Source organism: Brachyhypopomus gauderio, unplaced genomic scaffold (genome assembly GCF_052324685.1).
Source record: "Brachyhypopomus gauderio isolate BG-103 unplaced genomic scaffold, BGAUD_0.2 sc96, whole genome shotgun sequence".
Classification (NCBI taxonomy): Eukaryota; Metazoa; Chordata; class Actinopteri; order Gymnotiformes; family Hypopomidae; genus Brachyhypopomus; species Brachyhypopomus gauderio.
The window spans coordinates 171,099-232,312 of record NW_027506917.1 but is presented as its reverse complement, the minus strand read 5'-3'; the positions used below and the strand labels follow the sequence as shown (position 1 = coordinate 232,312).

General features: G+C 40.1%; 1 protein-coding gene and 4 long non-coding RNA genes across 5 annotated transcripts; 3 read left to right on the top strand and 2 right to left on the bottom strand.

Annotated features, from left to right (window-relative positions):
- Window positions 1–5,604: 5,604 nt before the first annotated feature.
- Window positions 5,605–8,159, top strand: LOC143496558 (uncharacterized). The gene is made up of 3 exons (XR_013125643.1): window positions 5,605–5,666; window positions 6,039–6,120; window positions 7,189–8,159. It is a non-coding gene; the product is annotated as an uncharacterized LOC143496558 (long non-coding RNA).
- Window positions 8,160–15,411: 7,252 nt separating this feature from the next.
- Window positions 15,412–17,409, bottom strand: LOC143496540 (uncharacterized). The gene is made up of 3 exons (XR_013125634.1): window positions 17,126–17,409; window positions 15,712–15,817; window positions 15,412–15,548 (listed from the first exon to the last, which is right to left on the bottom strand). It is a non-coding gene; the product is annotated as an uncharacterized LOC143496540 (long non-coding RNA).
- A 9,479-nt stretch (window positions 17,410–26,888) lies between these two features.
- Window positions 26,889–31,707, top strand: LOC143496525 (serine/threonine-protein kinase pim-2-like). The gene is made up of 7 exons (XM_076992693.1): window positions 26,889–27,081; window positions 27,614–27,751; window positions 29,973–30,146; window positions 30,257–30,351; window positions 30,699–30,749; window positions 31,015–31,390; window positions 31,502–31,707. Exons 1-7 carry the CDS (start codon window positions 26,994–26,996, stop codon window positions 31,705–31,707), a joined length of 1,128 nt encoding a protein of 375 aa, XP_076848808.1. The 5' UTR covers window positions 26,889–26,993.
- A 10,503-nt stretch (window positions 31,708–42,210) lies between these two features.
- LOC143496557 (uncharacterized) lies at window positions 42,211–44,765 on the top strand. Its single transcript, XR_013125642.1, has 3 exons — window positions 42,211–42,272; window positions 42,645–42,726; window positions 43,795–44,765. It is a non-coding gene; the product is annotated as an uncharacterized LOC143496557 (long non-coding RNA).
- A 7,252-nt stretch (window positions 44,766–52,017) lies between these two features.
- LOC143496539 (uncharacterized) lies at window positions 52,018–54,015 on the bottom strand. The gene is made up of 3 exons (XR_013125633.1): window positions 53,732–54,015; window positions 52,318–52,423; window positions 52,018–52,154 (listed from the first exon to the last, which is right to left on the bottom strand). It is a non-coding gene; the product is annotated as an uncharacterized LOC143496539 (long non-coding RNA).
- Between the last annotated feature and the right edge of the window lie 7,199 nt (window positions 54,016–61,214).

The following is a 61,214-nucleotide window of genomic DNA, read 5'->3' as shown; positions in this document are numbered from 1 at the left end:
GTGGGGGGGCAATTCTCTCAAAAATTGTCCAAGGTTCTCTGCTTTTCCACTCACCTCCCTGAACTTGGCTTTGAGTTCAGAATTGCACTGCAGGTCAATTAGCTCCATTTGAAGCTCAGGAGGAGCATCTTTCACATCGAAGGAGAAGGGATCAGAATTCTTCCTGGAGCTTTACAATGGCATCAGCATACTTCTCACCACTGAATGGTGTGCCTGAATCCATGAGTGCCTTGCATGCTGGGAAATGGCAGAGGTTTGTCTGAGAAAGCTGGGCTTTTCACAACCCAAGTTTTGTGGAGAATGCTCTGATGTTGTCATAGGCAGCACTCACAAGCTGCCCCTGGCCTTGTAACTTCTTGTTCAGTACATTCAGCTCCGGTGTGATGTCAACCAGAAAAGCTAAGTCCATGATCAACTTGGGATCACTAAGTACAGGAACAGCCATCCCATCCTTCTCCATGAAGGCTTTCACTTCTGCTCTCAACTCAAAAAACCTCTTCAAGACGTTTCCCCTGCTAAGCCAGCGTATCTCTGTGAATTAGAGCACATCCTCATATGATGAGTCTATTTCCCCCAAAACGGAACTGACGGTGCTTCAAGCCCCTGGTTCTGATATGGTTGATGCATTTCACAACATCAAACATCACACTGTCAAACTTCAGGCATTTGCTGCAAAGGGCCGGCTGATGGATAATGCAATGGAGAGCAATAGCCTCTTCCACACCTTCTTCCTCCAGTTTTCTTTGAACAAGTCCCACGAGTCCATTCTTCCTCCCTGTCGTTGATGGTGCTCTGTCGGTTGTTATTCCAGCAAAACTCTTCCATAGCAAGCCAGCATCCACAATGGCATCTTCCAAAATATCTCCTGAGCAGTGGTCTGGCCATGCATTGGAATCACTGTGAGCAACTCCTCCATTACTTCAAAACAACCGTCAACACCACGGACATAAATTGCGAGCTGCGCAGTGTCAGTGACGTCTGTGCTCTCATCAAGAGCAACAGAGTATGCATGGAAATGTTTAGCTTTCTCACGCAGTTGATCGTAAATGTTACCTGACAGGTCAGAAATGCGCTCTGCCACTGTGTTGGCTGAAAGGCTGATGTTACTAAACTGCCCCCTTCTTTTCTGGACAGACTACTTGCTGCATTTAACATGCACTTTTTGATGAACTCGCCATCTTTGAATGGCTTTCCAGCCTTAGCAATCACCTCACTCATCACGCAGCTAACTTCGACAGCAGCATCACTTTCTTTGCTTGCCTTCTTGAAAAAATCTTGCTACCGCAGTAGACATGTTTTAAGCTTGGCGGCACAGCACTTTCTCTCTTCTCCCTGATATTTTGCATATTCCTCAGCATGTTTAGTTGTGTAATGACGTCTGATATTGTACTCCTTGTGCACAGCAACTTTATCTGAGCATATAAGACATGTCGGGATGCCCCTGAGCTCTACGAAAAAGTAGTCTATCTCCCACTTCTCAAGATATTGTCTGTGCTCATGGCTAACCTTTCTGTTCACAGCAGGTTTTGAGAAAGACATGACATGAGCCGTAGAACAAGGCTCTTACTTAAACCTGGAGCCATAGAGGCAATAAAGTAAATTAAGTTTTACTTCAGTAAATATTATTTTATCTTAACCTAAATATAGTTAGTTCTGTAGGCCTCATCTCCAAAACCATCAGGCAGTAAAGAGTCTAGAAAAATGATCTCTTTCTCTGCTACCAGTAAAACCTGCATTGGGCATATTTAAAAATGACCAGATAGGCAACTTATTATTTTGTTCTATCAGAATCAGAAAAGAATCTCTAAATATCTATCTTAATAGTTGTAACTCAACGCATAGCAAAAAGTGATATGCCTGATCCTTTTGCCTATTCCATGCAGGAAACAAAATAGCATCCTTGGAGCACTGACTGTCCTGGTATTGTAGAGAAATACATATAAAAAGATTACTTCGTTTTTGTACAAAATTATGGGCATTCATGAGTGTGACTTATATAAGTGCCTTATAACAATATTACCGGTAAGCTTGACAGTGGGTCCACATCTGATGTCTTCCACGTGGGAATGACATACATGTCCACAATGTGAACATCTTTGCCCTATTTAAGAATAATTAGGAACTCTATAAAAATACCCATACAAAAAAAGGACATTAAACCCACAAAACAATAATTTGACTCTTGATTACATGTCTTCGAGCAGCAGTGATGAGCTTAAAACATGCATTCTCAATCTATAAAAACAAAACGGAGTAAAATGCAAACAAAATCAATTTAGTTAGATTTTTCTTAGAGTAAACATTCTGCAACATATATAATATATACAGTAGATTCCATGCATCGGTTTAATCCGAGACTCCAGAAGTCCTCACGTGTTAGACAGACATCACCATCTTTAATGATAAGCTCTGTTTCTGGACGGCTAGTGTCCAAAATGTATTTCAGCTGAAATTAATAATAATAATCAGTTACTTAATTTAGAGTGTGAGAGACAGTGCTTGACAGTGTAAGAGTGAGAGTTAAATAATGTGAGGAAGCGAAGTTCACATGACGAGTTTAGATGAAACTGTTTTTCTTCAATAGGACCCAAGTATTTTTCCCATTTCTCCACAGAGAAAGCATATAAATGCTCATAATTTTTAGGTGTCCAGTATTCATGGTCCTGATGCGACATGAAACTGGTTGGTCCATAGTCTGACAAGAGAAATTAGGAATATTATTAAGAGTAGAAATTTCCCAATATACAATAATCTTGAACACCAATGACGACAAAACTTTTCAATTGGTAGAAAGGCCTAAGACGTGAGACATTAATGCAGCAACGAGTCCCTTAGTCTTTCACCACAGTTGTCACACCTTTAGCAGTGATGGTATCTACAGAAAAAGGCCCTTGATGCCGGTCTGCAAGGGAGTCTTTTCTGTGTTTTTTATTAGGGTTTTGGAATATCAACACCTCATCACCTGCACTCGAAACTGCACGTTTAACATTGCGAGCTGCAAATATGTTCTCGTTCAGCTGTGTAAATATCAAAGTAAAAATGTAAATGTAAAATGTGATATGGTAAATATGATAATATAAAAGTTAAGTTATACTGAATATTAACCTCATTAACAAACTCTCTTCCCTGGTCAGTAATAATTTTCTTGACCATGCCGAACAAGTACAGCTTCTTAATGATTGCAGCTGACACTTCACTTGTGATCTTAGATTGCAGAGGCTCAGCAACAACCCATTTTGTATACAAGTCCGTCATAGTCACATATTTGTTGTATGTACATATACATACATTATATATAAAATGTAAATAAAAATGTAATTGTGCCATATTTTGTCAATTGTGATTTTTCACCGCAATCGAAATTTGTCCTCTGCATTTTACCCATCTGTGCAGTTAGAACACACACACACACACTAGTTATTACTAGGGGGCTGTGGATCACATGTGCCCAGAGCAGTGAGCAGCCCTAGTCCGGGGAGCAGTTGGGGTTAGGTGCCTTGCTCAAGGGCACCTCAGTCATGGCCTCAGGTCTGTAAATCGAACCCACGACCCTCCGGTCACAAGACCAGTTCCCTACCACCAGGCCATGACTGCCCTGTATATACATAATAATAAAATATATATATATATATAAATATTATACACGCACACACACACACACACACACACGCACACACACACACACACACACATATATATATATATATATATATATATATATATATATATATATATATATATATATATATATATATATATATATATATATATATATATAATGAGACTGTGGTTTCCTATTTGTCTGAATTTTCCCATGATGCCAAAAAAATTCTACTACCACCCAAGAGTGGGTAGTCTTTGTTTATCCCCCGGTGCAAATGTAGACAGATTCTGCTGTACCATTTTTCAAAAATCCACATTGAAGTCTTAATATGTTCTTAGGGCTTGGAGATAAATTTATCAGAAATTGGTTATCAGTTTCTCAGAAATCTCCCATAATTCCAAAAGACTGCTGCATGAGAGTATGAACCCTTAACTATCATCACAGTAAGTTTGCACAGATTGCACTGTACCATTTCCTCATAAATCTATTTTAGGTTCATAATGCATTTAGGCGAATTAAAGCACTCATGTCAAATAGGCTGAATTAGGACATCAATTTATCAGAAATCATCCACTATAGTTTGTGACCCTCTCTTTAATTTCCCTAATCAACTATGTGCATAAGACAATCAATTTGTAAAAATTAAAAATCAGGTTACTCAAATGATAATTTTTGCTTGCTGTGGAACTTTGATCATGATTACAATGACAAAGAACTCTAGAAGCTTCTCTGGCCTCATATACCCATGATGCCTTGCAGAGATATGCCAGAGAAAGGCTCTAGATAGAACATGCTGATGTAGGTTCACCAGCAAAAGACCAACTGGCCACATATCTGCATATTCCCACTGAGGCCAACTCTGATATGGGCAGAAATGTATTTAAATGGTTAAATACATGAGTACATGCCACACTGTGTACAGTGGAAAAGAAGAGGAAATTGCAGGCAAAACTAGCATCCACTTCTAAAACATGCCGTTTCAGACTTGAGGTAAGAAGTTTCAAGGAATACGTCACCTATAAACACAAAAAACAAAACATCAACTAACTAGTCAGGAGCAGCCAGCATAATTTCAGCCAGCTCTGATTTCATTATTTCTAGGTGGAGGACTCCTACAATGTTCCTTGCCAAATGCTGGATGTGTTCAAAACATTCTTTCAGAGGACATACTGTAAACCCAAAGAATCATGGATAAAATAAGACCACCGTAGCTGCACCTCTCCAGGTGACCAGTAAGCTGTTGAGAACCTGACAAAAGAAGCTTCTGCAGGTCATTTCCTAGACATTGACCTACAATCTCATAAGCACGAAACCTGCTGGCACCCAAATGGGGCGTGTGATGGAGCTACCCTTCACCACAATGTACACAACATAAGTATTGACATTGATTTCATTATGTAAGTTAATAACTAAATGAAGACACATAGGATGCAATTTACTTTTTATTGAGTAATATTAATCAGCTTACCAAGGGAGAACCTGCACAGAAAAAAGGAAAGGTTATATAATGTATGTAATGAAAAATGTTCATTTTATTTGAGCAATACCGGTGACTGGTATGCAGAGAAAGGCAGCCATGTTGTTTTGTTGAGAAAACAGATTGGGTTCTGTAGAGTCAGGGTTGCCAGGTCCTACAAAAATATCCTACACAAATTCAGTGTAAAACCCGCCCTTCAGTCAATAACTTTAGGGTTTGGGCTAGTTTAGGCTTCTGAAGGGCCTAAACTAAAATTGACTATTATATCGGGATCGATTCTTAGTTTTGATTTGTAACTCCTGCCCAAAAAACTGCACCCAGCAACCCCAGAATTTTTACCTGCGGCTGGATTTTCAAACCAGCCCAATTTGGCGTGAAAACTGCGAACCTGGCAACTATGTGTAGAGTGCTTTTATGGGTTGGGTTTTACCACCAAAAATCCAGGAAGTGACATCACACCACTTCCTGTGTAGCACTATAAAAGGCCTGATGAGAATTGTTTGAGCAGGTTTTTGGTGGGAGAGTATGTAATGCTGAAAGTAAGAAATGATCTTGATGCTTGAACTGTGCAGTGTGACAATTGATGTGAGGAACTTGTGAACTATCACATTTTGGGTTTTTTATGTCTTGGTTTTTTTCTGTAAATAGTTTTCTTGCCTCTACATGGGGATTAAATAAACACATGCTACTTCTTGACACCCTGCCTGAACCAGACCCTGTGCCTTGTCTGCCGGTCACTCACAGGGCGAACAGATCAAGGCCATGCAGAAGTGTCAGAATGTTATGTTTCTGTGCGGGATGCAGGATTTGATGTGTTAAACCATGAGTGGTAACAGAGGGTGGTCTTTCCCTGGAGGTCATACATAGGCATAGTGGGGGAAGTGTGACTCAAGGAGTCCCCATTGAAATGGGCTAAAACTGACCGTTTGTGTTTTGGTTTATCTGTGTATTTGCCAGGCTTGCTTGGACTCATTTTGCAGCATGTTGTGTAGTGGGAAAGACTACGTCTTCAGTTCAGAAAGAAGGTAGAGACACAGAGGTGGGGGTCCTGTGTGTAAATGTACTATGTTGGTTATATCATCAAACAAATTCCCACAGATTAACCTGTTGTTGATAACTGCGGTTCCTTTGATATGCGCTGGGTGTTAAAGGAAGAGGAGTTTGGTGTAGGGTCTCTTCTGTTTTCCTCTCTTCCCCTCTGCTTTCTTGCACATTGAGACACCCTGCACTGGTCTGTATAACTGTTTCCATGAGAATAACTACCTTTTCATACATTGATTTAGAATAGTACTGTTTGATAATAAATTAATCTAGTTGTTAATAGATAAATCTAGTTAATTGCTTAACCAACTTTTCTTAGTTATATCCATAGCAGGCCAGATTAACTCCTAATAAGTATCAGATAAAGGTAAATGTATAATAACACCTATTCCCTATAAAATACTTAATCTGTTGCATACGTTTTATATGCCAACCCCTTAGTAACTGTAGCTGTATAGTAAACCTCTGACAAAGCAGGCTACTGTTTATAGCAAGGAACTTTGTGAAGTTGGTTAGTTATATCCCGTAACCTACAGTGAGCTATTGGATAAGTGAGTTCCCTTAACCTTTATTTAAACCTTAACCAAAACTATTACATATTATGCACATTAGTCCTTCATCTGCACCTATTTCCATCTTTAGTTGTAGGTAAGCAGGGTTGAGGAGTTAAGCATCAAAACAAAAACCCATACAGCCAACCAAGATGAGCTCTGTTCAGGCAGAAGACTCAGATGCAGTAGTAGAGATGGTGTACAGGAACCCAACCCTTTCTCCAAGACACAGCACACGCCCCCTACTGGCCTCCATAGGACCAGGACAGAGGAGAGCAGGATGAAAAGTGGAACAGTCACGTACAATCCTGCAGATACAATCCTGTCTTCACCAACGTGTTTACCCACCACTCAAGCTTGGTTGGTTCTTCCTTCAGGGTGCAGATGTCTGGCTAAACAACAATGAGGGAAAATGAAACATGATTAAAAAATGCAAAGAATCCACGTGTGCCGGTCATTCACCACTTTTCTTGAAGGATTTCAGTGTGGATCTGCAAACCCTTGTGTATCAGCAGGGTCTCAGAGGAAGAGGCATGATGGGCAGGAAGACGGCTCCTCCCCCTTGTCGAAGGTCTGCCCGCGGCGTTGCAGAATGGCAGCTTCAGGTTCAGTTCCATCTTTACTAGAGGAACCCCTTCCTGCACGTGTCCCACTTGAACAGCTCCTTGCTGCTGAGTGTGTGTTCCTTTATGTGCTTGTGCAGGCAGGCTGTCTGTTTGGTTGTATCATGAGCATTTGGGGGAATTTCCACTACACTCAAATATAACCGAATCTTGTATGTTTATTATGTATGGTGTATTCTTAATTTAGCTGTGACTGTAGTTAGTAGACTACTGTAAAATCTTTATTATCATTGTGCAATATTGTGTGCTGATGGTGATATTGTGCAATGAACCCAAGTGTTGGTTGGCTTTTCCTGCTCCCTGTAACAGGTGATGCCTGAAACTTTACAATGTTATTCATGTCCCAGCTTGTGCTTTGAACCAGCTACTTCATCAAGGTGGGGCTTTACATCTGATAGTGTCAGAGGTATTTTGTGTGTGTGTGTTTTTAACATGTTGTCTTCTCACTCACTCAGGTGCAGGTTTAAAAATGCTGGAAACACTGTCTCTCTGCCGTGCTACAGGCAATCATGCTCGACTGACTGACTTTCAGCAAAACGAAACCTAACTCAAATCCGACCACAAGGGGGTAGTAAATCAACAAAATATAATCACAGGCCTTTCTTATGAACATTTCTCAGTATCGCAGTACATGTACTCTGCCTCCAACCTGGCTTGAAACCCCTGTTCTCAGTGTCCACCTTACGTTTAGCCATTTTTGAGGAGGGGGATAGCTGAACGTTGATGTCTGCTTTGACTGCTGATTTAGGTTTATACTTTCGCGAGTGACCATAGTGCGCGACTCCGAATTTTAATGTTGCTTTGTGTTGCAGGTTTGAAAAGTGCTGGAATTTAGGCTAAAGTACTTGAAAATGCTTGAAATTGTAACTACTTCGTTTCACAACAAATTGCTGTATTACGTTACGTTAACAAATACGAGCCTCTTGTAATTCCAGGACGAAACATGAGAGATCATGAAGACGTTAAGATTGAGCGTTTTGAAAATAAAAAACAACCATTAAATAATGTGATAAAAAGCAAATTATTTCGAACCATTTCGAGTATATGTATAAATATTTAACTTAATTAAGTTTAACGTGCTGGGAAATATTGAAATGGACCTTTAAAGTGACGTACAAGTGCTTTAATTCCACCTTATAAAGGTGTATGAACCCTGCAAACATGACTTTGTTCATTGCGTTGAGGCGTGGCGCGCGCAAAGTTACAAAATTTGAGATGTGCACGACCTCGAGAATCGACAGCACGCGAGACCCTCGCGCACAGGCAGAGCCACTGCGATTACGTCATTTTCGCCGCGCGGACCCTCGCGGGCCTTGACTTTGACATATGTGTATTAGATGAACTGAATCATTAGAATCAGTTCACTAAATAGATTCCTTCAAAAGATTCGTTCACCGAATCGTTAAGTGCTTGGCAGGACTCCGACACACCTGGGTCACTCCACTATAATGGTTCAAATTGGACTTTGACATTTTCAAATTTTTTGCTTAAATGTATAATTTCTCTGTATACATCACAGCATTAAGGATATTTTTACCAATCAGAAAATCATATTTCCTCATCTCAGGCATTAGCTCTTTATTATTATTGGTCATTTTTTCAAGATCTGGGCAATGTTTTTCTTCAACCCCATTACGTACACAGTGGAAGCTCTCTGAATATGATCATAAAATGCATTTCTGAAGAAATAAATATTTTCATATTCATCAGATATCCTCAACACTAATTCAATAACTGTGAATACAAAAATGATATAGAATCTCACTTTTTTGCAATACTAAAGTCTGAAATGTCCCTTTTCATGAAAGCGCTCTTGTCATTTTTCATTAAAAGTGTGGTTCAACTAAAGAATCTTCACAAAAATCAATAAGCTTATAATAACTCAACATTTTAGACAGAAGTCAACAAACATTAAATTACTTTTCAATGCATTTTTTTAAAATTATGTATTAAAATGTAGGTGTGACAGGGTTGAGACTAGGGTAACGGGGTTGAAGATGGTAATGGGGTTGAAAGGACAAACAGGGCTTAGAGGACAGGATGCTGGAAATTCTGTCAGTCATCATTTCAGTCATCTTCACTTGGACCTGGCATGGAGTTGGGTTTAGGGGGATACTGCCCCTACTATACCTCAGTGAGAAGGTGAGCTCCTATCTTTGCATGTAGAAGAGCAGGTAGGCTGTTCTTGCCCTGCGCTTATGGATTGCTGGCTCATTCATTTTTGAAACCTTTGAATCATTGAATGTTAACCAGCTTTCTCCTTTCTCCTCAGCTACGTCACTGATGTAGTGCCTTGTCAGGGTAGCAAGATGTCATTAGTCACTTTAGTTTCTACTGCATGTTTGTGGATAATGTCAGACTGCTCACCACTGAAAAATTTGCAACAGGGCAGATGTAAGAGAAGGAGGAAACCCTGAGTGTCTCTCCCTCCTTTTTCAGCTGAAGCAAACACATCATCAGGAACTCATGGGCATCCTGTGGAAGACAGTACATCAGAAGAGCATTGCTCCTGGACTTCAGCAGCAACAGAGTGAGAAAATAAAGAAGGTTGTGTGCAGTTCCTGCAGACTACTGCATGTGGTTCTGATGTGTTCTGAATGGCTCAGAGGTTGTTTAACTGAACATGTTCGTAGTCCTCTCCAAACGCAGGGCATCTGACTGAAATACAGGCATTCAGGGCTCTCAGGAGCTTCTTCTGTGAAGAGCTACGACTAGTGAGCCTGCCTTGCTGCAAATCTGCAAAACATCTACGCACGGTAACAGGGAGACCAATGTGGTTTATTTCTCTCTGCATCACAACACCTCCCTAAGCACTCATATTTGAACAGTTCAGTTAGACACGTGAATCCTCTGTTCCTGATCTGGTACCTGAGCATCTGGCAGCTGGATGTCCGCTTAGCAATCGACCCCCCACCCCCCCCTCAACAACTTTCGTTCCATTGATGTGTATCAATCTGGTAGCCCTCCGCTATAATTGGTATTCAAGAAGTAGCTCCCAGTTTCAAAAATGTTGGTGACCCCTGCAGTAGACACTGCAGGATTCAAGATACCATTGAGTCAGACTACTACTAAACTACAGGAGTCCATGTCATTATCTAGTGTTTTTGTAAGTTAGACATTTGCCAAGAAGCACAAATAACCATCGACAGACATACCATTTAAAGAACAACCTCAAGTGGTATCAGCTGAGTTAGTGCTCTGGTAAGAACTCAACAAACAGGTGGGTCTTCAGTCTACGCTTGAAGATAGCAATAGACTCTGCAGTCCTAGCAGCTTATGGAATATTGTTCCACCATCTTGGAGCCAGGACGGAGAATAGTCTGGAGCTTTGTCTTCCATGAGACTTTAAGCATGGAGTTTCAAGTCGAGCCATCTTGAGTTTCTGAGTATTCGCTGTACGGATCGGCTTTTGACCATGGACATCATGTAGGGAGGGGCCAGTCCATTTTTGGCTTTGTAAGCAAGCATCAAGGTTTTATATCTGATGCGTGCCGCTACTGGAAGCCAGTGAAGAGAGCGTAGCAGAGGAGTCACATGTGAGAACTTGGGGAGATTGAAGACCAGTCGTGCTGCAGCATTCTGAATTAGTTGTAGAGGTCTGATGAGGGTGACAGGAGCACTGATAATCAGCTGCTGATAACCAAAAATCCCATAACGGTCGAATCTGAAATCCTGATGGTTGTCCACGGTGATGATGAATAGTCCACGGATGGTGATTCTTTCTGGCTTTCCTCACAGTTCCTTGCACACTGACAATGGTGATTGTTCTAATAATCCCGACGATCAGTTCTTGATGTTGTTAAGTCCTCTGGTCTTGATACTTATAGTCAAGACTCTTCGTTACTTTGATGCAGGCCACGGCACTAGCGCTGGCAAAGTGGTGAAGGGTAAGCTACAACTACAAAGAAAAGATTAGGTTGAAGGGACGTTGACAGTAGCATGTCCATTCTTACTGAAATTGTGAACCTGTTCCCATGACTCACCTCTGCATCTATCCAGTAGAATTGTTGAGCACCCACCAGTGCTCACTCTGCCACCCACTGTAGATGGACTTGTGCTGAAGCTTCACCTCCACCACCTGCATTTTATGGGTTTTGCATCGTCAATGTAGCAAAAAACTCATTTTGGTCTGGGGGCCGAATACAACTTAATCGGACCTCAAGGGGGCCAGACCAGTAAACTCATTACAAAAAATTACATGGAACTAATAATAATCAATCAATCAATCATCAGTTATTCATATACAGTGTTGCAAATAACAATAATTATTTATAATATAATTATTATTACAATAATAAGAATGCATTATTTTTAACAGCGTTAGGTAATGGCGTCATTTTGTCAGTAAAGGGATAATATAATTAATTACTTTTCCTGTCGTTACAACGCCGTTGACGTTACTGGTCATTAAAAGCGGTGCGTTACTATATATTGATATACTAACAGTAATGCGAGCGGACCGCTGCCCAGGCTAGTGAGGAGTAACAGATCTCGATAGGTCACAAGTTCTCGGTGTAACACCTGTTTATCTTAACAAGTCAGTAAGCGATTGGCTAAGGCAGCGTTATGGTAGCCAATCAGAGCCAGTGTTTTTACACGCGTGCCGAAGCACTCCAGTGACACGACACAAACGGAGAAGAGACAGAAATGGCGAGTCAGAAGTAAGCTGAAGAAAAATTTGCATATTCAAGTTGGCGATATAAACATTATTTAAGAAAATACTTGAAGTTCCTGAATGTCTACCAGACTGGGTATTTGATTTATTTAATTAAGAATAGAGGTTTAATTGTTAAGTTTACTTCTGTTGTGAACAAACCAGTTCTCAGGTTGAGAGAATTTAATTTAATTTGATAGATGTAAATGCACTTTATATAGTGTAACTGTTTACTTTTGTTTCTTTTTTTCCAAAGTTTTGGGATTATAAAGGATTTTATCCTGCACTGGTATGTTGATGTGCAATAAATGTCAAAATTTAAACACCTTTATGATCTACTCATTTCAACTGACTGTGATACTGCTTTTTCAAAAAATCCTTATTCATTGGCATATAACTTTTGTACTGTAATGCAAATAGTTACTTTCCCTGGTAACGAGTTACTTTTATTATAGAGTAATTCAGTTACTAACTCAGTTACTTTTTTGAACAAGTAGTGAGTAACTATAATTACTTTTTTAAAGTAATGTTCCCAACACTGCTCATACCTGAATACATTTAGACTTACTTATGGGGTATTTAGAAAATGATTCCTAAAGGCATCTTTACTTATTTTTACTCTTATTTGTGTTTTTCAGCAATCAGAATTTTCTGTGACGTATAAGGGTGTCTCCATCGATTCAGGTGGCCTTTTCAGGTCACATGAGTCTAATCACACCCAGACCCTGGAGACACCGGACCCTGCTGTTTTCTCCACCAGACCAGACCCACCAAGAGGACCCCCTCCACGCCCACCTCCAGGCTTTTAATCACCTACACAGCATTTTAATAGATTCTTATACAAAGTTCTAATCTCACTATGTATCATGCTTTTTACTTTTCCACATAAAAACAAAATGTTTTGAACTATGTTTGGTCTTTGTGCAGATGCCTTTTGGGGGGGGGGGGGGAATGGGGGGGGGGGGGTGGATGCGGCCTCACAACAATGTATACACTGAAAAGGCCAGGGTTTTCCCCGAAAACATGACTTAACTCCAACGATAGACTTCACCCATTGTTTTTTAATTTGTGCAGCACACACATGAACATAGTCCCTTAAACTGGATAAAACATTGGTAAAACTGTGCAGTAAAAGCTTAGCGGCATGTCTGGCCACACTCGCTGCCACCGTGAAGTTCTCCCTTGAAAGATCCTATGCTCGGCATTTAAATGAGTAGCCCCGGCCCCAACTTTGTTAGACTCTACCACCTACGTTGGAGCAGGACTACATACGTCGCCATTGAAACATGTACAACATACACAAACATAACTGTATGCTATTGTTTGCTAAACATCACATTCAGCATTACAACTTTTCCTGTCCTCCTCCTACAGGTTCAGTAGGACCTGCCTCCCCCCCTTCTGCCGATGACCGTGGGCTCTACCGGCCAGCACCAGGGAAGCCCTGGAAGACGGCCCTCCTCCCCTGAGGACGAAGGACCTCTAGTGAGTTATTCCTCTTATATATACACATACACAATCCAGGTGATGGGTCAGGTCTCTGACCCCATCAAAGTCTTTATTTTGCTTTTCTGTCTCTTTCTTCCTCTCCATCATGTAGGTCTCCAGTGCTTCTTCCTGGAGTAGAGACCACAGACAGCTGTGCAACCTGATCTTCACCCAGACTTCCAGGAGAAGAGGAGTAATGCAATTTGTGGACCAGGACACAATGCATATTGCCTTCTGTCATGCAGGTATCACAATGAAGCAGTCTGGTTCTCTTTTTTTTCTTCATTTTAATTGAATAACACATTTTCTACTTCCAGCAATGTCACCCAAGTAGGTGTTTTCCCCTCATTTTCTGCAGATCTTGGAGAAAGCCGTTGCCAATCTGGAACGCATCTGTGACGGGCAGGTGTGAGCAACAAAAAGGAAGCGATCACGCCAAGTCTCAGGGAAAAAGGGTGGTTTAATATAAAGTGTGCAAAACCTAAAACCCGTGCAATAGATCCAAATTAAGGATATAATGACCAGCGGTCAACTGGTACAAAGACAAGACATATATAGGCAAACAAACGACCCTCAGGTGAGACGGATCACGGGCTCCGCCCACCTGAGGGACACACATGACGTCACCAGACAATAACAACAACAGCCGCTGTGGACAGACGGCCGGTAGGGGGCCGCCTCACCGTGACAGCATCGACTTTCTCCTGAGCTTAGGGATGGTGTTGTCAGAGGTGGATGGTGCTTCAGCACTGGTAGACTGGAAACCTGCAAAGTCAAAGCAAATAGACGGCGTGAGAGGGATGCTGTGTGTAGTCTTCCATGCTGTTGTCATTATTGTTGTTCATGCCCTATTAGTTGTGCAGCAGGAAAGACTACTAAACCATGGAAGACTACTAAACCATGGAAGACTCGGTTCTTTATAAATAATACTGTCATGAATTAAACTTCATGAAATACTAAAATGCGTACCATCTGGAATATGTTTGTCCACCACCTGGTCCTCCGTGTGAACATGCACTTAGTTTGTGCGTTTCTTTAAAAAGAGCAGACAATTTGATATTAAAAAATCATTCAAAATATGATTGACGGTAGCATAAATGTATGGTTGAAAATCATTCAGAAGAGCAGAGTCTAAAGCTAATGGTGTGACTGGGAATAAATACATTTTAAAAACAGATACCTTGAATCTCCGCTTCAGAAATCTTGGAAACCTGAACCACCAAGATTTCTTCTCCAGCCCCACGTCCACTGTCTGTGCTGCACTCTGCAGAGCGGAGCCTGTATGGTCCTGTTCTGTCCGAGAGATGGTGATGCCAGCGACATCACCGAACAGAGTGAGGGCAATCAGAGCTGACAGCTCAGAGCAGCATCTCTGTAGTGACAGCTTCACTTCCACGTCAGCCTCCGTCACAGATGCGCTTCTAGAACCGTAGTGATCAGTGTCAGGCTTGGTCCAGGATGTCAACCCAAGGCGTTCTTGGAGAAAAGTTTCTGAAGCAGTCTTCACAAATCTCCTCACGATGCCCGACTGGAGTGCCTCCTCAGAAAGGTCAGACAGCACTGACCGAGTCTCCCTGCAGCTCATTTGTGCCTTTACTCGGTCCAGAGCCGCAATCCTTTCCAGCATCAGGTTCCTCACTATAGGGATGAGGTCCTGAGCAACCACCTCCTTCACTGCCACTTTGACCCATGCTGAGATTTTTTCCAGCACTTCAATCAAATCCTCCATTTTCATCTAGTTAGGTTAAAGGAAAGTGTAAAAAGTTCATCAGTATCCAAAAGCTTAATGATTTTTAATTATTACTTTTTTTAACCTTAAGCTGATTATTTCTTTAAGAAGTAAAATGCTAATGTAAAGAACATCTACTGTTGTGAAGGTCTGACCAGACATGGCCAAAGGCTCATGTTGCTATGGTAACTCAGACACACAGGCAGATAGGAAGACAGATACAGAGATTCGTACTCACATTGCTTGGCAGTGTATTCCTCAGCTCTTCAGTTAGAACAGCTGGATTAATCCCAGAGGTGGATACGACTCCACCACTTTTCCCACATGGAGGAGTGTTGAGATCCTCAATCACTGCCTCCTCCACTCTAGTACAGCAAATAGCTGTGGTGAAAGAAACATTTACTTTAAGCATCTATGAGGCAGAGACTAATGATGCACATAAGCAAATGTCACTAAAAACATAAATTGTGGAAAATTATAGTTATGAATAAATAACCTCATAATGCATCACGTTTTGGTAACATGTAATCACGCTAAATCTCACCTGAAAACCATCTGCTACGGTCTTTCTTTGCCTGCTTGTTTTTCACGCTGGGGGCAGACACATCACAGCCCTCAGGAAGCTCTTCTGCTGGCCCAGCTTTCTTAGACTGTAGTAGAGAAAATGAAGAAAAAATGAGTTTCATGATGACTATCGCAGGGGTTCTCAACTGGTCTCAGCCCGGGACCCACTTTTTCCCCCCATTGTCATTAAGTCGCGACCCACTTTTTAAAAAAAGTTGTCAGTTGCCGTACACCATGCACTTTATGTAATACAACTTGTTTGGTGGTCTTATGAAGGACCGTTTATAAGCTATTGAAATTATTACAAAAAACAGTGTGTAGTGCTCTGGGGCCTTCACGACCGCCACTTGCGTCTGTGTTAAGGTCATTTGTAGACGGTGCCTTAGACGTTGCAGTGGTGAAAGTTGCACATTTAAAATACGTCTATTCCTGACGTAAATAAAGTTGTAGATGTTTGTCTTGGTTGCCAGAAACAAGAATTTTATTATAGCACTTTTGCCAATACTGTCTTAGTTATTGAAGAAAATTCCGAATACTCGAACGTGAAACAAACTTTACTGAAGTTTCCTAGTATGCATACGAGTGACTTTTGATCCCATTAAAATTAATTTAAAATTATGTACAGTTATAAAGAAGTGTGTCCTCTTTGGGTCCGACAGAGATGTAGACTGTGTGGGAAAAAATGCGATATTTTTCGCTTGGCCATTTTCAACGCTTAGTGCTAAAGTTTCAGCTCCGTTTTGCGAGTCATGCTGGTGATCGGATTCCTGCATTTGTTGATGGGCAGAGACGAACACGTGAGCGGGAGCTGGAGTCTATCGTTTAACTTTTAAAATACAAACTCAAAAGAAAAGGATGGATATTTTTCCAATTACAAAAAATCCTTACCCATAAAAAAATAATGCTGTCGCCAGTGGCGAGTGAAATAATTATAAAGTAAGCTACATTATGCATTAAACACGTTTCTGTGAAAATACAGGCTGCGGACATACGCGCAGACAGGATAGGGGGAATACGAACATTTCATAATTTGATTTTTTTTCTCAACACCGCTGGACTCTCAAGGAGAGAATATTGATCTATCTTAATGACCTCAGATGGTTAATAACCAATATTAATTGGTTACACATCTTAAATGTGATAAGAGGCCGTAAAATGAAGTAACTGGGATGTAACCGGATAATTAATGTTAATGTGAGTCGCCATTTGTGGTCGAAAGCAATTTAGTTCTATTTTTGTGCAATATTCTACAATCACTGTTGCTACAAAGCAACTTTAGAGAACTGTCTCGACGAGGAATGTCATTTTCAATAAATAAACTGAGAAGCGGCTCTCTCGAACTTACTCGGACTAAAGTGAGATTATGGAAAAAGCTCAAAGGAACATGAACTTACCCTCATCATTTGTTGATTTGTTGATGATCACTTGGAATAGTCGCACAAGATATCGCTGAACCGCTGTAGTCGCTACTTCAACCTCGGTGACGATCAAACCATCTGTGGTTAAATTAAACACTGTCTGTGGCGACTTTTATAGGTCTCCTGCATTGTGACTTCATATGCCGTGTTGTCGTAGGGACGCAGTTAGATAATAACTAAAACTACTAATTGGCCGTGTTGTCATAGTGACAGTTAGATAATAACTAAAACTACTAATTGGCCGAGTCTTCAAGTGCAAATCACATTGGGCTGGCCCATGTTAATCTCAGTAGTTTGGGCTGGGACATTTATCACACCCACTCTGGCCCTGGACATGTATCAGATCCACTCCGGTGTTATAAAAATCTGTGCTACCCATCGAATGTCCTACTTAGGTATTTTCATGTCAGTGTACAACGTACACCTATAATTTTGCGTTGTCAGCATTTTTTTCTCTTGAATTCACAATGACTGTCCATTTATTTTGCCAATTTACTTTTTTGTCAACAATTATTAAATATTTTTGTGAATATCCTCGGAAAGACCTGAGAAATATCACTACTGCTTTGTTTCTAATACGTGGAGGTTCCAAATGTCTGCTAGTCAGTTTGTTTTATCCTTGCCAGCAAATAACTGTGCTCTCTTTTATCATTCCATCCTAAATGGTTTTAGTTGACTGACCTTGAAAATAGCACTTCGACGTTCGTTCAGTTGGGCTATTTTACATTTTGAATCAATTTTATTAAATACAAGTAAATAACCATGAAATGTTAATGACGCTTGCACTCATCGCAGTCATTTCTGCGATACTCAGTTAAACGTGCAATTGAGGAGAAGTGGGACACGATACCTGTTTCTGATAAAGGGGACATACCCAAAGAGCTTCAACAAATCACAGAGGCAAAATCTCAGAAGTCCCTCCAAGTTTCAAATAAAAGGTCAGTAAAGTTCAAACATATGTTAGTCCAAACATGCTTCCAGCATTAATACTGTAGATTTTATGGTCTATATCGGTTCTAGACTGCGTTAACATCGTATTTGGACTGCGCAGACAGATTACATGGAGAAACCTGTGCACTTCACCTGTTCCAAATGCTCAATTCGGATAACCTCATATTAAGGCTCTAACGTTGGAGGATCCGTGGCTCCGTCCGAAATGCCGTGCAGTAGGCATTAGATTTCAATGCATTACGTTCTGCTCAAATCTTAAAGCAGTGCGTTCTTTCAGTAGGCGACTGGGCAGTTTTCATAACCTCGAACATACTACGTCCGTCATTTACCTATATCATATGATATGGCATATAACGTTATACCACCACAGTTTAAGGACCGCTATTAATTAAAAGCGCCATTCCATATTTGTGTTTTATATATTTATATTGATTTAGAATCAGCATCAAGACGTCGTCGAGGACTAACAGAGTTACAATAACCATTAACCTCGATTTAGCCTTATTAATAATCCCAAAGCTAGATATATTTATATTTGCAAGGGTTATAATTTTCAAGGGGATAATTTGGCATTTCACTAGCATCACTAAAGTGAGGTGAATCCCCAACTTTGTTATATCAGTGTGACAATTAGGCAACCAAGATTTATAATAAACTAAAATAGAATTAACGTAAAATAATTTGACATACAAACCACTTCTAAACCAAATAAAGTTGGTCAAATCTTTAAAATCAAATCTTTAAATCACAGAAAGTAAAAGTGTCTAAAATTGATGTAAGTGTCATCACCATTGTAGTTTTTATTTTGTGGTTGTACAGGGTGTCCGCCGGGTCTTAAAAAGTACTATAAGTTGATAAATCAATATTGGAAAAATGAAGGCCCTTAAAAAGTATTTAAAAGCCTTAGTCGCGATTTTGGAGTAGGGCCTACTGGATTTTCGTTGATATTTTAGCTTTGCAACAAAAAGTATGCAACTATAAAAAATAAGATGTCCCTTTTTTACATCCGGTTTATGTAAAAACTTTTGGGAATCATTTTCACTATCAGTTCGTTTTTAAATTCTCTATTAAGGCTTTATTTTATTATTTTATTTTTCATACAGAAAATAATTCTGGAAATATAATGTGTCGTTTTGCAAATATAACACACGGCAAAGTGAAGGAAAAAAAAACAATAAAATCCAGTCAGCTCGCGCTCTCCAAATACTTGATTAAAAAAACAAAAATGCTTTGGACGGAACGTACACGTACCATAAGGCCCGTTAGGCTTTTTAAAGGTAAAAATGAGTGGACTAAAGAAAAGAAAGTGGGAACTGAGTGCCGAGTGCTTAAAAAGTGTGTTGAGTGGACAACAAAATATTTTTCTCACTGAGCTTTGATCAACGGCTGTATGTGTGATATGCCAAGAAACGGTTGCAGTTTTCAAAGAGTACGAAATCAGCCGTCACTTTGCTACGATGCATGCAGACCATGCTAGCAAGCAGTCAACAGAAGGACGAACGGCTACTGCTCAGAGGTTGGCAGTTTCTCTACTGTGTTATGAAAAAAAAACATATGGAAAGTTTGGAGGAGCAATGTGCGCATTTACGCACAGCAGGGGTACAGTAGCTTCATTAACTCACCGTACATCGCTCTCAATTTAAAGAGCCCTTTCTAGTTTCTGCTGCTGGCAGGATATTTAATGCAGTCTGTCTCTCAGGACAATCCGTCCATGTTTTTGCGAGGTTTAAAACAATTAGAAATTATTGAGCTTACACTGTAAAAAAAAAAAATCCTAATTTTATGTAAAATAACTGTAAATATTTAATGTATTTTAACATTTTTTCCAATTGTATGCAAAACTTTGTAAAATTACAGACATTTGTAATTTGACAAAATGTCTTTTATTTTAAGTATTATGACAATAATTACAAGTTACATGCTTTTCTCGTTTTTTTACGGAAATAATACAGTATTATTTATACGGTATTTTTCTGCTTTCTTAAATTATATACAGATTCATGTATAATTACAGCAATTATCTGCAATTAAACATTCGGTTGATTATATAAAGGTTTATGTCTGTAAGAACTAAAAAGTTTTTTTCTCTGTCATTTTAATCAAAATCTTATGTCTTTTGGCACTGCTGGTTTAAACATGATTTTCAATGTCAGAAATGAATGTGGCTTACATGTATCAATACTCGTATTTTGATTGTTAGGCGTCCTCGTAATTCAGAGGATCCATTGATGTTCAGGAGAAAAATGAACAAAATATATAGGTTCGGACATATTAATTTGCCACAGAACGTGATGGTAATTGAAAATAATTTCTGCAGTTGAAAATGCTCATTTTTATGATGCCTACAGAATGAAGAGTGACTTCCTAATGTCAGTTCAGACATTAGATTTTTACATTGGCATATCTAAAGTATGTAACTGTAGTAATGGCTGTAGGAGATTTCTGTTGATTGTTCCATCTCTATTGATGTCTGTTCTCATTTTAGTTCTTGTGCAGTCAATGGCAATAGAAAATGGCAGTTTGTTTGGGCGCTGGACTTTTAAAAGAAACATTTCTAAACACTGGGTCTATACTTGAACATAACCAAGGAAATAACCTGTAACACACTGAGAGACAGATGAACTGATATACTGGTAGACGTACATTGTAATGGAACAGGCTTTTAAACTTAAAAATGTGTGTGCCTATAGTTACACACTGGAATAAAAACACAAGTTGAACAACCACTTAAATATAAATGTTATCTCTAGGCTAGGGGCATAAACGTGATTTGAGCTCATTGCTTTTAACCATAATTGGTTAATCTGACTGTCATTCAGGAAACTGGCCAATGACAACTGTTTGCGCCTCTCAGGTCATGTTTGAAAATTTCAGTGTGTGCTGATGGTCAGCCTACGAGCTGTGGTGGCTAGCTAGCTACCTGGATTATTTTACATCTACCTGCCAAATTATTATTTTGAGCGGATTATCGTTGGATGATTCAACAAAATAAGATGGAAACGGGGCACAGAAAATTTAAGTGAAGCATTATTGGTGACATCAGGTAAGAAAACGTCCTTACTTTATGTAAGCCAACGTTAGCTAGTTAACTAGCTAGTTAGCCCAGTTTAAAAACACATTTCACGTGAATGTTTCATTTGATAAAGATGAAAACAATAAAATATTAATATCTAATATTTTCCGATGCTTTAAAATACTTTAATTCGGTCACTGTTAAATACATAATGGGTTAAATAATGCTCTATGCGGTAATCAAGTCTTTGTTATAAGGTTCATTGAACATAACTAAATCTAGCGACAGCTAGTTCCTCAAATTCGGTCTCGGTCTCATCGGACGTAATTTCTACATTTTTAGCACTCTGGATCTGTATTTTGAGTGGCAGACATTAATGGGGTTTAAAAAATCCGCCTCCATCACGTTCTGCGTGGCTGAATATTGTACCGTCCACCAATGGGCAGCGACGAGGGGTGGAGTCTACAGGCCTCCCAGCAGGACCCGCGGTGAGTTCCCTGTTTCCCTGGATGTGTGTTGTATGTGTTAGTGTTCCCCCTCCCTTTTCCCATTAGAATCAGTGTATTTGGCACTTGTTTATGCTTTTAGCGTGTTGCTTATAAAATAACAGTTCGCTAACTTTGGTGTCATGATTCATTCTGGTCCTTCTGACTCAACACCGTTACAATATGTAATGAATATGAATAGACTTAAAACTGCAGCATTTTTTTTGTCGAAACCTTTCCAGATTAATGGAGGAAATCCTATGCAATTAAAATTCATGTTGCTGCTGGACCACTTCTCAGTTAAGCTAATGCAGATCTGCACTGAAGAAAGAAAGGGTGAAGGAGACCAGGTATGGTTTGTGTAAAAAATTAAAACACCATTATTGGGATCATTGTGAAGATTTTGTCCATTGCATTTTTACCCTTAGGGAATAAATATGCTTTTCTCATATGTTAAATATGTAAAGCAAAAAAATTATATGCATCAAGTTTGGCCTACATTTTGTTTACTGTACAGAGCTAGAGCGCAACACAGCCCAGAGCAGGAGCGCAACACAGGCCAGAGCAGGAGCATCACAGCCCAGAGCAGGAGCATCACAGCCTAGCTCACAGTACAAATCAATCTGGCCATTATGTTGAGGTGAGTGACTCTCCCTGCTGCACCACTACACTGGATCTTCAGGATCTGCCACCTCCTGAATCCCTCTTCACTGTTTATGTGTTTTCCAAGATTAAGTGCTATCATTGTCATGATTCAACATAACACAGAAGTGTGATCCCTTTTTGAAATGGCTTTGCTATATATTTGTACTATAATATTTGTAATGTTATTGGCACAAAATTAACAGCAGCTAACTTTGGATTTTGTCTGCAACTTTTTAACAGGCAGACTTCAGCTTTTCACTTCTGAGAGGCTAATGACCAGATCCTGCAGATTTCTTCTCTGCAACATACGGAGAATACAACCCTTTCTTTCACAGGAAGCTACCCAGGTGCTTTTACAGTCTCTCATCATCTCAAAGCTGGACTACTGCAACTGCTTACTTACGGATCTTTCTCTATGGGTCATCAGACCTCTACAAACTGATCCAGAATGCAGCTGCATGACTGGTCTTCAATCTCCCCAAGTTCACATGTCACTCCAGTGCTGCATTCTCTTTACTGCCTTCCAGTAGCTGCATACATCAGATCTAAAACCTCGATGCTTGCTTGCAAAGCCAAAAATGGACCAACCCCTCCCTACATGATGGCCATGGTCAAAGCCCCATCCAAACCTTGAGTACTTTGAACCTCAAGTACGGCTTGGCTTAAAACGCCATGCTTAAAGTCTCACGGAAAACAAACTTCAAGACCTGTCCTGGCTCCGAGATAGTGGAATGAGCTTCCATTGACTGTCCAGACTGCAGAGTCCTTAGCAGTCTTCAAATGACTGAAGACTCATCTGTAGAACAGACTAAATCTCTAGCACTTGTCATAGTTGTTTCCGTTGTATGATATAGTACCTATGTGAGTTTGCATTTCTTGTAGGTATCCATTTTAATTTCTGTAGTTTAGCAATATTCAGCCTATGTTTTTGTGTACTTCTAGGTATTTGCATTGATTTCTGTAGTTTAGTAGTATTCTGGTTCGAGGGTATCTTGAATTCTGACCTATCTATGTACTATTTAGAATTAATTCTGTGAACAGATGGCAAAGCACTTCGTAAGGCGCTCTGGATAAGAGTGTCTGCTAAATGTCCTACATGTAAATGAGAAGGAGTGTATCTTTCATGTCACATCAGTGTTATGTGTTTGTAGTTGTGTTCAGGCTACTGATATTGGTGATGGAGAAAGACACTGAGTACAGTCCTGGGGATTTAAATGATTAAAAGTGATGATAGAGGACATTGAGGTGCTCAACATTGGTATAATATACTTTTTCATTTGTATAAAATAACTTTGCAGTTTGCATTCCACATTTGAGTTTGTCCTGGAAGTCACGATGAATATGGACAGGAAAAATCTGTAAAATTACGGTACTTCTCTGCAGAACTTTTTGTGCTGTCACTTTATTGAAAGTGCTTAATTGTACTAATTCAGGGAAAAGTTGTAAAATAAAGGTATTTCTCTGCAAAACTATTAGTGCTGTCACTTTATTGAAAGTGCTTAATTGTAATAATTTAGGGAAAAGTTGTAAAATAAAGGTATTTCTCTGCAAAACTTTTAGTACTGTCACTTTATTGAAAGTGCTTAATTGTAATAATTCAGGGAAAAGTTGTAAAATAACAATATTTCTCTGCAAAAATATTAGTGCTGTCACTTTATTAAAAGTGCTAAATCATAATAATCCAGGAAAAATCTGTAAAATAACGGTATTTCTGCAGAATGTTTAATGAATTTTTCTGTAAATTTATTGTTTTTCCACTTAATTTAAATCAGGGTTTTTTACTTTAAAATTAAAGTTTTTGTTTGGCAGCCGCTGCTGCCAGTCGTTTACCGTTTTTTTACGATTTTTTTTTTAGTGTACTGTGCTCCGTTGGTAGTATTGCCAGTGAAATGATATGCCACTACTTGCTTCCACCGTGTTTGTGTTTCCAGCCAGCATAAAGACACAAGCATGCTACTCCTGTGTGACCTGGCAAAGTCACATCACCGTAGAGTTTGCCGGTAAGCATATGCAACTCCACACTTGGTGTGATTGCCATTTCATCCAAGGTCAACACACATTCCCGTTCAATCTCTGTCAACCCATCTACCTTCAGTTTAAGGAAATCAAACACCTCTGTCAGCACACCAGGCTCAAATCTAACGCATTGCATCCTTCTCTGTAGGTTTCTTATTCCTGGCAGGGGAAATTGCAGTTCCTGCAGGGTCTTGTAACCTGTCCCACCAGCAGTAAAGCCAATTTTCAACGCCTTCTTAATTGTCTCATTGCTCAATTTCATCCCTTTTGTGGTTAGTCTGCCTAATGCTTTCATTTGATCTTTTGATCAGTTTTGTGTCCCTAACTTTCAGTGTCTCTTGAGAGTGGCATTTTCCTTCCTTATTTTTTGTAGTGCTGCCTTTGTTTTCCTCATGATTTTTTCTAGTCTCTTTAATTTTTTCAATAGCTCTGATTGGCTGGCTTCTGGCTGATGGTTATGCTGACTGGCTGCTGGCTCACTGGGTTGTATTCGCTCTCCCTGTCTCTCCTCACTAGCCATGTTCTCTCTTTGTTCAATCTCACTTTCCCTTCTCTCTGTATCCTCATCCCTTATTTCCTCAGTTTTTGAAACTGCTGGATATAAAAGACATATACTATTTACTGTGATTACCTTTTAAATATTCTATCACTTAAAGAAATAATATAATTATTAGGAGTTCATACTTATTATACACTGCTCAAAAAAATAAAGGGAACACTCAAATAACACATCCTAGATCTGAATGAATGAAATATTCTCATTGAATACTTTGTTCTGTACAAAGTTGAATGTGCTGACAACAAAATCACACAAAAATCATCAATGGAAATCACATTTATTAACCAATGGAGGCCGGGATTTGGAGCCACACACAAAATTAAAGTGGAAAAACACACTACAGGCTGATCCAACTTTTGATGTAATGTCCTTAAAACAAGTCAAAATGAGGCTCAGTATTGTGTGTGGCCTCCACATGCCTGTATGACCTCCCTACAACGCCTGGGCATGCTCCTGATGAAGTGGCGGATGGTCTCCTGAGGGATCACCTCCCAGACCTGGACTAAAGCATCCGCCAACTCCTGGACAGTCTGTGGTGCAACGTGACGTTGGTGGATGGAGTGAGACATGATGTCCCAGATGTGCTCAATCAGGTCTGGGGAACGGGCGGGCCAGTCCATAGCTTCAATGCCTTCACATTGCAGGAACTGCTGACACACTCCAGCCACATGAGGTCTAACATTGTCCTGCATTAGGAGGAACCCAGGGCCAACCGCACCAGCATATGGTCTCACAAGGGGTCTGAGGATCTCATCTCGGTACCTAATGGCAGTCAGGCTACCTCTGGTGTGCACATGGAGGGCTGTGTGGCCCTCCAATGAAATGCCACCCCACACCATTACTGACCCACTGCCAAACCGGTCATGCTGAAGGATGTTGCAGGCAGCAGATCGCTCTCCACGGCGTCTCATGTTATGTCTGTCACGTGCTCAGTGTGAACCTGTTTTCATCTGTGAAGAGCACAAGGTGCCAGTGGCGAATTTGCCAATCCTGGTGTTCTCTGGCAAATGCCAAGCGTCCTGCACGGTGTTGGGCTGTAAGCACAACCCCCCATCTGTGGACGTCGGTCCCTCATACCATCCTCATGGAGTCGGTTTCTAACCGCTTGTGCAGACACATGCACATTTGTGGCCTGCTGGAGGTCATTTTGCAGGGCTCTGGCAGTGCTCCTCCTGTTCCTGCTTGCACAAAGGCGGAGGTAGCGGTCCTGCTGCTGGGTTGTTGCCCTCCTACGGCCTCCTCCACGTCTCCTGGTGTACTGGCCTGTCTCCTGGTAGCGCCTCCAGCCTCTGGACACTACGCTGACAGACATAGCAAACCTTCTTGCCACAGCTCGCATTGATGTGGCATCCTGGATGAGCTGCACTACCTGAGCCACTCGTGTGGGTTGTAGAGTCCGTCTCATGCTACCACGAGTGTGAAAGGACCACCAACATTCAAAAGTGACCAAAACATCATCCAGAAAGCATAGGTACTGAGAAGTGGTCTGTGGTCCCCACCTGCAGAACCACTCCTTTATAGGGGGGGGGGGGGGGGGGGGGTCTTGCTAATTGCCTCTCATTTCTACCTGTTGTCTATTCCATTTGCACAACAGCAGGTTAAATTGATTCACAATCAGTGTTGCTTCCTAACTGAACAGGTTGGTTTCACAGAAGTGTGGTTGACTTGGAATTATATTGTGTTGTTTAAGGGTTCCCTTTATTTTTTTGAGCAGTGTATATTTGTAACCTCGTTTTGTCCCTTGTCTCAAGAATCACTGATTTGTAATTACACCTAAGCTGTAAGGTACTGGAAAATATTGAAAATAGAAATTGAAAGAAAATAGACATTGAAAGTGCCTGACTTTGACCAGGGAAAAGGTGTATGAAAGGTGTATACAAGCCAGGCTGCATCAGGTTATTGTAGCAGCCTGGCTGATTTGGTGTTTTGGTTAAAAAATTGGAAGTTGTGATATTACATGTGCTACTCAACTTTGGAATGTTTGGTTTAGAATGTTTGGTTGGGAAGATGGAATGTTTTGATTTCAATTTTGATGCTGTAAAGCTCAGAACTGATCGTATGAGATTTTGCTCTGTGACTTACAACCCTTACAAATCTTACAAATAAGATCTGATTTACTTTCTATTTTTTGTAGATCTTTCTATCTTTCTATCCTTTCTATTTTTCACCTTGAGAATGAGTTTTTACCCCTGCAGAATTGACCAGCCAAGGCCTGGGCAGGAACAAAACAACTTCATAGACACACCAGGTTGTACCACTCATGGTGAGAAAAATACATTTTCATATACTGTACATAATTTTATACTTCTATGTAAGACAGTATATTTAGTTCTTATGAGTATGGATTTCCATAGGCTTATTCATAATAATAAAAAATTAAATATACACATTTATGTAGTAGGTTTCTAAGGTTCAGAAAAATAACATGTATATTTATTCTATTGATGACTGTCAAGCTCTTTATTTCATGTGTACAGGATAATATAATTAATGGAGCATGGGTTATTTCTTTGATTTCTTTGACTCAGCACAATTTTCATAAATCCCACCATGTTACATATATGTGTTAACATTGTCCATGTGGCCATGAATAAAGCAAATAAAAATAAACATTTTTAAAAAGAAACAGATTTCTAACATCACAAATTCTTAAGCATTCTCCCCACATTCTAATGACATCACATGGCACCATAGCCCTTCTTATAATTACTTGTTCATTGGGAAACACTTACAAGGCATTTGAGCCTCACTGTGAGGCGTGCTGGGGTTCACTTTACCTGCTGTGGGATTTTCAGGTGTGTCCTACAACCCCCAAGAGCCAGTGATCCACGGCGGAAGTACGGCCGGACCCTCAAATGTCAGCCATGTTAGCATGCCTGCAGAAGGACCATCTATATGGGACATCCACCAGCCCACAGGTCCACTCCACACTGGTACTGTGTAACACTGAAGATTACATGCATATTCAACAAACCAAACAACCATGCATGATAAAGTAGAAAAAAAAACATTTATTTGTTTGTAAGGTCTGGCAGAGGTGCAGAACCATCAGCTTTCTGCACATGACCTGACCAGCAAAACATCAGTTTTATCAGAAAATGAGACATCACATAGTCTTCAACATTGTAATGAATTCACATGGCACTGTAGCCCTTCTTATAGACCTGATGATCTTAACAGTACACGCTCATGCATCCTCTGTGCCCTGGGTTGGTGTTTTGCATTTAGGCCCTGACATGGAGAGGCAGAGACACCTTGCTCAACCCCATGTTCAAGGCGAGGTTCTGAGGCAGATCCTCTTCTTTCATATAGACATTGATAAGATATTTTTACTAGGCACGCGTACTGTTTTTACAAACATTTGTGAATGGGTCGCTCTCAGGAGCTCAGTGCTTTCCAGCGTGGAACTGTGACAATATGCCACCTGTGCAACAAATCCAGTCATGAAATTTCCTTGCTCCTAAACATTCGACAGTCAGCTGTATTATAAGGGAATGTGAATAACAACAACTCAGCCATGACTGCCAAGTGACCATGACTGCATATTTGTATTATGAAACATGTGGACAGTATTTATTACAAACAGGGGAAGACAAATGAACGAACCAGATGGACCAGAGGAAGACAAATGAATTTGAATGTATTTCATTTTTCACTATTTTAGTACACCCCCAAACAATCTAAACAAAACATTGTCATGCTGCTTTGCTGGCTTCTGATACCTCATCTGGACTGCTGCCAAAGCATATATCTATTAATCTTTGTAATCTATGTAACATGGCTTATTTAAGTATTGGGTATCACCTGGCCAGTTTTAAACAGTGGCATGCAGCAGCAGTCTGTGTGATATAAGGAGTTTGTGCTTTGTACCCACTTCTGTGGGCAAGGACAATGTGAGCTTACAAGCAAGACTAGACTTGAATGTTTTATTGCAGTCAGTTGATTGTGCTGGACCTCCGTGAAAAAATATTTTGTTGTCCACTCTTTTTTAGACACTCGGCACTCCGTGTCCACTTTTCTTTTCTTTTCTTTGCTCCTCTCATTTTTACCGAAGGGCAAAACGGCAGCAGGAAAGTTACACTCCAACGGAGGTCAATGTGTCTGGATTAATGCGCCATCTATTGGGGAAACGATGGTATTGCAGATGAAAGGGTAAAAAGGGGAAATGAATGACGTTCTTACTATCATTTAGACAGGTTTGGCGGGTCGGATTAAAAAGCCTAAGGGGCCGTAGTTTGGCCTATACAAACTAAATTGTGTTGGGTAATTTCCACTTCCACTGAGCTAACACATCCTACCTTGCATGTATCTTGCGATCGGAATTACTACTACAAATAAGGATACACACACTATATTTGCTCATATATATAATTCTCAGATATAATTATCGGGTGTGTTAGTAATGAAAGGCGTGGGAGTTTAAAATAAACTCTAGCTTCCGAACAAAGGCCTTATTCAACAAAATTCCACACTAGAGCCAACGGATGGGACTATTAACTTTTTTTAATCCACCTCGCAAGTAGGAGCAATCCACCGAACACAACACGAGCTGTAATCTCGCCACTCCACAAAACACAAACCCCCCAAATGTCAAAATAAAAGACCCCCAATATAAATGATGCATTAACACAAAATGGTCTCTAAAATTACAACTAAAATTGCTGTCTCTCAGTAGTTTGTGTTTTGATACTGCCTATGTATCCTATGGTTTTAAAGCAAGCATTGAAGGAGTGCCTACATTTACTCCCTCTGTGGTTTACTGGCGAGATTGGCATTGGCTTCTGCAGTCTAATGTCTAAACAAAGAAAGATGAAATTGTATTTACAGTGCATATAGTACATATACATTTTCTTCAAGCACACGAGTTACATTTTCTTCAAAGAAATGATTTAGAAATGATTGAGGATGAGAAAGAGAGGATGCTCACATTTAAAATTATTATTGCAGAAAAACATGGGGAAACAGCAGTGATTAAGATTTCAACTAGCATTTCTATTTCAATTAAATTTATTTGTATTTGATTATATTCTGTTTGAAATGTGGAATATGTTTTTTTTTACTTGTATAATTCAGATGTGTCAACCATTGGTTAATGTTAAAATAATTCTATTGTTACTTAAAGGTTACATAAACATTGTGTTCTCTTCATTTTAGCTGAGCGCAAGGTGAGCAGAAGCTGCAAGTTGTCTGCAAAGCGAGGGCGAGAAGAGGAACCTCTGAGGCGGAGTAGGAAGAGGAAAGGGGATGCTCCTCAAGACTTGACACCCCACCCCATGGAGACGCGGGCAAAGAAGAAGAAGAGAGAGAAGAGAGAGGAGGAGTGCAAAGGTCTGTCTAGAATAGCACCCTCAACACTACCAGCATTTTACACCTGCTGAAATTTATTTTGACTGAATCTTATGTTGTACAATGATGTAACTTGTTTTTGTTTCATGTAGTGAGCTTCAATTCACGCTACACTGTGGGAGATCTCCTGGGCACAGGAGGATACGGCTCAGTGTATGCAGGAGTCCGCAAGGCTGATGGAAAACAGGTGAGCATCAGCACACAATACAAGAATGATTTTGGGACTTAATTTCTATTTTAGATTGTGATTAGAACTTTGAAAGGAGCTATTTTCCCTAGAGAGCCTTTGTTATTCACATGGCAATCAAGTGGTCAAATCTAATGTGCCTTGACCTTTTTCCACTTTTTGAACACAAAGATCCTGATTATACAATGTAATAAGCTTGACAATCTGTGGATGAGTATTTATCAGACTCCAGATTTATGAGTTACCTGAGAAGCTGTGGCTACCATCTGCAAGCCCTTAGATATATGTTAAATGTACTGACTGTTTTGTGTAAACAACTTCACTTGCTGTGTTTTTTATGTGACCAGATCGCCATTAAATTTGTGCCGAAGCATCACACAGAACGGTTCATCACTGTTGTAAGTTCAATATCTTTACTTATGTAATATTGCAACAATGTCTGGAACTTTTTAGATGGGTAAAACTGCAAAGGGACTATAAACGCAAAGCTGTTAATTTTCCATTCAGTGACTCCTCCCAACACGAATGGAAAACAGTTCACTTTTAGATTCAGGTTTCATCTAATGATTGGTACCAATCCAGATCCCTTTCATGTTAACCTGCTAACCATAATTCCACTATAAAACTTCAAACCCATACTAACCATGTGTTCCCTAATTTTAGCCCGGCGAAACTCGCAGTCTCCCCTTAGAGGTGGCTTTAATGGAGATGGTGTGCAAGCCACCTCGTTGTCAGCATATTGTGGAGCTGCTAGAATGGTTTGATTGCGACTGCTTCATCTTGATTCTGGAGCGACCCATCCCCTGCATGGACCTGTTTGATTTCTTGGACTTGCACCAATACCAACTACCTGAGCCACTGGCACGATTGATCATGCGTCAGGTGGTTCAGGCTGTCCTTCACTGCCGTGACCGTGGAGTTCTGCATAGAGACGTCAAGGAAGAAAACCTTCTGGTCAACACCGACACCCTTGACGTCAAGTTGATCGACTTTGGTTGTGGCGATCTGCTTAAGACCGAACCCTACAGGCGCTTTGAAGGTTATTTACCATAGGAATGAAATGTGCACCTCAAGTTAAAAAATGGGATCAAATTAGAGACTATTATAAACTTGTTATTTTGTTACTGATGATTCTCTCTCGTTGTCTTAGGCACCAAGGTATACCGCCCACCTGAATGGCTGATTGACAGGACGTATGAGGGCCGTCAAGCCACCATCTGGAGTCTGGGTGTGCTCCTCTACAGCATTATCTGTGGAGATGTGCCCTTTGAGAAGGAGGAGGACATTGTTGAGGCAGACCTCTGCTTCAAGGGAAACCCATCCAGAGGTGAAAAGGCAGAAGCATCTTCAAGATAACTAGAAATTCTAAATTGCAAAATGATCATTTATGTAATTATTTCATCTGGTAATGTAATACACAACCACAGATTCATAAAATGTACTAATGAAGAATGGAGAATTGGCAATACAACATTTTGTAACCGTCTTAAAATTATAAAAAAGACTTGTTCAGTCTTTTTAGTTTTTGTTAGTGATGAAGGTTTCTGTACAGTTCTGTCATTTAAAAACTTTGAATAAGCCATTAGAACAGTCAGATCAGAGGTTTCAGATGGTAACTGATTTTCTTTCTCAACCAGTGGGGAACCGTCAGGGCCCTCTACGCCCTCTCAGAGGGCCTAAAATATTCTTAAAGCATTATATATATAATTATCCAATTTTATTTTATCTACTTACAGTTTGACATTCGACATCTAAACAATTACAAAAATATAAGCAAATAAAATATTCACCCGTGTCTATTCAATCTGTGTTGGAAGGTGAGGGGTTGAGTGGATGCCTGTGAGCCTGTGTCTCCCCCTATCAGGACTGTGATGCCCGCTGTTCGTTTACAGAGGGCCTGGCAGTTATAATTCAGCGCAATACCAGTTTCAAATGACAGCAAAATTGACCAATCATATCTTCTCTCTTAGTGGGCGGGCTTAACTGTATGATAATTTCCGCCCGCTGTGGCGACGCTAGCTGTCATTAGCACCATCGCTAGCTAGTTTCGATTCATCCCTTTGACGTCCTCGTGCGCGTTGTTTACATATTCCGCTTCCGAGAACCACGGAGCTGTGAACCTTATTTTGTTTGGAAACTTATTTTGCTTAAGATGTTATCTAGTACAGATATTATTGTTTATTGCGTTTTTAAAGCTGTACTGTCGTCTCAGTTTTTCTTTATTTAGTTTATTAAGAAAGGAAAAAAAAAATTCGGGGGGGGGGTGGGGGGGGGGTAGCGGGCCCAGGTTTAAAGGTCACGATTCGCTACTGTTCTCAACTAATCCCGTTGCTACACACACAGACTGCCGCCATCTGCTAACATGGTGTCTGCAAAAGGACCCTGAAAAACGTCCTGTGCTCGAGGATGTTCTGGCACATCAGTGGTTTTCAGAAGGCCTTCAGAACTAAGTCAGGTTAGTAAATGGAACTGGGCATGAGACTAGAGGACAGCCACCAAATTACATAGTCTGGGCCACTGATATTGAGTAATAAGCAAGGTGCAATGTAATATTGGATGAGCTTATCAAGTTGTTGCTTATGGACCAGAAAAATCTGGGTCAGGCATAGTGTACTATATAACAATTGAATGCTCTAAGTGGTATATGCTTATATGTAGTACTTTATTAATCAAAAATGCAATTTAGGATTGTTCTATCTGTACTGTTCCTCTATTTATTCTGAGTTCTAAATGGGGTTTTTTTTTCCCTATTCCATAGATTCAGTTTTGAGGGCAGCAGACGGAGGCAGTAAAGGTGTACCAAACACACTAGCTGCCCTAATGATGCCTTGCTGGCTGTGTCAGGGCTGGCTTGGATGCCACACCTTCTACCTCCATAAGAGGCACCGAGTCAGTCCTAGTGCGTTCCCGTGTGAATGTTTCTCTCCACCTTACTCTCTTTCTCTTGTTCTCTCTCTCTACCTTTTACTTTTACTTATTCGAGTATCTACCTCCTGCGCCACTTCTGGCCCATCTCAAGTTTTCCTCCAGTCTTATCTCTTCCTGTCAGTTACTCTTTTATTTTGGGAAGGGTTTTGTTTTGTTGCGGCGTTCGCCTGTTGCCGGTCACTTCCCCTGGCGTCCTTGGTTTCATTTTACGTGTTGAGTTTCTTCCGCGTTCTTTTAGTTGCCTTTGTTATTTTCCTCCCGTGTCTATACGGTTTAGTTTTGCCTTTTCACATGTTGAGTATTCCACGTTGTTTTCCATTCTACGGTTGTGCTTTATTTTTACGCGTTGAGTTTTCCACATCATTTTGAGTTTCGTTTTGCCACTGTGTGTATGCATAGTGGTTTTATGCTGTGCTTTCTGTTTGTTCGCGTGTGTTTTATTTCATACACACAGTCCCAGTGATAAGCATTCATCCTTATTGGTTTCTAACGGCATTTGGGTTCAATTCTCCCTTCATATACGGTGTGTACCGGTCTGTACATTACAGTGGCCGTGAAGTGCCAACCACAACGATACTTACTAAGCACAATTACAAATGACAAAAACACAATGTCATTAACAAAAACACAACGACATTAACTAAACACAATTACAAATAACAAAAACCCAATGACATTAACAAAATCACAACATTAACTAAGCACAATTACAAATTACAAAAACACAGCGACATTAACTAAGCCCAATTACAAATTACAAAAACACAACAACATTAACAAAAACACGACATTAACAAACCGGAAAAGGTAGGTCCCAGTGGGAAAGCCTGGGAAATCGTTGATTGAACAACGCCACCCAATAGCGGTAATAACACGGAAAGGCATTGGCATCTTACGTAAAGGTTACGCTGGCATATGTCATTAACATCGACATCTTACGTACAGATGTCAGTGGCATATGCCACTGTGATTCCCTGATCCGTACACTCTGCCCGATCCGTACCGAGCATGCGTGAGAAAATGTGCGCATGCGTGTTGCGATTGGCCCAGGGACGTATCGGGCAGATATTTTGCGCATGCAAACTTTGCGTTAACACTTTACGACACTACTGCTACATTTTACGACACCTTTGTAAACAGTTTAAAATAATAACAATAGTAATAATAATAATTAAATAATAATAGTAATATAAATAATAATAATATAAATTATTATAATTATTATAATTGTACCTGCGGATATATACATACAGTTAGGGCTAGAAATATTTGGACAGTGACACAATTTTCGAGTTGGGCTCTGCATGCCACCACATTGGATTTGAAATGAAACCTCTACAACAGAATTCAAGTGCAGATTGTAACGTTTAATTTGATGGGTTGAACAAAAATATCTGATAGAAAATGTAGGAATTGTACACATTTCTTTACAAACACTCCACATTTTAGGAGGTCAAAAGTAGTTGGACAAATAAACATAACCCAAACAAAAGATTTTTATTTTCAATATTTTGTTGCAAATCCTTTGGAGGCAATCACTGCCTTAAGTCTGGAACCCATGGACATCACCAAACGCTGGGTTTCCTCCTTCTTAATGCTTTGCCAGGCCTTTACAGCTGCAGCCTTCAGGTCTTGCTTGTTTGTGGGTCTTTCCGTCTTAAGTCTGGATTTGAGCAAGTGAAATGCATGCTCAATTGGGTTAAGATCTGGTGATTGACTTGGCCATTGCAGAATGTTCCACTTTTTTGCACTCATGAACTCCTGGGTAGCTTTGGCTGTATGCTTGGGGTCATTGTCCATCTGTACTATGAAGCGCCGTCCAATCAACTTTGCAGCATTTGGCTGAATCTGGGCTGAAAGTATATCCCGGTACACTTCAGAATTCATCCGGCTACTCTTGTCTGCTGTTATGTCATCAATAAACACAAGTGACCCAGTGCCATTGAAAGCCATGCATGCCCATGCCATCACGTTGCCTCCACCATGTTTTACAGAGGATGTGGTGTGCCTTGGATCATGTGCCGTTCCCTTTCTTCTCCAAACTTTTTTCTTCCCATCATTCTGGTACAGGTTGATCTTTGTCTCATCTGTCCATAGAATACTTTTCCAGAACTGAGCTGGCTTCTTGAGGTGTTTTTCGGCAAATTTAACTCTGGCCTGTCTATTTTTGGAATTGATGAATGGTTTGCATCTAGATGTGAACCCTTTGTATTTACTTTCATGGAGTCTTCTCTTTACTGTTGACTTAGAGACAGATACACCTACTTCCCTGAGAGTGTTCTGGACTTCAGTTGATGTTGTGAACGGGTTCTTCTTCACCAAAGAAAGTATGCGGCGATCATCCACCACTGTTGTCATCCGTGGACGCCCAGGGCTTTTTGAGTTCCCAAGCTCACCAGTCAATTCCTTTTTTCTCAGAATGTACCTGACTGTTGATTTTGCTACTCCAAGCATGTCTGCTGTCTCTCTGATGGATTCTTTCTTTTTTTTCAGCCTCAGGATGTTCTGCTTCACCTCAATTGAGAGTTCCTTTGACCGCATGTTGTCTGGTCACAGCAACAGCTTCCGAATGCAAAACCACACACCTGGAATCAACCCAGACCTTTTAACTACTTCATTGATTACAGGTTAACGAGGGAGACGCCTTCAGAGTTAATTGCAGCCCTTAGAGTCCATTGTCCAATTACTTTTGGTCCCTTGAAAAAGAGGAGGCTATGCATTACAGAGCTATGATTCCTAAACCCTTTCTCCGATTTGGATGTGGAAACTCTCATATTGCAGCTGGGTGTGTGCACTTTCAGCCCATATTATATATATAATTGTATTTCTGAACGTGTTTTTGTAAACAGCTAAAATAAGAAAACTTGTGTCACTGTCCAAATATTTCTGGCCCTAACTGTACATACACATACATTTTATATATATAGTAGGGGTCTCAAAATCATCGTACCTGGGGGCCGCTGGAGGTAGAGTCTGGGTGAGGCTGGGCCGCATCAAATATTCCACAATAAAAGAACAATCCAATCTTCTCTAACTTAACTAACAATAATAACAATTCAGAACATGAACAGTTCTTCAGAACATTGGCTCCTCTTTCTTCCTCCTACTCCTTGCTACCAGAGACCTGGCAGCACTTCATCTTACACAGCTGAGCCACATCTGGCTTGAGGGAAGAAGCAACTGAGACCCTCAGTATGGCTTGAAGATGCTCATCAGTAAGTTTGGACCGGAACTTTGACTTATTAAAGTTCATGGTGGAGAAGAGCTTTCCACAGAGATAGGTACTTCCAAAAAGGCACATGGTCCGCTTGAACATCTTGGAAAGCTCAGGGAAGGTGGGGGGGCAATTCTCTCAAAAATTGTCCAAGGTTCTCTGCTTTTCCACTCACCTCCCTGAACTTGGCTTTGAGTTCAGAATTGCACTGCAGGTCAATTAGCTCCATTTGAAGCTCAGGAGGAGCATCTTTCACATCGAAGGAGAAGGGATCAGAATTCTTCCTGGAGCTTTACAATGGCATCAGCATACTTCTCACCACTGAATGGTGTGCCTGAATCCATGAGTGCCTTGCATGCTGGGAAATGGCAGAGGTTTGTCTGAGAAAGCTGGGCTTTTCACAACCCAAGTTTTGTGGAGAATGCTCTGATGTTGTCATAGGCAGCACTCACAAGCTGCCCCTGGCCTTGTAACTTCTTGTTCAGTACATTCAGCTCCGGTGTGATGTCAACCAGAAAAGCTAAGTCCATGATCAACTTGGGATCACTAAGTACAGGAACAGCCATCCCATCCTTCTCCATGAAGGCTTTCACTTCTGCTCTCAACTCAAAAAACCTCTTCAAGACGTTTCCCCTGCTAAGCCAGCGTATCTCTGTGAATTAGAGCACATCCTCATATGATGAGTCTATTTCCCCCAAAACGGAACTGACGGTGCTTCAAGCCCCTGGTTCTGATATGGTTGATGCATTTCACAACATCAAACATCACACTGTCAAACTTCAGGCATTTGCTGCAAAGGGCCGGCTGATGGATAATGCAATGGAGAGCAATAGCCTCTTCCACACCTTCTTCCTCCAGTTTTCTTTGAACAAGTCCCACGAGTCCATTCTTCCTCCCTGTCGTTGATGGTGCTCTGTCGGTTGTTATTCCAGCAAAACTCTTCCATAGCAAGCCAGCATCCACAATGGCATCTTCCAAAATATCTCCTGAGCAGTGGTCTGGCCATGCATTGGAATCACTGTGAGCAACTCCTCCATTACTTCAAAACAACCGTCAACACCACGGACATAAATTGCGAGCTGCGCAGTGTCAGTGACGTCTGTGCTCTCATCAAGAGCAACAGAGTATGCATGGAAATGTTTAGCTTTCTCACGCAGTTGATCGTAAATGTTACCTGACAGGTCAGAAATGCGCTCTGCCACTGTGTTGGCTGAAAGGCTGATGTTACTAAACTGCCCCCTTCTTTTCTGGACAGACTACTTGCTGCATTTAACATGCACTTTTTGATGAACTCGCCATCTTTGAATGGCTTTCCAGCCTTAGCAATCACCTCACTCATCACGCAGCTAACTTCGACAGCAGCATCACTTTCTTTGCTTGCCTTCTTGAAAAAATCTTGCTACCGCAGTAGACATGTTTTAAGCTTGGCGGCACAGCACTTTCTCTCTTCTCCCTGATATTTTGCATATTCCTCAGCATGTTTAGTTGTGTAATGACGTCTGATATTGTACTCCTTGTGCACAGCAACTTTATCTGAGCATATAAGACATGTCGGGATGCCCCTGAGCTCTACGAAAAAGTAGTCTATCTCCCACTTCTCAAGATATTGTCTGTGCTCATGGCTAACCTTTCTGTTCACAGCAGGTTTTGAGAAAGACATGACATGAGCCGTAGAACAAGGCTCTTACTTAAACCTGGAGCCATAGAGGCAATAAAGTAAATTAAGTTTTACTTCAGTAAATATTATTTTATCTTAACCTAAATATAGTTAGTTCTGTAGGCCTCATCTCCAAAACCATCAGGCAGTAAAGAGTCTAGAAAAATGATCTCTTTCTCTGCTACCAGTAAAACCTGCATTGGGCATATTTAAAAATGACCAGATAGGCAACTTATTATTTTGTTCTATCAGAATCAGAAAAGAATCTCTAAATATCTATCTTAATAGTTGTAACTCAACGCATAGCAAAAAGTGATATGCCTGATCCTTTTGCCTATTCCATGCAGGAAACAAAATAGCATCCTTGGAGCACTGACTGTCCTGGTATTGTAGAGAAATACATATAAAAAGATTACTTCGTTTTTGTACAAAATTATGGGCATTCATGAGTGTGACTTATATAAGTGCCTTATAACAATATTACCGGTAAGCTTGACAGTGGGTCCACATCTGATGTCTTCCACGTGGGAATGACATACATGTCCACAATGTGAACATCTTTGCCCTATTTAAGAATAATTAGGAACTCTATAAAAATACCCATACAAAAAAAGGACATTAAACCCACAAAACAATAATTTGACTCTTGATTACATGTCTTCGAGCAGCAGTGATGAGCTTAAAACATGCATTCTCAATCTATAAAAACAAAACGGAGTAAAATGCAAACAAAATCAATTTAGTTAGATTTTTCTTAGAGTAAACATTCTGCAACATATATAATATATACAGTAGATTCCATGCATCGGTTTAATCCGAGACTCCAGAAGTCCTCACGTGTTAGACAGACATCACCATCTTTAATGATAAGCTCTGTTTCTGGACGGCTAGTGTCCAAAATGTATTTCAGCTGAAATTAATAATAATAATCAGTTACTTAATTTAGAGTGTGAGAGACAGTGCTTGACAGTGTAAGAGTGAGAGTTAAATAATGTGAGGAAGCGAAGTTCACATGACGAGTTTAGATGAAACTGTTTTTCTTCAATAGGACCCAAGTATTTTTCCCATTTCTCCACAGAGAAAGCATATAAATGCTCATAATTTTTAGGTGTCCAGTATTCATGGTCCTGATGCGACATGAAACTGGTTGGTCCATAGTCTGACAAGAGAAATTAGGAATATTATTAAGAGTAGAAATTTCCCAATATACAATAATCTTGAACACCAATGACGACAAAACTTTTCAATTAGTAGAAAGGCCTAAGACGTGAGACATTAATGCAGCAACGAGTCCCTTAGTCTTTCACCACAGTTGCCACACCTTTAGCAGTGATGGTATCTACAGAAAAAGGCCCTTGATGCCGGTCTGCAAGGGAGTCTTTTCTGTGTGTTTTATTAGGGTTTTGGAATATCAACACCTCATCACCTGCACTCGAAACTGCATGTTTAACATTGCGAGCTGCAAATATGTTCTCGTTCAGCTGTGTAAATATCAAAGTAAAAATGTAAATGTAAAATGTGATATGGTAAATATGATAATATAAAAGTTAAGTTATACTGAATATTAACCTCATTAACAAACTCTCTTCCCTGGTCAGTAATAATTTTCTTGACCATGCCGAACAAGTACAGCTTCTTAATGATTGCAGCTGACACTTCACTTGTGATCTTAGATTGCAGAGGCTCAGCAACAACCCATTTTGTATACAAGTCCGTCATAGTCACATATTTGTTGTATGTACATATACATACATTATATATAAAATGTAAATAAAAATGTAATTGTGCCATATTTTGTCAATTGTGATTTTTCACCGCAATCGAAATTTGTCCTCTGCATTTTACCCATCTGTGCAGTTAGAACACACACACACACTAGTTATTACTAGGGGGCTGTGGATCACATGTGCCCAGAGCAGTGAGCAGCCCTAGTCCGGGGAGCAGTTGGGGTTAGGTGCCTTGCTCAAGGGCACCTCAGTCATGGCCTCAGGTCTGTAAATCGAACCCACGACCCTCCGGTCACAAGACCAGTTCCCTACCACCAGGCCATGACTGCCCTGTATATACATAATAATAAAATATATATATATATATAAATATTATACACGCACACACACACACACACACACACGCACACACACACACACACACACACATATATATATATATATATATATATATATATATATATATATATATATATATATATATATATATATATATATATATATATAATGAGACTGTGGTTTCCTATTTGTCTGAATTTTCCCATGATGCCAAAAAAATTCTACTACCACCCAAGAGTGGGTAGTCTTTGTTTATCCCCCGGTGCAAATGTAGACAGATTCTGCTGTACCATTTTTCAAAAATCCACATTGAAGTCTTAATATGTTCTTAGGGCTTGGAGATAAATTTATCAGAAATTGGTTATCAGTTTCTCAGAAATCTCCCATAATTCCAAAAGACTGCTGCATGAGAGTATGAACCCTTAACTATCATCACAGTAAGTTTGCACAGATTGCACTGTACCATTTCCTCATAAATCTATTTTAGGTTCATAATGCATTTAGGCGAATTAAAGCACTCATGTCAAATAGGCTGAATTAGGACATCAATTTATCAGAAATCATCCACTATAGTTTGTGACCCTCTCTTTAATTTCCCTAATCAACTATGTGCATAAGACAATCAATTTGTAAAAATTAAAAATCAGGTTACTCAAATGATAATTTTTGCTTGCTGTGGAACTTTGATCATGATTACAATGACAAAGAACTCTAGAAGCTTCTCTGGCCTCATATACCCATGATGCCTTGCAGAGATATGCCAGAGAAAGGCTCTAGATAGAACATGCTGATGTAGGTTCACCAGCAAAAGACCAACTGGCCACATATCTGCATATTCCCACTGAGGCCAACTCTGATATGGGCAGAAATGTATTTAAATGGTTAAATACATGAGTACATGCCACACTGTGTACAGTGGAAAAGAAGAGGAAATTGCAGGCAAAACTAGCATCCACTTCTAAAACATGCCGTTTCAGACTTGAGGTAAGAAGTTTCAAGGAATACGTCACCTATAAACACAAAAAACAAAACATCAACTAACTAGTCAGGAGCAGCCAGCATAATTTCAGCCAGCTCTGATTTCATTATTTCTAGGTGGAGGACTCCTACAATGTTCCTTGCCAAATGCTGGATGTGTTCAAAACATTCTTTCAGAGGACATACTGTAAACCCAAAGAATCATGGATAAAATAAGACCACCGTAGCTGCACCTCTCCAGGTGACCAGTAAGCTGTTGAGAACCTGACAAAAGAAGCTTCTGCAGGTCATTTCCTAGACATTGACCTACAATCTCATAAGCACGAAACCTGCTGGCACCCAAATGGGGCGTGTGATGGAGCTACCCTTCACCACAATGTACACAACATAAGTATTGACATTGATTTCATTATGTAAGTTAATAACTAAATGAAGACACATAGGATGCAATTTACTTTTTATTGAGTAATATTAATCAGCTTACCAAGGGAGAACCTGCACAGAAAAAAGGAAAGGTTATATAATGTATGTAATGAAAAATGTTCATTTTATTTGAGCAATACCGGTGACTGGTATGCAGAGAAAGGCAGCCATGTTGTTTTGTTGAGAAAACAGATTGGGTTCTGTAGAGTCAGGGTTGCCAGGTCCTACAAAAATATCCTACACAAATTCAGTGTAAAACCCGCCCTTCAGTCAATAACTTTAGGGTTTGGGCTAGTTTAGGCTTCTGAAGGGCCTAAACTAAAATTGACTATTATATCGGGATCGATTCTTAGTTTTGATTTGTAACTCCTGCCCAAAAAACTGCACCCAGCAACCCCAGAATTTTTACCTGCGGCTGGATTTTCAAACCAGCCCAATTTGGCGTGAAAACTGCGAACCTGGCAACTATGTGTAGAGTGCTTTTATGGGTTGGGTTTTACCACCAAAAATCCAGGAAGTGACATCACACCACTTCCTGTGTAGCACTATAAAAGGCCTGATGAGAATTGTTTGAGCAGGTTTTTGGTGGGAGAGTATGTAATGCTGAAAGTAAGAAATGATCTTGATGCTTGAACTGTGCAGTGTGACAATTGATGTGAGGAACTTGTGAACTATCACATTTTGGGTTTTTTATGTCTTGGTTTTTTTCTGTAAATAGTTTTCTTGCCTCTACATGGGGATTAAATAAACACATGCTACTTCTTGACACCCTGCCTGAACCAGACCCTGTGCCTTGTCTGCCGGTCACTCACAGGGCGAACAGATCAAGGCCATGCAGAAGTGTCAGAATGTTATGTTTCTGTGCGGGATGCAGGATTTGATGTGTTAAACCATGAGTGGTAACAGAGGGTGGTCTTTCCCTGGAGGTCATACATAGGCATAGTGGGGGAAGTGTGACTCAAGGAGTCCCCATTGAAATGGGCTAAAACTGACCGTTTGTGTTTTGGTTTATCTGTGTATTTGCCAGGCTTGCTTGGACTCATTTTGCAGCATGTTGTGTAGTGGGAAAGACTACGTCTTCAGTTCAGAAAGAAGGTAGAGACACAGAGGTGGGGGTCCTGTGTGTAAATGTACTATGTTGGTTATATCATCAAACAAATTCCCACAGATTAACCTGTTGTTGATAACTGCGGTTCCTTTGATATGCGCTGGGTGTTAAAGGAAGAGGAGTTTGGTGTAGGGTCTCTTCTGTTTTCCTCTCTTCCCCTCTGCTTTCTTGCACATTGAGACACCCTGCACTGGTCTGTATAACTGTTTCCATGAGAATAACTACCTTTTCATACATTGATTTAGAATAGTACTGTTTGATAATAAATTAATCTAGTTGTTAATAGATAAATCTAGTTAATTGCTTAACCAACTTTTCTTAGTTATATCCATAGCAGGCCAGATTAACTCCTAATAAGTATCAGATAAAGGTAAATGTATAATAACACCTATTCCCTATAAAATACTTAATCTGTTGCATACGTTTTATATGCCAACCCCTTAGTAACTGTAGCTGTATAGTAAACCTCTGACAAAGCAGGCTACTGTTTATAGCAAGGAACTTTGTGAAGTTGGTTAGTTATATCCCGTAACCTACAGTGAGCTATTGGATAAGTGAGTTCCCTTAACCTTTATTTAAACCTTAACCAAAACTATTACATATTATGCACATTAGTCCTTCATCTGCACCTATTTCCATCTTTAGTTGTAGGTAAGCAGGGTTGAGGAGTTAAGCATCAAAACAAAAACCCATACAGCCAACCAAGATGAGCTCTGTTCAGGCAGAAGACTCAGATGCAGTAGTAGAGATGGTGTACAGGAACCCAACCCTTTCTCCAAGACACAGCACACGCCCCCTACTGGCCTCCATAGGACCAGGACAGAGGAGAGCAGGATGAAAAGTGGAACAGTCACGTACAATCCTGCAGATACAATCCTGTCTTCACCAACGTGTTTACCCACCACTCAAGCTTGGTTGGTTCTTCCTTCAGGGTGCAGATGTCTGGCTAAACAACAATGAGGGAAAATGAAACATGATTAAAAAATGCAAAGAATCCACGTGTGCCGGTCATTCACCACTTTTCTTGAAGGATTTCAGTGTGGATCTGCAAACCCTTGTGTATCAGCAGGGTCTCAGAGGAAGAGGCATGATGGGCAGGAAGACGGCTCCTCCCCCTTGTCGAAGGTCTGCCCGCGGCGTTGCAGAATGGCAGCTTCAGGTTCAGTTCCATCTTTACTAGAGGAACCCCTTCCTGCACGTGTCCCACTTGAACAGCTCCTTGCTGCTGAGTGTGTGTTCCTTTATGTGCTTGTGCAGGCAGGCTGTCTGTTTGGTTGTATCATGAGCATTTGGGGGAATTTCCACTACACTCAAATATAACCGAATCTTGTATGTTTATTATGTATGGTGTATTCTTAATTTAGCTGTGACTGTAGTTAGTAGACTACTGTAAAATCTTTATTATCATTGTGCAATATTGTGTGCTGATGGTGATATTGTGCAATGAACCCAAGTGTTGGTTGGCTTTTCCTGCTCCCTGTAACAGGTGATGCCTGAAACTTTACAATGTTATTCATGTCCCAGCTTGTGCTTTGAACCAGCTACTTCATCAAGGTGGGGCTTTACATCTGATAGTGTCAGAGGTATTTTGTGTGTGTGTGTTTTTAACATGTTGTCTTCTCACTCACTCAGGTGCAGGTTTAAAAATGCTGGAAACACTGTCTCTCTGCCGTGCTACAGGCAATCATGCTCGACTGACTGACTTTCAGCAAAACGAAACCTAACTCAAATCCGACCACAAGGGGGTAGTAAATCAACAAAATATAATCACAGGCCTTTCTTATGAACATTTCTCAGTATCGCAGTACATGTACTCTGCCTCCAACCTGGCTTGAAACCCCTGTTCTCAGTGTCCACCTTACGTTTAGCCATTTTTGAGGAGGGGGATAGCTGAACGTTGATGTCTGCTTTGACTGCTGATTTAGGTTTATACTTTCGCGAGTGACCATAGTGCGCGACTCCGAATTTTAATGTTGCTTTGTGTTGCAGGTTTGAAAAGTGCTGGAATTTAGGCTAAAGTACTTGAAAATGCTTGAAATTGTAACTACTTCGTTTCACAACAAATTGCTGTATTACGTTACGTTAACAAATACGAGCCTCTTGTAATTCCAGGACGAAACATGAGAGATCATGAAGACGTTAAGATTGAGCGTTTTGAAAATAAAAAACAACCATTAAATAATGTGATAAAAAGCAAATTATTTCGAACCATTTCGAGTATATGTATAAATATTTAACTTAATTAAGTTTAACGTGCTGGGAAATATTGAAATGGACCTTTAAAGTGACGTACAAGTGCTTTAATTCCACCTTATAAAGGTGTATGAACCCTGCAAACATGACTTTGTTCATTGCGTTGAGGCGTGGCGCGCGCAAAGTTACAAAATTTGAGATGTGCACGACCTCGAGAATCGACAGCACGCGAGACCCTCGCGCACAGGCAGAGCCACTGCGATTACGTCATTTTCGCCGCGCGGACCCTCGCGGGCCTTGACTTTGACATATGTGTTTTAGATGAACTGAATCATTAGAATCAGTTCACTAAATAGATTCCTTCAAAAGATTCGTTCACCGAATCGTTAAGTGCTTGGCAGGACTCCGACACACCTGGGTCACTCCACTATAATGGTTCAAATTGGACTTTGACATTTTCAAATTTTTTGCTTAAATGTATAATTTCTCTGTATACATCACAGCATTAAGGATATTTTTACCAATCAGAAAATCATATTTCCTCATCTCAGGCATTAGCTCTTTATTATTATTGGTCATTTTTTCAAGATCTGGGCAATGTTTTTCTTCAACCCCATTACGTACACAGTGGAAGCTCTCTGAATATGATCATAAAATGCATTTCTGAAGAAATAAATATTTTCATATTCATCAGATATCCTCAACACTAATTCAATAACTGTGAATACAAAAATGATATAGAATCTCACTTTTTTGCAATACTAAAGTCTGAAATGTCCCTTTTCATGAAAGCGCTCTTGTCATTTTTCATTAAAAGTGTGGTTCAACTAAAGAATCTTCACAAAAATCAATAAGCTTATAATAACTCAACATTTTAGACAGAAGTCAACAAACATTAAATTACTTTTCAATGCATTTTTTTAAAATTATGTATTAAAATGTAGGTGTGACAGGGTTGAGACTAGGGTAACGGGGTTGAAGATGGTAATGGGGTTGAAAGGACAAACAGGGCTTAGAGGACAGGATGCTGGAAATTCTGTCAGTCATCATTTCAGTCATCTTCACTTGGACCTGGCATGGAGTTGGGTTTAGGGGGATACTGCCCCTACTATACCTCAGTGAGAAGGTGAGCTCCTATCTTTGCATGTAGAAGAGCAGGTAGGCTGTTCTTGCCCTGCGCTTATGGATTGCTGGCTCATTCATTTTTGAAACCTTTGAATCATTGAATGTTAACCAGCTTTCTCCTTTCTCCTCAGCTACGTCACTGATGTAGTGCCTTGTCAGGGTAGCAAGATGTCATTAGTCACTTTAGTTTCTACTGCATGTTTGTGGATAATGTCAGACTGCTCACCACTGAAAAATTTGCAACAGGGCAGATGTAAGAGAAGGAGGAAACCCTGAGTGTCTCTCCCTCCTTTTTCAGCTGAAGCAAACACATCATCAGGAACTCATGGGCATCCTGTGGAAGACAGTACATCAGAAGAGCATTGCTCCTGGACTTCAGCAGCAACAGAGTGAGAAAATAAAGAAGGTTGTGTGCAGTTCCTGCAGACTACTGCATGTGGTTCTGATGTGTTCTGAATGGCTCAGAGGTTGTTTAACTGAACATGTTCGTAGTCCTCTCCAAACGCAGGGCATCTGACTGAAATACAGGCATTCAGGGCTCTCAGGAGCTTCTTCTGTGAAGAGCTACGACTAGTGAGCCTGCCTTGCTGCAAATCTGCAAAACATCTACGCACGGTAACAGGGAGACCAATGTGGTTTATTTCTCTCTGCATCACAACACCTCCCTAAGCACTCATATTTGAACAGTTCAGTTAGACACGTGAATCCTCTGTTCCTGATCTGGTACCTGAGCATCTGGCAGCTGGATGTCCGCTTAGCAATCGACCCCCCACCCCCCCCTCAACAACTTTCGTTCCATTGATGTGTATCAATCTGGTAGCCCTCCGCTATAATTGGTATTCAAGAAGTAGCTCCCAGTTTCAAAAATGTTGGTGACCCCTGCAGTAGACACTGCAGGATTCAAGATACCATTGAGTCAGACTACTACTAAACTACAGGAGTCCATGTCATTATCTAGTGTTTTTGTAAGTTAGACATTTGCCAAGAAGCACAAATAACCATCGACAGACATACCATTTAAAGAACAACCTCAAGTGGTATCAGCTGAGTTAGTGCTCTGGTAAGAACTCAACAAACAGGTGGGTCTTCAGTCTACGCTTGAAGATAGCAATAGACTCTGCAGTCCTAGCAGCTTATGGAATATTGTTCCACCATCTTGGAGCCAGGACGGAGAATAGTCTGGAGCTTTGTCTTCCATGAGACTTTAAGCATGGAGTTTCAAGTCGAGCCATCTTGAGTTTCTGAGTATTCGCTGTACGGATCGGCTTTTGACCATGGACATCATGTAGGGAGGGGCCAGTCCATTTTTGGCTTTGTAAGCAAGCATCAAGGTTTTATATCTGATGCGTGCCGCTACTGGAAGCCAGTGAAGAGAGCGTAGCAGAGGAGTCACATGTGAGAACTTGGGGAGATTGAAGACCAGTCGTGCTGCAGCATTCTGAATTAGTTGTAGAGGTCTGATGAGGGTGACAGGAGCACTGATAATCAGCTGCTGATAACCAAAAATCCCATAACGGTCGAATCTGAAATCCTGATGGTTGTCCACGGTGATGATGAATAGTCCACGGATGGTGATTCTTTCTGGCTTTCCTCACAGTTCCTTGCACACTGACAATGGTGATTGTTCTAATAATCCCGACGATCAGTTCTTGATGTTGTTAAGTCCTCTGGTCTTGATACTTATAGTCAAGACTCTTCGTTACTTTGATGCAGGCCACGGCACTAGCGCTGGCAAAGTGGTGAAGGGTAAGCTACAACTACAAAGAAAAGATTAGGTTGAAGGGACGTTGACAGTAGCATGTCCATTCTTACTGAAATTGTGAACCTGTTCCCATGACTCACCTCTGCATCTATCCAGTAGAATTGTTGAGCACCCACCAGTGCTCACTCTGCCACCCACTGTAGATGGACTTGTGCTGAAGCTTCACCTCCACCACCTGCATTTTATGGGTTTTGCATCGTCAATGTAGCAAAAAACTCATTTTGGTCTGGGGGCCGAATACAACTTAATCGGACCTCAAGGGGGCCAGACCAGTAAACTCATTACAAAAAATTACATGGAACTAATAATAATCAATCAATCAATCATCAGTTATTCATATACAGTGTTGCAAATAACAATAATTATTTATAATATAATTATTATTACAATAATAAGAATGCATTATTTTTAACAGCGTTAGGTAATGGCGTCATTTTGTCAGTAAAGGGATAATATAATTAATTACTTTTCCTGTCGTTACAACGCCGTTGACGTTACTGGTCATTAAAAGCGGTGCGTTACTATATATTGATATACTAACAGTAATGCGAGCGGACCGCTGCCCAGGCTAGTGAGGAGTAACAGATCTCGATAGGTCACAAGTTCTCGGTGTAACACCTGTTTATCTTAACAAGTCAGTAAGCGATTGGCTAAGGCAGCGTTATGGTAGCCAATCAGAGCCAGTGTTTTTACACGCGTGCCGAAGCACTCCAGTGACACGACACAAACGGAGAAGAGACAGAAATGGCGAGTCAGAAGTAAGCTGAAGAAAAATTTGCATATTCAAGTTGGCGATATAAACATTATTTAAGAAAATACTTGAAGTTCCTGAATGTCTACCAGACTGGGTATTTGATTTATTTAATTAAGAATAGAGGTTTAATTGTTAAGTTTACTTCTGTTGTGAACAAACCAGTTCTCAGGTTGAGAGAATTTAATTTAATTTGATAGATGTAAATGCACTTTATATAGTGTAACTGTTTACTTTTGTTTCTTTTTTTCCAAAGTTTTGGGATTATAAAGGATTTTATCCTGCACTGGTATGTTGATGTGCAATAAATGTCAAAATTTAAACACCTTTATGATCTACTCATTTCAACTGACTGTGATACTGCTTTTTCAAAAAATCCTTATTCATTGGCATATAACTTTTGTACTGTAATGCAAATAGTTACTTTCCCTGGTAACGAGTTACTTTTATTATAGAGTAATTCAGTTACTAACTCAGTTACTTTTTTGAACAAGTAGTGAGTAACTATAATTACTTTTTTAAAGTAATGTTCCCAACACTGCTCATACCTGAATACATTTAGACTTACTTATGGGGTATTTAGAAAATGATTCCTAAAGGCATCTTTACTTATTTTTACTCTTATTTGTGTTTTTCAGCAATCAGAATTTTCTGTGACGTATAAGGGTGTCTCCATCGATTCAGGTGGCCTTTTCAGGTCACATGAGTCTAATCACACCCAGACCCTGGAGACACCGGACCCTGCTGTTTTCTCCACCAGACCAGACCCACCAAGAGGACCCCCTCCACGCCCACCTCCAGGCTTTTAATCACCTACACAGCATTTTAATAGATTCTTATACAAAGTTCTAATCTCACTATGTATCATGCTTTTTACTTTTCCACATAAAAACAAAATGTTTTGAACTATGTTTGGTCTTTGTGCAGATGCCTTTTGGGGGGGGGGGGGGGGAATGGGGGGGGGGGTGGATGCGGCCTCACAACAATGTATACACTGAAAAGGCCAGGGTTTTCCCCGAAAACATGACTTAACTCCAACGATAGACTTCACCCATTGTTTTTTAATTTGTGCAGCACACACATGAACATAGTCCCTTAAACTGGATAAAACATTGGTAAAACTGTGCAGTAAAAGCTTAGCGGCATGTCTGGCCACACTCGCTGCCACCGTGAAGTTCTCCCTTGAAAGATCCTATGCTCGGCATTTAAATGAGTAGCCCCGGCCCCAACTTTGTTAGACTCTACCACCTACGTTGGAGCAGGACTACATACGTCGCCATTGAAACATGTACAACATACACAAACATAACTGTATGCTATTGTTTGCTAAACATCACATTCAGCATTACAACTTTTCCTGTCCTCCTCCTACAGGTTCAGTAGGACCTGCCTCCCCCCCTTCTGCCGATGACCGTGGGCTCTACCGGCCAGCACCAGGGAAGCCCTGGAAGACGGCCCTCCTCCCCTGAGGACGAAGGACCTCTAGTGAGTTATTCCTCTTATATATACACATACACAATCCAGGTGATGGGTCAGGTCTCTGACCCCATCAAAGTCTTTATTTTGCTTTTCTGTCTCTTTCTTCCTCTCCATCATGTAGGTCTCCAGTGCTTCTTCCTGGAGTAGAGACCACAGACAGCTGTGCAACCTGATCTTCACCCAGACTTCCAGGAGAAGAGGAGTAATGCAATTTGTGGACCAGGACACAATGCATATTGCCTTCTGTCATGCAGGTATCACAATGAAGCAGTCTGGTTCTCTTTTTTTTCTTCATTTTAATTGAATAACACATTTTCTACTTCCAGCAATGTCACCCAAGTAGGTGTTTTCCCCTCATTTTCTGCAGATCTTGGAGAAAGCCGTTGCCAATCTGGAACGCATCTGTGACGGGCAGGTGTGAGCAACAAAAAGGAAGCGATCACGCCAAGTCTCAGGGAAAAAGGGTGGTTTAATATAAAGTGTGCAAAACCTAAAACCCGTGCAATAGATCCAAATTAAGGATATAATGACCAGCGGTCAACTGGTACAAAGACAAGACATATATAGGCAAACAAACGACCCTCAGGTGAGACGGATCACGGGCTCCGCCCACCTGAGGGACACACATGACGTCACCAGACAATAACAACAACAGCCGCTGTGGACAGACGGCCGGTAGGGGGCCGCCTCACCGTGACAGCATCGACTTTCTCCTGAGCTTAGGGATGGTCTTGTCAGAGGTGGATGGTGCTTCAGCACTGGTAGACTGGAAACCTGCAAAGTCAAAGCAAATAGACGGCGTGAGAGGGATGCTGTGTGTAGTCTTCCATGCTGTTGTCATTATTGTTGTTCATGCCCTATTAGTTGTGCAGCAGGAAAGACTACTAAACCATGGAAGACTACTAAACCATGGAAGACTCGGTTCTTTATAAATAATACTGTCATGAATTAAACTTCATGAAATACTAAAATGCGTACCATCTGGAATATGTTTGTCCACCACCTGGTCCTCCGTGTGAACATGCACTTAGTTTGTGCGTTTCTTTAAAAAGAGCAGACAATTTGATATTAAAAAATCATTCAAAATATGATTGACGGTAGCATAAATGTATGGTTGAAAATCATTCAGAAGAGCAGAGTCTAAAGCTAATGGTGTGACTGGGAATAAATACATTTTAAAAACAGATACCTTGAATCTCCGCTTCAGAAATCTTGGAAACCTGAACCACCAAGATTTCTTCTCCAGCCCCACGTCCACTGTCTGTGCTGCACTCTGCAGAGCGGAGCCTGTATGGTCCTGTTCTGTCCGAGAGATGGTGATGCCAGCGACATCACCGAACAGAGTGAGGGCAATCAGAGCTGACAGCTCAGAGCAGCATCTCTGTAGTGACAGCTTCACTTCCACGTCAGCCTCCGTCACAGATGCGCTTCTAGAACCGTAGTGATCAGTGTCAGGCTTGGTCCAGGATGTCAACCCAAGGCGTTCTTGGAGAAAAGTTTCTGAAGCAGTCTTCACAAATCTCCTCACGATGCCCGACTGGAGTGCCTCCTCAGAAAGGTCAGACAGCACTGACCGAGTCTCCCTGCAGCTCATTTGTGCCTTTACTCGGTCCAGAGCCGCAATCCTTTCCAGCATCAGGTTCCTCACTATAGGGATGAGGTCCTGAGCAACCACCTCCTTCACTGCCACTTTGACCCATGCTGAGATTTTTTCCAGCACTTCAATCAAATCCTCCATTTTCATCTAGTTAGGTTAAAGGAAAGTGTAAAAAGTTCATCAGTATCCAAAAGCTTAATGATTTTTAATTATTACTTTTTTTAACCTTAAGCTGATTATTTCTTTAAGAAGTAAAATGCTAATGTAAAGAACATCTACTGTTGTGAAGGTCTGACCAGACATGGCCAAAGGCTCATGTTGCTATGGTAACTCAGACACACAGGCAGATAGGAAGACAGATACAGAGATTCGTACTCACATTGCTTGGCAGTGTATTCCTCAGCTCTTCAGTTAGAACAGCTGGATTAATCCCAGAGGTGGATACGACTCCACCACTTTTCCCACATGGAGGAGTGTTGAGATCCTCAATCACTGCCTCCTCCACTCTAGTACAGCAAATAGCTGTGGTGAAAGAAACATTTACTTTAAGCATCTATGAGGCAGAGACTAATGATGCACATAAGCAAATGTCACTAAAAACATAAATTGTGGAAAATTATAGTTATGAATAAATAACCTCATAATGCATCACGTTTTGGTAACATGTAATCACGCTAAATCTCACCTGAAAACCATCTGCTACGGTCTTTCTTTGCCTGCTTGTTTTTCACGCTGGGGGCAGACACATCACAGCCCTCAGGAAGCTCTTCTGCTGGCCCAGCTTTCTTAGACTGTAGTAGAGAAAATGAAGAAAAAATGAGTTTCATGATGACTATCGCAGGGGTTCTCAACTGGTCTCAGCCCGGGACCCACTTTTTCCCCCCATTGTCATTAAGTCGCGACCCACTTTTTAAAAAAAGTTGTCAGTTGCCGTACACCATGCACTTTATGTAATACAACTTGTTTGGTGGTCTTATGAAGGACCGTTTATAAGCTATTGAAATTATTACAAAAAACAGTGTGTAGTGCTCTGGGGCCTTCACGACCGCCACTTGCGTCTGTGTTAAGGTCATTTGTAGACGGTGCCTTAGACGTTGCAGTGGTGAAAGTTGCACATTTAAAATACGTCTATTCCTGACGTAAATAAAGTTGTAGATGTTTATCTTGGTTGCCAGAAACAAGAATTTTATTATAGCACTTTTGCCAATACTGTCTTAGTTATTGAAGAAAATTCCGAATACTCGAACGTGAAACAAACTTTACTGAAGTTTCCTAGTATGCATACGAGTGACTTTTGATCCCATTAAAATTAATTTAAAATTATGTACAGTTATAAAGAAGTGTGTCCTCTTTGGGTCCGACAGAGATGTAGACTGTGTGGGAAAAAATGCGATATTTTTCGCTTGGCCATTTTCAACGCTTAGTGCTAAAGTTTCAGCTCCGTTTTGCGAGTCATGCTGGTGATCGGATTCCTGCATTTGTTGATGGGCAGAGACGAACACGTGAGCGGGAGCTGGAGTCTATCGTTTAACTTTTAAAATACAAACTCAAAAGAAAAGGATGGATATTTTTCCAATTACAAAAAATCCTTACCCATAAAAAAATAATGCTGTCGCCAGTGGCGAGTGAAATAATTATAAAGTAAGCTACATTATGCATTAAACACGTTTCTGTGAAAATACAGGCTGCGGACATACGCGCAGACAGGATAGGGGGAATACGAACATTTCATAATTTGATTTTTTTTCTCAACACCGCTGGACTCTCAAGGAGAGAATATTGATCTATCTTAATGACCTCAGATGGTTAATAACCAATATTAATTGGTTACACATCTTAAATGTGATAAGAGGCCGTAAAATGAAGTAACTGGGATGTAACCGGATAATTAATGTTAATGTGAGTCGCCATTTGTGGTCGAAAGCAATTTAGTTCTATTTTTGTGCAATATTCTACAATCACTGTTGCTACAAAGCAACTTTAGAGAACTGTCTCGACGAGGAATGTCATTTTCAATAAATAAACTGAGAAGCGGCTCTCTCGAACTTACTCGGACTAAAGTGAGATTATGGAAAAAGCTCAAAGGAACATGAACTTACCCTCATCATTTGTTGATTTGTTGATGATCACTTGGAATAGTCGCACAAGATATCGCTGAACCGCTGTAGTCGCTACTTCAACCTCGGTGACGATCAAACCATCTGTGGTTAAATTAAACACTGTCTGTGGCGACTTTTATAGGTCTCCTGCATTGTGACTTCATATGCCGTGTTGTCGTAGGGACGCAGTTAGATAATAACTAAAACTACTAATTGGCCGTGTTGTCATAGTGACAGTTAGATAATAACTAAAACTACTAATTGGCCGAGTCTTCAAGTGCAAATCACATTGGGCTGGCCCATGTTAATCTCAGTAGTTTGGGCTGGGACATTTATCACACCCACTCTGGCCCTGGACATGTATCAGATCCACTCCGGTGTTATAAAAATCTGTGCTACCCATCGAATGTCCTACTTAGGTATTTTCATGTCAGTGTACAACGTACACCTATAATTTTGCGTTGTCAGCATTTTTTTCTCTTGAATTCACAATGACTGTCCATTTATTTTGCCAATTTACTTTTTTGTCAACAATTATTAAATATTTTTGTGAATATCCTCGGAAAGACCTGAGAAATATCACTACTGCTTTGTTTCTAATACGTGGAGGTTCCAAATGTCTGCTAGTCAGTTTGTTTTATCCTTGCCAGCAAATAACTGTGCTCTCTTTTATCATTCCATCCTAAATGGTTTTAGTTGACTGACCTTGAAAATAGCACTTCGACGTTCGTTCAGTTGGGCTATTTTACATTTTGAATCAATTTTATTAAATACAAGTAAATAACCATGAAATGTTAATGACGCTTGCACTCATCGCAGTCATTTCTGCGATACTCAGTTAAACGTGCAATTGAGGAGAAGTGGGACACGATACCTGTTTCTGATAAAGGGGACATACCCAAAGAGCTTCAACAAATCACAGAGGCAAAATCTCAGAAGTCCCTCCAAGTTTCAAATAAAAGGTCAGTAAAGTTCAAACATATGTTAGTCCAAACATGCTTCCAGCATTAATACTGTAGATTTTATGGTCTATATCGGTTCTAGACTGCGTTAACATCGTATTTGGACTGCGCAGACAGATTACATGGAGAAACCTGTGCACTTCACCTGTTCCAAATGCTCAATTCGGATAACCTCATATTAAGGCTCTAACGTTGGAGGATCCGTGGCTCCGTCCGAAATGCCGTGCAGTAGGCATTAGATTTCAATGCATTACGTTCTGCTCAAATCTTAAAGCAGTGCGTTCTTTCAGTAGGCGACTGGGCAGTTTTCATAACCTCGAACATACTACGTCCGTCATTTACCTATATCATATGATATGGCATATAACGTTATACCACCACAGTTTAAGGACCGCTATTAATTAAAAGCGCCATTCCATATTTGTGTTTTATATATTTATATTGATTTAGAATCAGCATCAAGACGTCGTCGAGGACTAACAGAGTTACAATAACCATTAACCTCGATTTAGCCTTATTAATAATCCCAAAGCTAGATATATTTATATTTGCAAGGGTTATAATTTTCAAGGGGATAATTTGGCATTTCACTAGCATCACTAAAGTGAGGTGAATCCCCAACTTTGTTATATCAGTGTGACAATTAGGCAACCAAGATTTATAATAAACTAAAATAGAATTAACGTAAAATAATTTGACATACAAACCACTTCTAAACCAAATAAAGTTGGTCAAATCTTTAAAATCAAATCTTTAAATCACAGAAAGTAAAAGTGTCTAAAATTGATGTAAGTGTCATCACCATTGTAGTTTTTATTTTGTGGTTGTACAGGGTGTCCGCCGGGTCTTAAAAAGTACTATAAGTTGATAAATCAATATTGGAAAAATGAAGGCCCTTAAAAAGTATTTAAAAGCCTTAGTCGCGATTTTGGAGTAGGGCCTACTGGATTTTCGTTGATATTTTAGCTTTGCAACAAAAAGTATGCAACTATAAAAAATAAGATGTCCCTTTTTTACATCCGGTTTATGTAAAAACTTTTGGGAATCATTTTCACTATCAGTTCGTTTTTAAATTCTCTATTAAGGCTTTATTTTATTATTTTATTTTTCATACAGAAAATAATTCTGGAAATATAATGTGTCGTTTTGCAAATATAACACACGGCAAAGTGAAGGAAAAAAAAACAATAAAATCCAGTCAGCTCGCGCTCTCCAAATACTTGATTAAAAAAACAAAAATGCTTTGGACGGAACGTACACGTACCATAAGGCCCGTTAGGCTTTTTAAAGGTAAAAATGAGTGGACTAAAGAAAAGAAAGTGGGAACTGAGTGCCGAGTGCTTAAAAAGTGTGTTGAGTGGACAACAAAATATTTTTCTCACTGAGCTTTGATCAACGGCTGTATGTGTGATATGCCAAGAAACGGTTGCAGTTTTCAAAGAGTACGAAATCAGCCGTCACTTTGCTACGATGCATGCAGACCATGCTAGCAAGCAGTCAACAGAAGGACGAACGGCTACTGCTCAGAGGTTGGCAGTTTCTCTACTGTGTTATGAAAAAAAAACATATGGAAAGTTTGGAGGAGCAATGTGCGCATTTACGCACAGCAGGGGTACAGTAGCTTCATTAACTCACCGTACATCGCTCTCAATTTAAAGAGCCCTTTCTAGTTTCTGCTGCTGGCAGGATATTTAATGCAGTCTGTCTCTCAGGACAATCCGTCCATGTTTTTGCGAGGTTTAAAACAATTAGAAATTATTGAGCTTACACTGTAAAAAAAAAAAATCCTAATTTTATGTAAAATAACTGTAAATATTTAATGTATTTTAACATTTTTTCCAATTGTATGCAAAACTTTGTAAAATTACAGACATTTGTAATTTGACAAAATGTCTTTTATTTTAAGTATTATGACAATAATTACAAGTTACATGCTTTTCTCGTTTTTTTACGGAAATAATACAGTATTATTTATACGGTATTTTTCTGCTTTCTTAAATTATATACAGATTCATGTATAATTACAGCAATTATCTGCAATTAAACATTCGGTTGATTATATAAAGGTTTATGTCTGTAAGAACTAAAAAGTTTTTTTCTCTGTCATTTTAATCAAAATCTTATGTCTTTTGGCACTGCTGGTTTAAACATGATTTTCAATGTCAGAAATGAATGTGGCTTACATGTATCAATACTCGTATTTTGATTGTTAGGCGTCCTCGTAATTCAGAGGATCCATTGATGTTCAGGAGAAAAATGAACAAAATATATAGGTTCGGACATATTAATTTGCCACAGAACGTGATGGTAATTGAAAATAATTTCTGCAGTTGAAAATGCTCATTTTTATGATGCCTACAGAATGAAGAGTGACTTCCTAATGTCAGTTCAGACATTAGATTTTTACATTGGCATATCTAAAGTATGTAACTGTAGTAATGGCTGTAGGAGATTTCTGTTGATTGTTCCATCTCTATTGATGTCTGTTCTCATTTTAGTTCTTGTGCAGTCAATGGCAATAGAAAATGGCAGTTTGTTTGGGCGCTGGACTTTTAAAAGAAACATTTCTAAACACTGGGTCTATACTTGAACATAACCAAGGAAATAACCTGTAACACACTGAGAGACAGATGAACTGATATACTGGTAGACGTACATTGTAATGGAACAGGCTTTTAAACTTAAAAATGTGTGTGCCTATAGTTACACACTGGAATAAAAACACAAGTTGAACAACCACTTAAATATAAATGTTATCTCTAGGCTAGGGGCATAAACGTGATTTGAGCTCATTGCTTTTAACCATAATTGGTTAATCTGACTGTCATTCAGGAAACTGGCCAATGACAACTGTTTGCGCCTCTCAGGTCATGTTTGAAAATTTCAGTGTGTGCTGATGGTCAGCCTACGAGCTGTGGTGGCTAGCTAGCTACCTGGATTATTTTACATCTACCTGCCAAATTATTATTTTGAGCGGATTATCGTTGGATGATTCAACAAAATAAGATGGAAACGGGGCACAGAAAATTTAAGTGAAGCATTATTGGTGACATCAGGTAAGAAAACGTCCTTACTTTATGTAAGCCAACGTTAGCTAGTTAACTAGCTAGTTAGCCCAGTTTAAAAACACATTTCACGTGAATGTTTCATTTGATAAAGATGAAAACAATAAAATATTAATATCTAATATTTTCCGATGCTTTAAAATACTTTAATTCGGTCACTGTTAAATACATAATGGGTTAAATAATGCTCTATGCGGTAATCAAGTCTTTGTTATAAGGTTCATTGAACATAACTAAATCTAGCGACAGCTAGTTCCTCAAATTCGGTCTCGGTCTCATCGGACGTAATTTCTACATTTTTAGCACTCTGGATCTGTATTTTGAGTGGCAGACATTAATGGGGTTTAAAAAATCCGCCTCCATCACGTTCTGCGTGGCTGAATATTGTACCGTCCACCAATGGGCAGCGACGAGGGGTGGAGTCTACAGGCCTCCCAGCAGGACCCGCGGTGAGTTCCCTGTTTCCCTGGATGTGTGTTGTATGTGTTAGTGTTCCCCCTCCCTTTTCCCATTAGAATCAGTGTATTTGGCACTTGTTTATGCTTTTAGCGTGTTGCTTATAAAATAACAGTTCGCTAACTTTGGTGTCATGATTCATTCTGGTCCTTCTGACTCAACACCGTTACAATATGTAATGAATATGAATAGACTTAAAACTGCAGCATTTTTTTTGTCGAAACCTTTCCAGATTAATGGAGGAAATCCTATGCAATTAAAATTCATGTTGCTGCTGGACCACTTCTCAGTTAAGCTAATGCAGATCTGCACTGAAGAAAGAAAGGGTGAAGGAGACCAGGTATGGTTTGTGTAAAAAATTAAAACACCATTATTGGGATCATTGTGAAGATTTTGTCCATTGCATTTTTACCCTTAGGGAATAAATATGCTTTTCTCATATGTTAAATATGTAAAGCAAAAAAATTATATGCATCAAGTTTGGCCTACATTTTGTTTACTGTACAGAGCTAGAGCGCAACACAGCCCAGAGCAGGAGCGCAACACAGGCCAGAGCAGGAGCATCACAGCCCAGAGCAGGAGCATCACAGCCTAGCTCACAGTACAAATCAATCTGGCCATTATGTTGAGGTGAGTGACTCTCCCTGCTGCACCACTACACTGGATCTTCAGGATCTGCCACCTCCTGAATCCCTCTTCACTGTTTATGTGTTTTCCAAGATTAAGTGCTATCATTGTCATGATTCAACATAACACAGAAGTGTGATCCCTTTTTGAAATGGCTTTGCTATATATTTGTACTATAATATTTGTAATGTTATTGGCACAAAATTAACAGCAGCTAACTTTGGATTTTGTCTGCAACTTTTTAACAGGCAGACTTCAGCTTTTCACTTCTGAGAGGCTAATGACCAGATCCTGCAGATTTCTTCTCTGCAACATACGGAGAATACAACCCTTTCTTTCACAGGAAGCTACCCAGGTGCTTTTACAGTCTCTCATCATCTCAAAGCTGGACTACTGCAACTGCTTACTTACGGATCTTTCTCTATGGGTCATCAGACCTCTACAAACTGATCCAGAATGCAGCTGCATGACTGGTCTTCAATCTCCCCAAGTTCACATGTCACTCCAGTGCTGCATTCTCTTTACTGCCTTCCAGTAGCTGCATACATCAGATCTAAAACCTCGATGCTTGCTTGCAAAGCCAAAAATGGACCAACCCCTCCCTACATGATGGCCATGGTCAAAGCCCCATCCAAACCTTGAGTACTTTGAACCTCAAGTACGGCTTGGCTTAAAACGCCATGCTTAAAGTCTCACGGAAAACAAACTTCAAGACCTGTCCTGGCTCCGAGATAGTGGAATGAGCTTCCATTGACTGTCCAGACTGCAGAGTCCTTAGCAGTCTTCAAATGACTGAAGACTCATCTGTAGAACAGACTAAATCTCTAGCACTTGTCATAGTTGTTTCCGTTGTATGATATAGTACCTATGTGAGTTTGCATTTCTTGTAGGTATCCATTTTAATTTCTGTAGTTTAGCAATATTCAGCCTATGTTTTTGTGTACTTCTAGGTATTTGCATTGATTTCTGTAGTTTAGTAGTATTCTGGTTCGAGGGTATCTTGAATTCTGACCTATCTATGTACTATTTAGAATTAATTCTGTGAACAGATGGCAAAGCACTTCGTAAGGCGCTCTGGATAAGAGTGTCTGCTAAATGTCCTACATGTAAATGAGAAGGAGTGTATCTTTCATGTCACATCAGTGTTATGTGTTTGTAGTTGTGTTCAGGCTACTGATATTGGTGATGGAGAAAGACACTGAGTACAGTCCTGGGGATTTAAATGATTAAAAGTGATGATAGAGGACATTGAGGTGCTCAACATTGGTATAATATACTTTTTCATTTGTATAAAATAACTTTGCAGTTTGCATTCCACATTTGAGTTTGTCCTGGAAGTCACGATGAATATGGACAGGAAAAATCTGTAAAATTACGGTACTTCTCTGCAGAACTTTTTGTGCTGTCACTTTATTGAAAGTGCTTAATTGTACTAATTCAGGGAAAAGTTGTAAAATAAAGGTATTTCTCTGCAAAACTATTAGTGCTGTCACTTTATTGAAAGTGCTTAATTGTAATAATTTAGGGAAAAGTTGTAAAATAAAGGTATTTCTCTGCAAAACTTTTAGTACTGTCACTTTATTGAAAGTGCTTAATTGTAATAATTCAGGGAAAAGTTGTAAAATAACAATATTTCTCTGCAAAAATATTAGTGCTGTCACTTTATTAAAAGTGCTAAATCATAATAATCCAGGAAAAATCTGTAAAATAACGGTATTTCTGCAGAATGTTTAATGAATTTTTCTGTAAATTTATTGTTTTTCCACTTAATTTAAATCAGGGTTTTTTACTTTAAAATTAAAGTTTTTGTTTGGCAGCCGCTGCTGCCAGTCGTTTACCGTTTTTTTACGATTTTTTTTTTAGTGTACTGTGCTCCGTTGGTAGTATTGCCAGTGAAATGATATGCCACTACTTGCTTCCACCGTGTTTGTGTTTCCAGCCAGCATAAAGACACAAGCATGCTACTCCTGTGTGACCTGGCAAAGTCACATCACCGTAGAGTTTGCCGGTAAGCATATGCAACTCCACACTTGGTGTGATTGCCATTTCATCCAAGGTCAACACACATTCCCGTTCAATCTCTGTCAACCCATCTACCTTCAGTTTAAGGAAATCAAACACCTCTGTCAGCACACCAGGCTCAAATCTAACGCATTGCATCCTTCTCTGTAGGTTTCTTATTCCTGGCAGGGGAAATTGCAGTTCCTGCAGGGTCTTGTAACCTGTCCCACCAGCAGTAAAGCCAATTTTCAACGCCTTCTTAATTGTCTCATTGCTCAATTTCATCCCTTTTGTGGTTAGTCTGCCTAATGCTTTCATTTGATCTTTTGATCAGTTTTGTGTCCCTAACTTTCAGTGTCTCTTGAGAGTGGC

What these genes read in the sequence shown, in the direction of transcription:
- LOC143496525 (XM_076992693.1), top strand. Translation starts at nt 26,994, where the DNA reads ATGAGTTTTTACCCCTGCAGAATTGACCAGCCAAGGCCTGGGCAGGAA. An exon ending in ACCAGGTTGTACCACTCATG is followed by an intron (nt 27,082 to 27,613) that starts GTGAGAAAAATA and finishes TGGGATTTTCAG; the next exon opens with GTGTGTCCTACAACCCCCAA. An exon ending in CAGAACGGTTCATCACTGTT is followed by an intron (nt 30,750 to 31,014) that starts GTAAGTTCAATA and finishes CCCTAATTTTAG; the next exon opens with CCCGGCGAAACTCGCAGTCT.